At 39.2% G+C, this 71,850-nt stretch overlaps 4 protein-coding genes across 6 annotated transcripts; 2 read left to right on the forward strand and 2 right to left on the reverse strand.

The window, feature by feature from the left end:
• Window positions 1-11,981: 11,981 nt before the first annotated feature.
• Window positions 11,982-20,466, reverse strand: LOC110793157 (ATP-dependent zinc metalloprotease FTSH 7, chloroplastic). Its single transcript, XM_021997998.2, has 13 exons — window positions 19,287-20,466; window positions 16,849-16,914; window positions 16,623-16,757; window positions 16,477-16,542; window positions 15,600-15,785; window positions 15,410-15,496; window positions 15,215-15,328; window positions 14,993-15,117; window positions 14,801-14,909; window positions 13,906-14,031; window positions 13,341-13,661; window positions 13,136-13,259; window positions 11,982-12,520 (listed from the first exon to the last, which is right to left on the reverse strand). Exons 1-13 carry the CDS (start codon window positions 20,181-20,183, stop codon window positions 12,393-12,395), a joined length of 2,484 nt encoding a protein of 827 aa, XP_021853690.2. The 5' UTR covers window positions 20,184-20,466; the 3' UTR covers window positions 11,982-12,392.
• A 1,861-nt stretch (window positions 20,467-22,327) lies between these two features.
• LOC130464222 (uncharacterized) lies at window positions 22,328-24,456 on the forward strand. Its single transcript, XM_056833685.1, has 2 exons — window positions 22,328-23,755; window positions 24,043-24,456. Exons 1-2 carry the CDS (start codon window positions 22,624-22,626, stop codon window positions 24,075-24,077), a joined length of 1,167 nt encoding a protein of 388 aa, XP_056689663.1. The 5' UTR covers window positions 22,328-22,623; the 3' UTR covers window positions 24,078-24,456.
• Window positions 24,457-28,708: 4,252 nt separating this feature from the next.
• LOC110793156 (superoxide dismutase [Fe] 3, chloroplastic) lies at window positions 28,709-34,021 on the reverse strand. Of its 3 annotated transcripts, none has more exons than XM_056833233.1 (9): window positions 33,868-34,021; window positions 33,507-33,617; window positions 32,120-32,197; window positions 31,201-31,392; window positions 29,638-29,809; window positions 29,395-29,528; window positions 29,273-29,299; window positions 28,998-29,021; window positions 28,709-28,911 (listed from the first exon to the last, which is right to left on the reverse strand). In XM_056833233.1, the coding sequence occupies exons 2-9, from the start codon at window positions 33,597-33,599 to the stop codon at window positions 28,786-28,788; spliced, it is 846 nt and encodes a 281-aa protein (XP_056689211.1). In that variant the 5' UTR covers window positions 33,600-33,617; window positions 33,868-34,021; the 3' UTR covers window positions 28,709-28,785. The 3 variants fall into 3 exon arrangements, with proteins under 3 accessions (XP_056689211.1, XP_056689210.1, XP_021853685.1); XM_056833232.1 differs by having other exon boundaries at window positions 33,863-34,017; XM_021997993.2 differs by having other exon boundaries at window positions 29,395-29,468; window positions 33,863-34,016.
• A 476-nt stretch (window positions 34,022-34,497) lies between these two features.
• Window positions 34,498-39,530, forward strand: LOC110793155 (uncharacterized). Its single transcript, XM_056831757.1, has 7 exons — window positions 34,498-35,626; window positions 35,755-35,805; window positions 36,050-36,094; window positions 36,216-36,700; window positions 36,945-37,556; window positions 37,996-38,256; window positions 38,549-39,530. Exons 1-7 carry the CDS (start codon window positions 34,606-34,608, stop codon window positions 38,711-38,713), a joined length of 2,640 nt encoding a protein of 879 aa, XP_056687735.1. The 5' UTR covers window positions 34,498-34,605; the 3' UTR covers window positions 38,714-39,530.
• Window positions 39,531-71,850: the final 32,320 nt, after the last annotated feature.

Here is a 71,850-nt window from a genome sequence, read left to right on the forward strand (position 1 = left end):
GACCGGTTGGACTGCTTCCATTCCGTATACCAAGGAGTAGGGTGTTACTCCAATGGAGGTGCGGATTGAGGTTCGATAGCCCCATAATACGAAGTGTAATTTGTTGGGCCAATCCTTATAATTTTCGGCCATTTTTTCGATTATGACTTTAATATTTTTGTTGGCCGCCTCTACCGCGCCGTTCATTTGCGGCCTGTAGGGAGAGGATTTATGGTGTTTGACATGATATTTTTTGAGCAGGTCTTGGACTTCGGCCCTGAAGTGGGAACCTTGGTCACTTATGATTTCATGTGGAACCGCGTATCGACAGAATATGTTCTTTTCTAGGAATTGGGCGACATGTTTGGCTGTTAACTTTGCATAGGAGACTGCCTCTACCCATTTAGTGAAGTAATCAATTGCAACTAAAATGTACTCGTGTCCCCCTACGCCGGTTGGTGTTACCTTGCCGATTATATCTATACCCCAGGTGGAAAAGGGCCATGGAGAAGTGAAGGTGTATAGTTTTGAGGGAGGTAAATGGTTAAGGTTACTGAAGATTTGGCATTTTGGGCAAGTTTTTACAAAGTGATGGCAATCGGTTTCCATAGTGGTCCAATAGTACCCTGAGCGGGATATTTTTCGGGATAGCATTTTTCCGTTCATATGGGGTCCGCACACGCCGTTATGGTATTCTTCCATTAGTCTTTGGGCTTGGTTTTGATGGACACAAAGTAACTTGATTTTATTCGGCGTGTTTTTGTACAGTTCTCCCAGAATTATGCTATATTGTGAAGCGAGGAGGCGCAAGGCCTTTTGTGCTCGCGGGGAAGTGTTTGGGGGGAATTCCCCACTTGTTTTGTAACGATGGATGTCCGTGTACCATGGTTCTTCCTCGGTGTTTTCAGGTTCGGAGTCTATGGCATAACAGTAAGCCGGCTCTTTCTTTCGCTCGACCCGAAGGGTCATTCCGTCCCATTCATTCGGGATGTTGAGCATTGAAGCTAGCTTCGCTAGTGCATCCGTGAATTGGTTGTCGTCTCTTGGCAAGTACGTATACTCGATTTTTTCATATTGCTCAACTATTTGGTCCAAGTGAGCTTGATATTTTGAGAGACTAGTGCTTCGGACCTTCCATCTTTTGGATATATGGTTGATTATTAGGGAAGAATCCCCGAAGACTTGTAGGTATTTGACTCCGAGGCTAACTGCAGCCTCTAGCCCGACTATGCAGGCCTCGTATTCGGCGGCATTGTTTGTGGCCTCGAAGTCAAGTTTGACGGAAATTGGTATATGGGCTCCTTCGGGACTGACTAGGAGAACTCCGACGCCGCATCCTTTTTGGTTGGACGCGCCATCGAAGTATAGTGTCCAATAGTCGTCTTGTATCATCAGAAGTTCCTCGTCGGGGAGGAGGTAAGCTTCCGGGGTTTCCTCATTCGTGGCATGCTCGGCCAGGAATTCGGCTACCGCTCTTCCTTTGATTGTTTTTTCCGGCATGAATTTTAGGTCGAATTCTGAGAGCATGACTAGCCACCTGGACAGGCGACCACTCAGGGCGGGCTTTTCGAACACGTATTTTAAGGGATCTAGTTGTGACACTATATGAACAGTGTGGGCCAATAGGTAATGTCTGAGTTTTTTGGATGCCCAGACGAGGGCGAGACAGGTTTTCTCAAGTTCTGTGTATCTCGTCTCGTACTGTATGAACTTCTTGCTCAAGTAGTAGATGGCTCGCTCGGATCCATGTACACACTGTGAGAGCATAGCTCCCGCTGCAGTATCCGTGACGGTTAGGTATAGGCGCAAAGGAATTCCAGGCAAAGGTGGGGAGAGGACGGGTGGCTTGCTTAGGTATTCTTTGATTTTATCGAAGGCAGTTTGGCATTGTTCATCCCATTCGGCCTTTTCCTCTTTTCTTAATTTTTTGAATATTGGCTCACAAGTCATAGTAAGCTTGGAAATGAACCTACTAATATATTGCAGCTTTCCTAGGAAGCCCCTTATCTATTTTCAGTTTTTGGTGGGGGCATTTCGGTAATGGCTTTGATCTTAGATGGGTCAATCTCGATTCCTCGCGTACTAACAACATATCCTAGCAATTTTCCCGAGGTTACCCCGAACACACATTTTTGTGGATTTAGTCTCATGTTATATTTCAAGATTCGAGTGAAGAATTTTTTAAGTGCCGGGAGGTGACCGCGCCGGTCTTTAGACTTGACGGTCATATCGTCCACGTAGACCTCGATTTCTTTATGTATCATGTCATGGAGTAACGTGGTGGTTGTTCTTTGATAGGTGGCCCTCGCGTTTTTCAAACCAAAAGGCATTACAGTGTAACAATATGTTCCCCAAGGGGTAATGAAAGTTGTTTTTTCCATGTCTTCTTCTGCCATTAGTATTTGGTTATATCCGGCGTACCCGTCCATAAAGGAGAGGAGCGCGTGTTCTGCGGTGTTGTCTACTAGTATGTCAATGTGAGGTAGGGGGAAGTCATCTTTAGGACTGGCTTTGTTGAGGTCTCGAAAGTCTACGCACATTCGCACTCGTCCATCTTTTTTAGCTACGGGGACAATATTGGCCACCCATTCTGGGTAGTTGGAGACTTTTATAAAGCCGGCGTCTAATTGTTTAGTGACTTCTTCCTTTATTTTCAAGGCTATCTCTGGTTTGAGCCGCCGTAGCTTTTGTTTTACCGGCGTCATTTTGGGATCTAGCGGAATTTTATGCTCAGCGATTTCTCGATCTATTCCCGGTATGTCTTTGTAAGACCAAGCAAAGACACCCTCGAATTTCCGCAAAGTGGAGATTAGATCGGCCTTTTCAGTGGGAGTTAAGGTGAGGCCAATTTTAATAATTTTAGGATTTTCTTCTGTTCCAATATTTACCGATTCTGTGTCTTCAATTATAGGAGTTTTGAGTTCTTGTTCATTTACAGCTTTTATTAGTTCGGTATATTCCTCTTCTGGCTCTTTTTCGTGCTCATTAGTGGCGAGACATTCTGCATTATTACTCTGATTTTTAAGCGGCACATACTCAAGAGTTTTGTTTATCTTATTAAAGTCATGAAGCATTACATCAAAAAGATCTCGCGGAGTAGAGATTTCCGGGTCTAAACTATTTTTGGGAGGAGTTACAATTTTGCTAGGTTCGGACTCGGAGTCAGACTCGGATTCGGACTCTAATTCTTCGTACATCGGACCCTCTCCCGCAGATATCTTGAACTTTATCCCACGAGCATTAGTCCATTTGAAAGTCTTGCGCCACCCTCGTTGGATTTGGTCATCTTTTGAGGGTGATGGAGCGATCAATTTAGTAGGATCGAACACTTCATCTTGGAGAGCTAGTGCCATAATTTCTGTTTCTTTCTTCGCTCTTTCCTTTTCTAACCCAAACAATAGCCCGAAAGCATGTGAGTTGGGGAGCGTTTTTGGCATAGCATGGTTCTTTGGGGCGAGTGGCCTTTGAGAACGTAAAGGGTCGTGTCCCAGTGCATGCATCTCTTGGGTTTGTGCGACCTCTAGGTACAGATGTTCGGGATATTCTTCTTCCATCGTGTTTCTTGATGGCTATCACGGGCAAGTACTCAGGGGCCCTGCATTATTGTTGTGGAGCAGGAGACACATTAGTTTGTTTTGTGAGTCGGTTTTTTTTAGGCATTCTATGACTACCCTTAAGTCGGACTAGTATATTTGGACTGTTATGTGTGCACTTTGAACTCTTTATGTTTTTGAAAATCTCTGCCCGTGTGACATTCATGATTATTTGCATGGTCGACTTTTAGTGTCGAGCATTGCCGTCGTAGGAGGCCTAACAACGACGCAAGGAGTTATTAATTTTTCGCGAGTCGCTTTTGAAATCGAGTGCTTTTCTTACGCCCTCGTAGCAATTCCTCTTTTATGGATATTTTTTGCTACGTATTTTCTTTTTTGCTTGGGCACCGAGGCTGCTGCGCCTGACCAGAAAGCCAAGCAGCAACTTCAGCGCCCAGCAGTGGGCGTGAGAAATTTTGGCGCCCAGCCAGGGGCGTTGAAAATGCGTCCCTTGTTGGTTCTCGTTTTCTGTTTTCTGTTTATGCGACTTCGATTTGCGTGCTTGCCTAATAACGTCCTTTACGCGTAACAGCGTTCGTGGGATTCGTTACAGGCCATCCCGAGCGTCGCTTATTTTGTGGCGATCATTCGGGTTTGCGGAACACGTGTTTCGGTATAACTCTTTGGCGAATTAGTCTATTAATGTTTGGGCAATTTTTAAGGTCATTGGTTTTCTAGGATAGTTTGTCACACACAATCACATATTTCGCTACACATAACTACATTACAAACATGGATTTGAAAATTAAATATGCCACGTAGTTTATGATAGGCTTCTATGGGTAGTATTTGCGCCTGGCTTGGTACCGCTTCTATCGTAGATCCAACACATGCCTCGGTCGAGGTAGTGTCTTCAACAGACGAATTTCGCTCAAGAGGCCAACCCGCAAGTGCAAGCCAAGGGGGCATGCAGGCGAGAGGGACCTAATGGGCGAGCGATTGGGTTCGGGATAGGTGTACTACCTGCACAAGTACCGAGTGGGAAACATGCGCGGCGTATGCACCCCCCTATTGGCGAAAAAGGTATCCTTAGTCCCAACTCCCGAGGGAGCCGAGATTAGTTATGATGTTCTGCCCGTTCACATTAATATGCTGATTTTCAGGTCGTCCCAACTTGATGGGGAAATAAACGCGGGGTAGGATCGTTTCACCCTTCGGCTATTTTGATTACCTACAAGCACGAGTATTTCCTTCACTATCCCCAGTGGAGTCGCCACTGTGAGGGGGTCGAAAAAGCGCGAGGCTAATGCGTGACCTGTCCCTCGTGGGTGTGACGATTCTTTTTATTCAATTAAGTGTAATTGGATTTCCTGTGAGTATACACCCAATTGACTAGTAATATAGGAGTCGCCATTCAGTTTTTAACGACAATGAGAAAAACTGACAAAACCCGGTTATCGTGACATAAAGGGAGTGCAATTATGTTTGACCACGATGGCCGTAGGTTCCCTTGTGATTCCTGGTGTGGGGATCTCTCAATATACACCCGCAAGGTAGAGATTGAGGGTTCGGGGGACTGTAACTACCGAGAGGAGTAATTCGCTCGTCGATAACTCCAGAGGCAGGATATCCTTACTAGCTCAGCATAAATAATTGAAGGGACATGCGTTAACTATTAAACTAATATGAATTGATTTTAGCAATATGCAGCATATAATACTAATTCGATCGTGATTATCTGATTTAAATAGCATTAAGGGACCTAGCATGATAATCCAATTTCCCAAAAATATTATATTTATTAGGCGTGATAGAACAATCATATTAGGTTAGTTTAACAGTTCATAAAAAGGGCGAGGAAAGCAGTTAAATCATCGAAAAGGGACACATTACGACGCACCCTTGAGAGGTGCGTCAGGGTTCTCAGAAAACTAACCACTTTGACTTTGCTATTTCTCCTTTTTATTTAACGAATCTCGATTATGGGACAGGATACGTTCTGTTCGATTTATGGATCGATTGCGACAGAACGCGTGAACAGTTTCGCAGCGAGAGGCTTAGGCTAAGGGGTTTAGAGTCAATACTTAGAGCATATTATGTGTTGTTGTGTGTTGTTTCACGTCGAAACTAGGGGTCTACTTATAGGGAAGAGTTCCTGGAAAGATAGAATTGCAGAGTTCTAATCCACAAAGAATTAGGAAAAGAAACGTACCCAGGTATTTTCAGCGCCCAGCCTGGGCGCCGAAGATTTCGGCGCCTAGAGCCAGGCGTTGAAAATAGGGTCTGGGCAGTCTTTTGTTTAGTCAGATTCGGATTCTAAAATCCGTAGGGTTTGAGATTAATTTGAGTTTTTTAGCGCGTATCAATTTGTGACGGAATGCGTCTGGGCCCGCTACGAACTCTAGGCTCGTTAGGATTTTAATTAATACGTAACTCTTATTTCCGAATCCTTTTAGGAATAGGATTCTCGCAATTTTCTATCTCATTTAGGATTTATGTTGGAATGCAACACCTAATTCTGACAGGTTTCTATCTTTTATGATTCTGCCACTTTTAGAAGCTACCTTTTACGGCAATTACTATTTTTAGCAGGTTTCCATAAATAGTAGGTTTCGGGTAAAATGAAATGGGGAATCGAGATTCGTTTATTTTATAGGAGATGCGTTGTCAAGTGGAGTTTTTATGCTTTCATCATTGAACCTTTCCCTTGCGGGAATGGGGACAAAAGTAGGTGTCTACAGGGATGTTCCGCACATGTTATGTATGTTTAAATGTATTCCCCTACATATTTCACTCTCGAAACAATCTTATCGATTAAAGGTTTACAATGACTAAAATTCAGTTTCTTGGAGGCCAAAGGAACCTAAGTACTTAAAACGGAGTTCACCTTCTTCCATCCCCGAGATTTTCTTAATAGATTGTCCAATGTCAGAGGACACCACTTAAGTAGACACAACTCTTATCAAGGTTCGCTTCTAGCAAGAGAAAATTTCTGAAGGCGGAGACGAGAAATTTTACTTAAATATGATTACCTCTTGAGAACATAAGTAAATCATCGACAAACATCAAATGAGAAATCTTCATTTTTCGCATCTAGGGTGGAAATTGAAGTTAGGAACTCAATCATTTCAGACATGCATCTAGCCATGTACTCCATTCCCAAGGAAAAAAAAGAAGATAAAGGATCTCCCTACCTGGGACCGGGGAAGGCTTTCCATTAATAAGAATAGAGTAAGAGATTGTGTTCACACATTCTATCTTCCACCCAACAAAGACACTCGAGAAGCCTAACTCGAGCAAAATAGTCTTTAATTAAAAACTCCACTATATGGAGTAATAAGCTTTTTGAAATCAACTTTTAGCATGCGTCCAGGAGAAAGTTGTTTTCTATTATAACCCTTGCCCAACTCAATTGCTAGAAGAATATTGGCGGAAACATGTCTACCAGGAATGAAACATCACTGAGTAAAATTAACCACAATCCTAAGTCCTAACCACTATCTGGAGCCTACGAGTTAAGATTTTTGCAATTATTTTATAGATGTTGGAGCAACACGCAATAGGCCTCTAATCTTTAAAAGATTGAATTTTTAACTTTAGGAATTAAAGGTAGGGTGTCAAAATTTACCTCCTTTAGAATTGTTGAAGCACAGAAGAATTTCGTAACTGCAGCATACATATGCATCTTTTTTAATCTCATACCAGGTAGCTTTAAAAATTTTGGAATTAAATCCATCAATCCCCTAGGCCTTGTTATCATCAATGGATTTTGAAGCATCATCAATCTCAGAGTGAAGAACAGGTGGAGTTAGTATTATGCATCTGAGGCAACTCATGAGATTCTTGTAGAACTGAACAACTTCATTTTGAGTGTCAAAAGCTAAAGTCAAGGTAGCACCTGAGGCATCTTGAAGAAAATTAATACAATTATCTCCGCTCCTTTCCTTCATTCCTCTAAAGAAATAATGCGTATTGGCGTCTCCTAGTTTCATCCATTGTATTCTGGATTTTTGCCTCAAAACCATCTCTTCAATGCCATTCCATTTCTTGAGATCCGTAATACATTGTTGTTCTTGGCCCTGCAAGTCACTATTTAATTATTTTGAGTTTATTATGAACTTCATCAACAACAAGTATGCAAAACTTCTTTTCGCCATTGTCAAACTCTCTCTTGTGGAAGCCTTTCAAGCCTACTTTAACCGTTTTAAGCCTGGAAAAAAACTGAAACATAGCACCCTTGTACGTTTTTATTCCAACAAGAATAAACTGTAGAAATAAATTCAACATGGTCAATCATATAGTTCAGAAAACGAAAAGGCTTCCTACCCGGTCCCCTTGAAACGTTAAGGGATTTGTAGGTTTTGTTACTGTCTTCAATGAGCTTAAGAAAATATTTCACCCTTGTTTGTCCATGCAATAATGAGTACGCAAATAAACAGGGTAAGCCTAGTTCATAAAATTGCCGCTTGTAACGCACAAGAAAAATGACTTTGGGCATAAAAAAAAACCAACCTCCCATAACGCTTTTTTCGTCACCAAAAGTATGTGTAGCGAAATCATTTTTGACATAAGGTAGTTTCCCAAGGTCTGTCGCCCATAGTTTGGGCGTCACTTTTTCTAACTTCATAGCCCATATCTACTAATAGGGGCTAAAGATGGTGTGGGTTGGGTCGGGCCGTGCGGGGCCAAAAATTTCAAAAGAGCTCTGGCCTGGGGCCTGTTGTGTCAGGTCGGGTGTCGTGCCTAAGCCTAATTTTACTAAATTTTGCGTGTTTTGTCGTGTCGTGTCATGTGGTGATTTTTCCAAAAAAAAAAAAAATTTTGTGGCTCACGACCCACAACTTTGTGCTCGTGTCGGATTGTGCTTTTTTCGTACTTGTGTCGGCCCGTACTTTTTCGTGATGATTAATGATTTTAAAAGGGGTTTTACATATTTAAATGTTACTAAAATGTTTAAGGCACCTTATAAGTTAAATCCTATTGGTTTGTAGGAGGTGATTTTCCCTAGATGATTTCTAAAGATTATAATTGTGGATCCAATGGTTGTTTATTCAAGGTACGTTAAATCTACATGCTTTGGATCGACATACTACCATGCTAGACAACGAACAAAATTACTAGTATCGATCATCTTAGGATTGGTTATTTTTCATGATATGTATTACTTATGATTTTGGATGTTAGTTGTTATTTTGAAAAATGCAACTTGTTGAAAATGATTGGTTTATCATGTGATTTATTATATAAGTTGTATGTCTTGAGTGACTATAACATGTACAAGAAATATTGGATTATTTAATATATGTTGCATGTATTTTACATCTAACATGTATAGGAACTTATTTGATGGCCCTCATGTAGATTAATTGGTATAATGCTACATGAGGATTATTATGTGTCAGTTGCTCTATTTGTAAATCATTACTTTGGTAGAGCTTAATGGACCTTGTTTTAGGATTGGAGTATCCATTTGTGGTAATACTGGTGGCATTTATCCATTCCAGTTGGTTAATGAGTACCTTTGTTCATCGAGTTACCAGGAAACCTTAATTAAAAGGTCTTGTATTCTTTAGGATTAAATTGGATACTTGTGGTTAATGGTTGTTGGTTGGCTATTTGATTTGCTTGTTATTTTGGTGATTGGTATCGAGTCTTGTTCGACTTGTACAAATTTACTGATCACGTAAAGTGTAACATGATGGGTAACAAAATGTAGACCTTGCAAGTCCAATGTATTAAACAATTATGGTTGGGGTATCTGATATATCTCGATATGTATTCTACTATTGGCGCAATGATCAAGGGTCCATCTTTTCTTTAAGTTTGAGACCTCAACTTGTGTGACAAGAAGTCACGCTTGTGTCATCGTTTAACTTTGTCACACTGGCAAGTCAAGTTGGTATTTATTATTTGGGTAACTTGTTATGTTTCTCTATCTACTCAATATATTGGAAAGGGGAGTCAATGTCTGGAGTTAATTAAGTATCAATGATCAAGTGTTAGTTTGGTATATATGAAGTTATAGCTAGCTAGGTGAATTTAATGTTCTTAGTTCTTACTTCATGTGAACTATTGCTGCGGTTTATTTTAATGATCATGTTAAGTTGCTAGTAGTTATAACTTGATTGTACTGATTATGTGCTTTCATGTGTTTGTTGGTCATGGTTATTCCTATTGACCATGTGATTATCCACATTTATTTCTGAATTGTTTGGTCAACGGTTGCAGAGTCAATAACAATTTGGTCTTTGCAGGTTTGTAGATAATTGCATTGGGGATTTCTGAGTGACTTGTTTTACATTTCTCATTTGGTTTTGGATTTGCATTATATTGCATTATCTAGTTTGTTTTCAATTGGATTTCTAAGTTGGATTTTAAGTGTGGGTTTTCATTTAGAGTCAGACTTTGGTTTTGGGGCCTTTAATGATTCCAACTTCCAAGTTGTAGGGACTTCTTAGTTATTTGTTTAAGGTTAGTTTATTTAATTTAGTATGATTATGTGCTAATAATTCTCTAAGGTTTTATCTAGATGAAAAATTAGTTTTTAGAATAGAGATACTTATTGGGGGTATTACATTAATAAGCAAAAAAAAAAATTAGCAATTTTTTTCTTCATATAATTTAATTTAAAAACTAGTTCATTTTAGCAAAAATAAGTTCATGTAAAATAAATTTAAATAAGTTAATTTCAGTCAAAATTAGATGAACTAACATAATATAATTTAACTTGTTGCTTTACTATAATAAAAATCACCAACCATACTCGGTGCTCCGGGGCAAGTAGCAAATTGGCCTCAACACTTTGAAGTGATGTTAAAATTAAACTACACTCGTATCTTTTAGTTGAAGAAAATCAGTCCCTTACCTTTTCACCAACATGAAACTAACATTTATTCAATATTTTTCGGTATAATTTTACAGGAAAATATAAACCTAACCAAAAAATTTCAATGAAAGACTTAAAAACAAAATTAAAATACTTCGTACTATTTTTAATAACATGACTTGAGAATGAGGACTAGTATACGGTGGAAGATAGTCATGCGAGGATGGAAAACAGACTGATAGTTATGCGGTGTTGAATCGTTGATGATTATTGGTATACGTTGATGCAACAACTGTGATGATTTGGAGCAATTAGGGTGCGTTCTTTTTAGCGGATGAAACCTAAACTTATTTAAGCCGAACTTATCTTAACTTATTGAAACTGATTAAACCTAATTGACCTGATAGGACATGATTAGACATAATTGAAACTTATTAGACCTGTTGTAATTAGGTGAATTAAATACTTAATGGGGATTAATATATATTTTTATTTACTTATTGCGCAAAGAGGAACTAAAAGGAGAATAGGGAAAAAAAAAACTTTTAGTTTGAGAAGGAAAGGGAAACAAGCAACCCTTTTGTGTTTTGAGCGACCAATTGATATTTTGGGCCCAACCACCACTAGCCCATCAACACAAGAGGAAGGAAAAGAAGCAGCCCAAGCTTCACTGATTTTGATCTTAGGCTTGCGTCGCACAATCAATCCAACATCCCAATTTGTTGGACCCGATTGCAACTTATCTGAATTTATTGACCCAATATTTTTTTTATTAAGTTGAAGAGAACGACCCAAGAATTGCGCAAACAAAAACCACCGAGATCATGCCGGAAAAAAAAATATGCAGTAGAATAAAGAATCAAATATGCATTGTTCAACGTTTATTCGTCAAGTATTCTAGTGAGATTTATGTTCTTCAGTTGAAATTATGCGGGAAAATAATGAGTACTACCTCCGTTTCAAAATGATCTTTATATTTTCCGTTTTATTCCGTTTCATAATGTTTTTTACACTTTGCTTTATTATATTTTTTGACATGAAAATTTACTATTTTATCCTTCCTACCCCATAATATTTACAATTTTCCATTCATTTTCTCTTTATTCATTTTTTTCTTACACCCCACCCACATTTTTACACATTTCTCTTATTTTATCCATATTTTATTATATTCAACCAACTTTTCTACTTGTCTTAATATTGTGTAAATAGTAACTGTAAAGATCTGTATAAAACAGAAGTAGTATACATGTATTACAGGAAAGAACATGGATGAATGTTGCTGTAATTAAAAGGTGAGGGGCTAATTTGCTCATCATACTAAAGTCTTGGGGCCTTTGAGGCTAATTTGACGTTGATCCATCACAATTTTCTTGTACTCCCTACGACCTTCAATAATGTCTGAGGAAACGGAATATTCTTTATTTTATAAAGATGAAGAAAAGTAATCAAATTTAGAAAATTACTAAAATAGCCGATGTAAAGGCGATGGGAACAGAAGTTGTTCTTTGTAAAGAAAAAGAGATGGTTTCAAGATAACCAAAATAAATAAATAAGGAAGTGAATTGAGGGACAAGGGAGTATAATTTATGTTAACAAGTAGTATAATTGAAGGGTAAATCAAAGCAAAGGAAAAGCAGAAGGAAGTGAAACTGATTTGTGATTAATATTTCCATGGATGGAGGCAGAGGTATATACAAATGAAATAACCAAAAGTTACAATGACTATATATTTCCTGAAATAATGATTAAATGTACAGAAGAATTTCGATATTATACAAAGCTGACATCTTTCTTGTGATTTCAAGCACTGTCCCAGTAGATTTTGTTTCACCCCTTGATTATCTAGTATCTACGCAGTGCTTCAAATCTTCCATTATCATCACCTCTTTGATTGTCAAAAGTGGTAAGTTGCTGTCAGGGATAAAGATTAAGCTGAAATATGCGCTTCCCTGAAATCAGAACAAAGGGTGTATACTGTATACAGGATAGGATAAAACAGTAAATAAGTATCTCCTAGAATGTCCGATGCCAAATAACAAGCTATAAAGCTTTCATTCAGGAGCTCGTTGTAATTGGAGAAACGCCTCTTGCTTGTCTTGAACAAAGACCGACAGTTCAGCTGGTGCAACCACCAATTTTAACCACTCCTGTAGATCCTCGCCTTCTACCTTCTCTTTCTCTACACAGGATACACAATTTTAAGTAAATACTCGATCATGAAATGCATTTATAGACATACTTGATAACATTGATGCTTTGCCTATATATTAATTCCCTGCGTCTCAAGATTCAAGAATATGCCACTCTCTAAATTTTCAGCTTGTTAATGTTTGAACTTTCCAAAGTTATCCTTAATTATTTACTGAGTATTTATTTTTTGACGGGAAAGTTATCCTTAATTAAGAATTCAAAAGAAAAGTGAACACACAAAAATTTAAGGTGGAGATAGTCATAGTATTATAAATGTCCAACAATTTTAAGAATTCGGAAAATGCTACATCCTGATGTACAATAATGCCAATCTTTTGGCAACCTTGGACTAGATAGAAGCAGTAATTGACAATACCATATTTGAGAGGTTTCTGAAAGGATATCATTCTAGTGGTTTATAATATCATTCAAGCGCCAAAGTTAAGAGATAAGAGAATAACAGCCAAATCAAAGTGCAAAAACCTTCTAAATCAATAAAGCATAAAAAAGTATTAGTAAATCTAATTAGCATATATTCCCTCAATTTGTGTTTCCAGGGTACTAAAAACTAGGGTAAAAGAAACAAAGACAACACAGAAAATACCTTCTAAATGAGCACCCAGACCTTCCAAAACACTTGGGTTTGCACGTAGAACACATAATGCCACCTCAAGTGCTGACTGCAGGAGTGCTTTCACCTCTCCTTGAACAATATCAACAAGATGTCCCTGTATTACAGTCTTAGGTTAATCGAAACAAAAATCAAATAAAAGATTTCACAACTTGAAAGAGGGAAATGGTGCAAAAACCTGATCCCTTCCCCAAGGAGCTGCCCCCGAATCATCGATCCCACCACTAGATAGTGTAGATAAAGATACTGGGCCAAAAGTTTGGCTAAGGCCATACTCTGCTATTGCTTTGTATGCCATATCAGTTGCTCTCCTAATATCATCAAGTGCACCTGTTGAAACACGTCCTGCATAACTAACTTCTTCTGCAGCACGCCCTCCAAGAAGTGTAACTAGTCGTCCACGCAGCTCATCCACAAAAAGAAGGTATCTGTCCTCGTTTGTGGGAGGGGTGTAAGTAAAGCCCAATGCACCTCCAGACCTTGGCAATATACTCAACTTCTGCAAACAGAAACCCAGAAAGCAAATTAATGGTATCAAAGGTTTTCTTGATATATACAACATCCTTTTGTTGTTGATGCAATTTAGTAGTAACTTGCATTTCAACAGCAAAGTTCAATTGAAAACGGAAAATTTTCGGAACCTCAATCAAGACACTACTGAAATATGACACCTGCTAAAGTCTAATGGCTGCTTCCTATCCCTCTTCATAAAGAAGAGTACAAAGATCTGAGGATGTCTTTACCTCAACCCGAGGTTGTCCTGAAAGAAGGTTTGCAACAGCCGTCCCTACCACTGCATGCCCAGCTTCATGACGTGCAACCACAGCCTTCTCAATCCCCTGTAATTTGGCGGTTTTCTTCTCTATTCCCTGCAAGAACAAAATTTTAGGCTATCAAGCACACACACATTTACAGAATGCATATTTCAAAAATGGATATGCAAAACCTGAACATAAGCTATAATCTCAAGTATTGAGAATTTGAGATTATTGAAGAGCATATTTCCAAGGTATTTGCTTTCAAGTGTAGCATCATAAGGTTTACAAATTATTCCCTTTGCACAGTAAATTACTCCCTCCCAGTTTTGTCTTGTAAAAATGTTCCTACTTAGATGCGCTGTCTCATGTTCCAATTCCCCAACATTTGCATACAATGGCCATCACTTAATTTCAGTGCATCATTGAATACCTTTTTTAATTATTACACCATGGTAATTTTTGTAAAACAAACTTCTTCCACATTACTCATTGTCTTTATTTATTCACACACTTAGTCAATGAGGAACATTTATCTTGGACAGATTAAGTAAATTATGATATTTTCAGTTTTGGACAAGAGGATGATTGATGATTGTAAATTTATATAACCAGGCAGTGATTCCATGAATCGGAAAAGAACTACCAGCATTAGCAATAACTTCATCAAAGAAAGAGAACGTTATGCGGATTGAAGATTTCTAACAGTATTTGAAACATTTACATGGACATGATCAAGCATACTCGCAAAGGAACACAGACTAGCAGTATCTTATTGAAGATACTTTCTAACAGTTTTTGAAATATATGCATGGACATCCAAGGCTACGTAACCAAGCATATACTCATAAAGGAACATGGACTAGCAGGATAGAAGACATACAGCTATTGAACGCTCCACTGCTTGTATAAAATCTAATCTCTCCACAACAGCTTTATTTAGTCTACCAGCCAACAGGGCAGCTTCATTTACCAAATTAGCAAGGTCTGCCCTGCAATATGTATCATTAAAATGCATCAACAAAAGGAAACGACAATATCAAAGATAAGGATCGGAGACAAGACATGTGAATACCCTGTGAAACCCGTAGTCATACGCGCAATATCACTAAGATCAACATCACCACCAAGAGGGAGTTCTTTCTTCGAAACATGCACTTTAAGTATAGATTCCCTTCCAATCTTATCAGGCGTTTCCACCTAAAGAGCACAGCATATGATACAGGTAAACCTTTAAGGTGAACAATCTTCAAACATACCAGAGTTATGACCAAAGAAAGAAGGATCAAACACGGACCATAACCACTCGATCAAATCTACCGGGCCTACGAAGAGCGGGATCTAAGACATCGGCACGATTAGTTGCTCCAAGAACGATTACAGCAGAATTGCTGTCAAATCCATCCATCTCCTGCAAGGCAAGCACTTGTTAACCAAATGATGATGCATTTAGAATTGCAGAAGCCAGAAAAAAAATTTGTGGAAATTTTACGGTTAGCAGCTGGTTTAATGTCTGCTCTCGCTCATCATTGCTCACAATGCGAAATTTTCCATCACGACTTTTTGCAACTGCATCTATCTGTTAAGAACCACAATACAGACTATTTAGTCTCAACAATCACCAGCTTGATTGTACCAAAAGACATTCATAAAACCCGAGTTCTCTAATTGATCAGTCTAACCTCGTCGATAAATATGATTGATGGCGCCTCTTTCTTCGCTCGAGCAAAAAGATCTCGCACTCGCGATGCTCCCATGCCAACATAGAGTTCAACAAATTCACTAGCAGAACAACTAATAAATGGAACTTCTGCTTCCCCGGCAACAGCCTTTGCCAAAAGAGTCTTTCCAGTCCCTGGGAGACCAACCTGCAGAACAACATAACCAATATTCACTACAAGATCAAAACACCAAGCGATTTCATACACTACACCAAGTACCACCAAGTGTGTCGAAAACACATCATGCGGGATGAGAAGAACAGACTATTTCGGTATATGAGATGCTGAGCAATACGATGTCAGCAAAGAATTAAATATGACATGAGATATGAAAGAATGGGTAAATGGATAATTCACATCAGTAGTTCATATTTGATATCTAGACTTCACAAATAGAGTAGCACCGAAATAGATGATTTATCAAAGAACACACATAAATAAACCTAACAACAAAGCTAGTTTATTAAACCAGAGAAATATGTTTCTGTAAGCCAATATCAACATGGAATAATGGTGCTTGAAAATAATTTTTAGTACAATGTATTATCATCCCTCTTACAGCGGTCGAATATTGAAGTCTTTTAAAGAATAGGACTCTCGTATAATAAGACCCTCTTTGATCATATTTTTTTTATTAGTATAGTATTAAAAACAAACGTTACTATGTCCGATGTTGTAAGATTTGCCTCAATGTTTATTTTCAAAATTTTAACTTCAATAATAGATGATTAATGATATTAATGTTCTAAGTAAGTGGTGCGGCAATAATGTAAACTGGAAAATAAAAGAGGGAGGAGTTATTGTATTTGTATTATAATAAATGTCAAAGCATACTCACCAGTAAAACACCACGAGGAGGACGTGCTCCAAGTCGTTCATACCTATCTGGATTCCTTAGGAATTCCTGTTCATTAAGCAGAAATATGGCCATCATTAATATATAAAAAACACTGAAATTTTCAAGCCTCAGGCCAAGTTAGGTACCACAATTTCTTCTAATTCTTCCTTAGCCTCATCAACACCTGCCACGTCCGCAAAAGTAACGGTTTCTCCTTGCTCGGATACTTTTGTACCACCGGAACTCCCAGATTTACGATTTCTAAGCTGACCGGCTGTATTCTGTACATGAAAGAGCCAGTAAACACACAGAAGAGATGTGTTTCTTATGGAAAGAACCTTTTTGTGAAGAAGGGAGGAGACAGTAGCACACCTGTGAAAAATTAACTGGAAATCGCTGGAGAAGTCCAGCTAGAACAGCAACATAGAACAAGGTTATCTGCAAATGCAATTGAAATCAGAAGCATGTAAGTATGTTGTCTTATTGCATCATACACATGCTGTAGATATAAAAAGGTAGCAGAGGAAGCTCACCTATGTTGGAAATCAGGAAATGGAAATAAGAAAATGGGGAAACAAAGAAATACAAATTACAATAAATCATGAAACTGGGATATGCAAAGGACATAATAACTTATAATCAATTATTTCACCAATAATATACAACATACTTCGTAGATTTTTTTAAAAGGTATCAGGAGTTCAGGTTTACATAAATCGATAACAGAAAAGGTCATTTTGAGACTTAAAAATACTACTATATGAAGAGGAAGAACTTATCCCCACGAGTTGTATGAGTAGGCGTGCAAGTCAAAGCAAGAAAGAAATCCTTGAACATCCGGCAACAATCAACGGCTGTCAAATTCATAGCTTTCCACGTAAGAGAGATAGAAGAAGAAGAAATGGTGTTGGTTCTTTTTTTTTTTTTTTTTTGAGTAATAAGGGAAAAAGTGTAGTTGCAGACAAATCAGAATTTTTGGAATATCAAATTGACGCTTAGGAGGTTATCAATAATGGGCCTCAATACTTCATGGGTATAACATGTTTTACAAAAACATTTGACTTAATTAAGCTTTTTATAATAAAACTTCCTTTTATGTTAAAGCCATCATAAAATGCTCTTGTGTTACTAATGGGAGTATTTCGGAAAATTTTAGGACGAAATTACGTTAAGAATCCCAATTAAAGAATAAAACCATGTTTAAACATATATGGGGTGTTACATCCTTACCCTCTTAGAATGGTTTTCATCCTCGAAACTGGATAACTTGAATCTTAAGGTAAATCTAAACTCAACTAATCATACTACTAGCATCTCCAAGTAAGACTTTATAGACTCAATATATCCCATCTAAATTTTCTATCTCATCTCCGAAAAACTCTACTATCCCAAATAGGCAATTAAGACCTCAGAACTTTTTAATATCCCAAAGAACATACACACGCAGTGCTAAGCACTTCAGGCTGGGCTCCGAGCTTCCCAAATGATAAACTTGTTCACATGAGAGTTGTGAGTGCATAAAAAAAATTCATCACTATTTCCCAAAATAGCTCACTTGACGGAAATGGTAGAAGAAGAAACAAGCCATAGCACACAAAGTAAGTATACGATTGACAACCCCCCCCCCCCCACACACACACACCCATTTCCATCCCCCGGAGTACCTAATACATGTGTGTTAGATTTGGTAAGATATTCACTACCTAATGTGTGAAATTGGGCCAAAAATTACCCTTGTTCGGCCTGTTGTGATGGTAGTTCATCTTTGTCAATACGCGGTATATACGGGAGAGGGGGTGGGGGGGACACTACCCACCCACATTAGAAAGAAAAAAAAAGGGAGGTCAAGTTGAGTGTTAAGAATCCTGATGCCATATGATAAGCAGGCCTAAGGTAGTGAAGATGTATTCTATCAAGAAAAGGGCCAAGGAAGCCCTCCATAAAAGAGATGAAGACATTCTAGCAATGCTCTATATACCTCACCTAGTGATTCCTAGCCGGAAAGTGACTTCAGGTAACATCATCATTATGATTCCTTAATAGGAAACGTGGAAAGCAAATCAAGGAATATCAACCAAGGCCATCTTAAATTGAGAACAACCAAAGAAAAAACAATTATGTATACAATTCAGCAGAAAATATATTTTAAGCGGAAAGAAAAGGATGACCATTATCATTTCATACCAGTTTCAAGAGTCAAGACATTTAGCCTAATTCATGAAATACTCACTCCTTCAGAATTTGAAAGTCTTTATTTTGGAACATCATTTCCTCCCCCTATTACATAAACATTCATCCGGCTTACATCATCACCTTTCTATTGCATCAAAATGAATGTGGCAACCTCAATTAGAAATAGCTCTTAGAAGGGAAAGCGGTGCACCTCAGGAGCATACTCCTAGCTCCTACGTCATACAACAAGAATTTAACGAGAAAAGAAGGGTCCTTTTCCATTTATGTCACCTTGTATTGTTGCCACAACAAGTGAAAATACACCTCTGAATCCACCTAATTTTTTTCCTGATGTAGGCTAGCATCATAAAAATTGCAAATTGGAATGGTTGCACAACGGGAAAAGGTACTAATAAGCTGTATGCCTGTATCCAGTACTTTGTCATCGAATAAAACATGTTTCATATCAAAGACTTAACAATGAATAACAAAAGGCTGAAGCTTGCTGATATGTATGGTGTTATTCTCAATTTCAAATACAAATAGTGGTTCATATTGTTTCAGTTGAAACTCACAACAATTAAAAGCTTGCACATTCATCATTAAGCATACTAATAAAATCAAAGTCCTCAACTTACCAATGCTGAATTTAAAAACCCGCCTGATCGCTTATCTGGTGAACCAAATTCAACATGATTCTCAAGCATTTTCTCATAAGGGGTCTTGATATCAACTGGTCTAGTTGTAGTATAAACAATCCTCTTCGTAGGTGCCACGCTCCTCAACAGCAACGACTCTGAATCCTGCAAATTACTCTCATTGCCCCTCATTGCACCCTCCGAAACACCACTTCCCCCTTCATTCTTCAACTTAAACATTATATGAACTCCATCAATCTCAACCTTTTGAACCTGATTCCCATTAATCTTACTCAAGAACTCACTATAAGTTACGCTTTTAAACGTCGTCTGAGGCCTAGGTTCGGACCCCGGTAACGGAATCCCCGGCCTAAGAAGCCTCATAACAAACATCACAATCCCTAATTGCAAAAGCAAAACTCCAATTTCTTGAGCTTGAATCAATGGCTGCCACCGCCATTTTCCCCCAGAACCTTTAAACCAGCTCTTCCCCTCTTTCTCTCTCCTCGGCGAAGAAGAAGACGGTTGCGACGAGTTGCTGGAATTCGACCCTCCTTTGCTCCCCTGTTTCGGGTCGTTTTTCTCCGACGAAGAAGAACCGGGTGTAGAAGAATCGGTATCTTGCTCGCAAGAACCATTAGCTCGAATTCTGGAATTACTAATGCTCTTCCATGCATTAGAGGAGTTGCATAACTCCCTAGAAATCGAAACCCTAAATTGCCGATACGAATTGTTAAGTAATCGAGAAGGTGTTGAAGAATTGCGAATGAAATTGGGGATGGAAACCCTAGAATAAGAAGATGGACAACAGAAATAGCTCAATCCATGGCAGTAATAACTGGGTTTATAGCAAGGATTTGAGGTGTGAATTAGTGGTCTATCTACAATTGCTGGCATTTCGAATTAAAATATAGAACCCTCAAAAATTGGGGATTTGATGAATTTTTTCAATTTTGTGAGGAATCATAAACATGAAAACATGGAACTTTGTTGCAGAAAGATTACTTTCTTCAATGGCTATGCAAGGTTGAATCTTTGGACTTTTGGAGAGACTATACTCCTCTAATAATGACCGGCTGATTCCATTTTTCCCTGGGTTAGAGGCGATGTTTTAACCGGTAATATATCTTACGTCACAATTTCCTCCGTTTTCTTTTATCCACTTATCTTTCCCACCTCGTGTGTAAATGCTCTGGCCTAGGAGGCCCGAAATAGATACTACACGCACGACAAATTACTGCTGAGAGGTGTTTTTATTTACAAGATATAATATACCGCACATTTAGCACTATGCTTAAACAATAAAATAACTAAAATTGGGCATGGTAGGCATGACATGATAGACAATGCGTATTACACTTATTACTTTTTGTCTAGGCCACTCATTTAAAATGTGGTAGATACATATGTATCGTCTTTAACCTTGCATAATGCTTCATCCGTTTCAAAAAAATGGCAACACTTTGATTAGCACGTTTGCCAAGGCACAACTTTGACCATAAATATCTCTAATCATACTTCTTTTTTTAATCTTAAAAATTAATTTTATGAAAATATACAATGAAATCAATCTACCAACATTTTACTTATGATATTTGGTTTTAATAATTTAGTAAAAATTTATGATCAAAGTTAATAAATGAATAGTGGCAAAATTGAAAGTGTGACAATTTTTTTAAAACGGAGAAAGTAATAAATTTGAATATAAAATAGGTCGAGTATTAGAGATAGCAACTTAGCTCATCTCGATTTTAAGTGTAACTTTTGTACGGAGAAAATAATATATTAGAAATCATTTTTTTTAGATCTCACGCCAATATTAAACATGTAAAAGCTTTTATAGTAGCAGAAAGTAAGTGAAGGTTTTGAAGTAAACTAGTGTTATTGGTATAGGCGATGCCCCGGGTATTTACATGATTTTGAAATTAGTTTACAAAAAATTTCAGTGACATATACTCCCTCCGTCCCAGAATACTCGAAACGCTTTGACCGGCACAAAGTTTAATGCATTGTAATTGACTTATTAATTAATTAGATGATAGTTGGTAGTGGGTATTTTTTTTTAATATAGATTGTGGGATAGTGGGGTATTTTTTTAATGTTTATTTTTAAGGAGTAGAGATGTAGGTGGGTCATTGGGTAAGTGAGAAATTAATATAATATTAATAAAAGTTTCTATTTTTAGAAACGTTGCAAGTAATCCGGGACGGCCTTATATTAAAAACGTTTTATGCAAGATGATTACATTGATGGGCATATGATAGTTTTATCTGAGGGTGCTTCTTTTTATTGGTGAGAAGGTAAAAGGTGGCGGATGTTCTATATTGGAGTTAAGATAAAGAATGAGGTCTCACCTTTTTATTTTTTCACCGTTTGGGACCTGTACTTTTTTTTTCACCGTTTAGGACCGATAAAGAATATTCGGCCAAAATTAACTAATAATTCTAAAAGGTTAGTCCCCATGGTTAAAAGGTTAGTCCCCGTAGTTAAAAGGTTAGTCCCTTACACATGTCAACGTATCATTTGCGGTGCAATAAATAAGAAACCAATTGAATCCTTACACATGTCACAACAAATGGGTGAAAAATAATAAAACGGCTTCGTTGCAATTTACTGAACCAAATGAAGAACTCGCGTTTTTGCGTCAAATATTCGTCTTTGTTGGACTACTACGTAACTAACCCTGTTAATATGTTATAGCACTTTGTTGGAGCTTTTAGTTGAATATGATTGAAATTTTTTTATTGGATATGGATCCTTGTTTATTTTTGTAAATGCTTGTTGTCCACATTGTATCTTGTTTTAGTTATTTGACAATTGGTTGAACTACTAATTAAGTACTAATTGACCTTGTATATTGTCGATTACTTCTACATAGACTGAAAATGGAAGGAAATATTATGGGCTTGAGATATTCCTTGCAGCAAGTTTAATTACAGTAGAGTTACTTGAAACTTGAGGGCAGAAATGATTTATGTTGGTTGTGTTGTTGCCTGCAGGAACGCATATTTGACAGTAACATCACTTGCATAATGTTAAGATATGTTAAGATATTAGATATTATTCTGTGAATATTCTGTAGAGTCCTAACTATGGTAAGTTACCTAATGTGTACCTAGGGTTTAGGTAACTGAGTTGTACTATATATACGTGTGTTATTAATGAGAATGATACGAGATTACACAATATTTGACATGGTATCATGAGCCTAGGTTAAAAACCCTAGATTTTTTTTTCCGCAAGAAATTTGAGAGAGTGTAGCCGAGTATTGAGAACAGCGACTTTCTTCGCTTGTTGAGTATTGAGATTAGGAGTTAACAATTCCTTAAGTATCACCATGAGTTCCGATGAGGAGGCACCACCAAAGGTCATCGCCGCCGCCGTCGACCTAGACTACTATCTCGGGTCAGGCGACGGCCCCGGTATTGTTATCACCCCTGTGAAACTGAGAGGAGCATCGAACTACGATGAATGGGCCAAAGCCGTTCGTCGCTCGATGATTTCAAAATTCAAATTTGGTTTTCTTGATGGGTCTGTGAAGGAGCCCATTACGGACGAGACGAAGATGAAACATTGGATTGCGGTCAATTCGATGGTGGTGTCTTGGATCACAAACACCATTGACGAGAGTTTGCGTTCGAATCTGGAGGACTTTGATATTGCTCACGAGTTGTGGAGTCATTTGAGGACGCGGTACTGCGTCGTGTCGGGCACCAGGGTCTGCCATATTAAGATGGCTCTGAGTGGTTGCAAGCAGGGCACGTCTGAGGGCGTCATGGAGTACTATGGCCGCTTGTCGAAGGTATGGAAGGAGTACGTACAGTATGCACGAGTTCCCAGGTGTGTATGTGCGGGTTGTACGTGTAATATAGCGAAGCAGGTGGGGGACATTCACGATGAAGATCGTCTGCACTATTTCCTAATTGGCCTGGATGATCACTATGAAGCCATTCGTGCACAACTGTTAGCACGATCGCCGTTGCCAGGACTCGACGAGGCGTACCAGACGGTTATGAATACCGAGACCATGCGCGCCAAGGCTGCGAGAGGTCCGGAGAGTGTCATGGCGTTCAAGGTCGAGACTAAGGCTCGGTCGAGGTCGGGAGATGTCAGTGGCAGATTTTGTGGTCATTGCAATCGTGAGGGTCATGAGGAAGAAACTTGTTATCAGCTGATTGGATTTCCTGAATGGTGGGATGAGAAGAAACGAGGTGGACGAGGGCCTGGTCGAGGAGGCAGGACGTCGATTAGAGGAGGCAGAGTAGCTCGCGGGGCAGCGTCGTCGACCAGTGGTGTCGCTCGTGCCAATGCCGTGAGCAATGCCACAGGAGGGGCGACAACCACTGTGACGAGTGGAGACGGATCGCATGGTGCAGTGACGACAACCAATCATGAGCTTGTTGGGGTGACGAAGGAGCAAGTCCAGCAAATAGTTGACATCTTGTCACGACCTTCAACCAAGTTGCAAGGTAATCTTGATTTACGTTGGATTGTTGACAGTGGGGCATCACGTCATGTGACGGGTGATATTTCAATCCTGAGAAATATCAAGACATCAAGAAATCAACAGGTTGTGTTGCCGGACGGTCAACCTGCAAATTCAAACCAATATGGTTCGGTGGTCTTGGAGGATGGTTTCGTGCTCGATAATGTTCTATTTGTGCCTAAATTGAACTGCAATTTAATTTCTGTAACTCAATTAAGTGACGAATTACATTGTGCTGCTCAATTTACTAACAAAATGTGTGTTCTTCAGGACCGCTCGACGAGGATGGTGATTGGCGTAGGTGATCGACAGGAAGGACTATATTTTTTCCGTGGGGCTCCAAAGGTTCGTGTGCTAGCAGTGGAGTGTGTGGTCGACTTGTGGCATCAACGGATGGGGCATCCGTCGGAAAAAGTGTTGCAGTTACTTCCTCATGTGAGTCATAAGATTAGGAAGAATAAAACAATTTGTGATGTATGTCCGCGGGCGAGACAATGTAGGGAGAGTTTTCCAGTTAGTGTTAGTCGTGCTAGTCGCACATTTGAATTGGTTCATCTTGATTTATGGGGACCCTACAAGACTCCCTCGTCTTGTGGGGCAAAGTATTTTTTTACCATTGTTGACGATTATTCTAGAGGTGTGTGGATTTATTTACTGAATAATAAAATGGAAGTTGCATCGACATTTCTTAATTTTGTTGCCATGATTAAGTGTCAGTTTAATAGATCCCTTCGGGTAGTACGCAGTGATAATGGTACTGAATTCAATTGCTTACAAAATTATTTTCGTCAACATGGGATTCTGTTTGAGTCGTCGTGTGTTGGGACGCCTCAACAAAATGGGAGAGTCGAGAGAAAACACCAACATATTTTGAATGTTGGGAGGGCGTTACGTTTTCAAGGAAATCTTCCAATAAAATTTTGGGGGGAATGTATTTTGGCCGCCTGTTACTTGATAAACCGTACACCTACCCCGATCCTTGACAATAAAACACCTTATGAGATGTTGTTTGGTAAACCACCATCGTATGTGCCTATCCGAGTGTTTGGGTGTCTGTGTTATGCATATAATCTCCGGTGTAAAGGGGATAAGTTTGAGTCTCGGAGTCGCCGATGTGTGTTTTTGGGTTATCCGTTTGGCAGGAAGGGATGGCAACTTTATGATCTAGAGACACATGAGTTCTTCGTCTCACGGGATGTCAAGTTTCATGAAGGGACGTTTCCTTTTGCAGATGAATCGGATGTGTTGCCACCGGTGCATGATGGTCATGGGGGGCTTGACCATTGGAGTTTGGATGAGAGTGGGACTACGGGTCCTGAGACCGTGTCGTCGCCTGCAGGTGATACTGCTGGGGTGTCGCCGCCTACAGGTGATACTGAGGGAGTGTTGTCGCTTCCGGGAGCTGATGAGGGGGTGTCATTGACCAGTGGTGACGACAGGGGAGTGTCGTCGCCTGTGAGGGAGGAACAACAACATGAAACACCTAGTCGAGTGGATTCAGACGTCGTCTCCTCACAGACAGGTGTAGAGGAAACGACGGGTAGTGACGAGAGTGAGACAAGGCAGTGTGTGGAGGATACGGAGTTAGGAAGGGGGAAGCGTGTGAAGTTTCCGTCGACAAAGCTGAAAGACTGTGTGATACATACAATACGGGAAAAATATAGTACTTCCGACAAAACACCTACGGCGTCATCACTCTCAGGTACTCCTTATCCTATCACATATTTTGTTAATTATGAGCGTTTTTCGTCAAAGCACAGGCATTATATAGCAGCATTGCAAGAAGGGCAAGTTCCTAAGAGTTTTAAACAAGCGATGCAGCATGAGGGGTGGCGTCAGGCAATGGCCGCTGAAATCGACGCGTTGGAGGAACAGGGGACATGGACGTTGGAAAATTTACCGGAAGGGAAGAAAGCACTGGGGAGTAAATGGGTGTATACTGAGAAGCGTGATGAGGATGGGAATTTGTTGAGACTGAAGGCTCGATTGGTATGTTTAGGGAATCATCAGGAGGAAGGGTTGGATTATAATGAGACATTTGCTCCCGTCGCGAAGATGGCGACAGTTCGAACTTTCCTAGCTGTCGCAGCTGTCAAACAGTGGGACGTGCATCAGATGGACGTCCACAATGCGTTCTTGCACGGTGACTTGGAGGAAGAGATCTATATGAAGATTCCTCCTGGATTCCAGAAGAATCACTTTGACAAAGTGTGTCGAATGAGAAAGTCGTTGTATGGGTTGAAACAAGCACCTAGATGTTGGTTCCAGAAGTTGTCGACGGCATTGACGCACTATGGATTTCGACAGTCGCTGTCCGATTATTCGCTCTTTACTCTGTCTAAAGGTACGTTGCAGCTGAGTGTGCTCATTTATGTGGACGACATGATTATCGCAGGCAATAACAAGTTTGCGCTTGAGAGTTTTAAGGCATACTTGAAGGAGTGTTTTAAAATGAAAGACCTCGGGGCTCTGAAGTACTTCCTTGGGTTAGAGGTGGCACGAAGTAGTCAAGGGTTCTATGTATGTCAGAGAAAATATGCCCTTGACATCATTTCAGAGGCCGGATTGTTGGGAGCAAAGCCTGTGGACTTTCCCATGGAACAGAATCATAGGTTGGCATTGGCAGACGGGCCAGACCTGTCGGACGGTGAGCAGTATAGGCGTCTGATCGGACGTCTGGTTTATTTGGCTGTCACGCGACCAGACGTTGCCTACTCTGTACATGTCCTATCTCAATTTATGCAAGCACCAAAGGAGGCACATTGGGAAGCAGCTTTGCGAGTAGTGAGATATTTGAAGAAGTGTCCGGGTCAAGGTATACTACTTCGGTCGGACAGTGCGTTGCAGTTGGAGGGGTGGTGCGACTCGGATTGGGCAGGGTGTCCAATGACGCGTCGGTCGGTGACTGGATGGTTTGTGTCACTTGGTATGTCGCCAGTTTCTTGGAAGACCAAGAAACAGCATACTGTTTCTCGGTCGTCTGCTGAGGCAGAATATCGATCGATGGCAGCTCTGACGTGTGAGTTGAAGTGGTTGAAACAACTACTACGCGACTTGGGGGTGACACACGACCAAGGCATGAGGATGTATTGCGACAGTCAGTCTGCGTTGCATATTGCACAGAATCCGGTGTTCCATGAAAGGACAAAACACATCGAGTCAGATTGTCATTTCATTCGAGATGCAATCAAGGAAGGGATCATCAGTCCGTCGTACGTGTCGACGAAGGTTCAGTTAGCAGATATCTTCACCAAAGCGTTGGGGAAGGCGCAATTTGAGTTTTTTTTGAACAAGATGGGCATTCGAGATCTACATGCTCCACCTTGAGGGGGGATGTTAAGATATGTTAAGATATTAGATATTATTCTGTGAATATTCTGTAGAGTCCTAACTATGGTAAGTTACCTAATGTGTACCTAGGGTTTAGGTAACTGAGTTGTACTATATATACGTGTGTTATTAATGAGAATGATACGAGATTACACAATATTTGACACATAATAGTACTTAACTTGCAAAATAATACTGTCTAATAATGAGATTATAGTAGCATGACTTGCATAATAGCCTAATATTGCCTGCAGGGACTCCAATCCATGCACCTTGGTGTAGAGAGTTGACAAAATTGCTACCTACCTAAGTTGATATTTTTTTACTTAAATTTAGGAAAACGATCAAGTTTGACTTAAATTGACCTAAGTTGATCTGTTTTTTACTTAAATAGGAAAACGATCAAGTTTGACTTAAATTTACCTAAGTTGATATTTTTTTACTTAAATAAATTTCGGAAAACGATCAAGTTTGACTTAAATTGATCTAAGTTGTTTGGTTTTGACTTATATTAAGGAAAACGATCAAGTTTGGCCTAAATTGACCTAAGTTAATTGGTTTTGACTTATATTAAATTGCTGTATTTATTTTGAGATATTTGACGAAGAAGCAGCAAGCAAGTAGCAACGTTCTTTTTTTTTTTTATCATTTTAATTCAATGTAAACTTTCAGGATTTTAATTTGCTTTAGATTATATTTTTATTTTTTAATTTATGCTATGGTTAGAGGTGGGTTAACTTGCCAAAAAGTGAAGTTGAGACCCCAAAGGGTAAAAAAAAAAGTGCAGGTCCCAAAAGATGAGACCCCATTCTATATCTTAACTCTTCTATGTTGTTCGGATGGACCGGCCCGAAATTTTTGCGGGTTTGGGCAGAATTTTCCGGCCCGGTTTCCAGGCCCGGCCCGAAAATTTTATTTTTTTGGGCGGGTTTGGGAAATACAAAAATACACTTTTTAGTTATAAATTTGACTCGGCCCGAAAAGCCCGGTAGACCCGACCCGAATAACGGGCTTGGACACAAATTTTTGGCCCGAATCTTGGCCCGGCCCGACATAACGGGCTGATTTTTTACGCTCAAGCCCGACCCGAACCCGGCCAGGCCCGCCATTTGATCAGGTCTAGCGCTCATGTTGTATAATTAGTGGTAGAAATTTACTTGATAAGGAAGCATGTCGTTTTTACAAACCAAATTTTGTTATTTAATTTTCCGGTTGTACTATAGAGGGTTAAACTAATAAAATACAATCGTTTCAATGAAGCAATTTAAGAAACCTGATCGGACATCAGACAAAGCAATTGAGATTTGAGACACCCAAGAGGCTAAAACACCTTATCTAGAGTTTTACGATGGTTACCAAGCCCTGGTAGTCTCGCATTCGAGTTACAACTTGGAAGATTTTGGGTTGAAGTGATTATAGACTTATAGGCATCACACTTATGAACGCTACCAATGCTGTCTTGGCCTAGTGGTTAAGACTGAGGGCCTGTGTACAATAGGTCTCAGGTTCGAATCCCCCACCTCCATTTGTAATTTATATTGCCCTAATGGCTCATTCGCACCATAAAAAAAAAAAAATCACCCTTATGAACCCTAAAAGGGGCAAGAGAACAAGCAAACAAACAAGCATCATATGCTTTCAAAACCAACCACAGGGAGAGAGATTATTTGAAGCAATGAAATTTTAAGCAACTGGAATTTTAGGTTCTCCAAGATTCACAAAAGCCTGTGCCCGAGCAAGGCGTGCTGTTGCTGCATGCCATGATACAAGGTGGTTCATGAAAACATTTACATATTCCGCTCTATCATTCTGTTTGCAGAAACACATATATTAGAAACCATTCAAACCCATAAGATGAAACAGTTTGGAGATAACCAAAAATGTTCATGTCTTACCTTATAATCCAAGTAGTATGCATGCTGCAACATGGTCAACATCGATCAAGTTAGATTTTCTTCTATTATAACAAATCACTCAATCATACTATTCCCTCCATCTCTTAATAATATTAAATTTTGTAAGGTTAAATGTTGTATCACCCTTAACTAAGAATTCAAAGAAAACTCCATTCCCTCCATCAAATGTGGCATGTTATTCAGGGATAGAGGAAGTAATAGATAGGAATACTATGCAAGAACATTTATGGAGATCAAGAGAAAACAACAAGTACCTCCCACAAATCCAAGCATATGATGGGCTGTACAAGAAAGGAATTTGATTCAGTTAGGTTCACAGAGGTGGTCCTTGCTAAACACAAACCAAATTGAAATATCTTCGAGGAGAATATCTTACGATATCATCCCAGAGAATAGGAGTGACTGCATTGGATGTCTTAACAACTGCAAGTTGCTTCTCCTTCCTCTTCACTACAAAACCGAAGACGGGTAGACATACGAGCATTAAATCACGGCAAAAACTACAACCGGCTGTTCAAGTACACATAATGAATATCTTGAGTCGCAGGAAGTTTTTTTTGCAAAGGGAGATAACCAATACCCCCAAAGTAATTAAGCTATAGTACTTCAGAAGACTTACAAACAAGCCAAACCCAGCCAGAACCAAAGAGCGTCATGGCTGCCTCTATAAATTTCTCTTTAAAGTTTGGGAAAGAACCAAAATCTTTTTCTATCTGCTGAAGAAGACCCAGTGTTGGAGACTCCCCGCCTCCAGGTTGCATGGATTCCCAGAAAAAGTCATGATTCCAGACCTAAATATGTCTACAATCATAAGACAACTTCCACAGCGCAAAACATCCCTTTAGCTTTAACTATAAGAATTACCCCTAGAATAAAGTTGTCCAACAAAACACAGGTTAAACCACATAAACACACACACAAACACAAAAAGAATCCTCCAAGGATAGCTATGCCTGTAATTTAGCTATTGAAATTGTTTTTAAAAATGTCAACACAGAAGAATGTTAAAGTAATCAAATGTAGCAGATGTCTGTTGCAACGTGAAATGGGTTCAAGTCTTATATCAAAATATGATCTGTCGTTTCCTTCAAAAAAAATTGTTCTGCCTCATTGAAAGAACTCTTCCTGATTTTAAAGACTTTCTGTGCCTCTGTGCAGTGTTGCTTATAGGGATTCCTGATAAAAAGTTACTGCTAGCAGCTACGCAATGTAAATACTGCCGATTAAAGTGTTATTGGGATCTGGAACAAAAAAAATGTTTTAGGGATCATTGGATCCCAAACCAGACTGCATGAAAGTTTGGTGTTAACGGCTCTCGTATTAAAGAAAATGTGTTGAAAAGTTGAAAACATATAGTACCTCTCCCAAAAGAGAAACCTGCTAGAATGCAAATCTGGCATTATAGAGTCTAACCAGAAAGCAGCTAATATGATAATACTGTCCGAACTAGGATTGACAGGAAAACAGGTAATAAGATTGGTATCTTATTTCTTCGTACTAATTCTAAAGTCAGAACCATCCTATGAACTGATTCCTGGGATCATCCCAGGGAGTCTTACTAGCAATGTTTAGAGTCACTGAGTCAGTTGTATGTTTATTCTTGAAAATACCCGTGATTTGTGGTACGTCATTTTTACCTTGAATGTTCCATGGTTATAACTTATAAGAATGCACATCCAATTGGTCATTAGAAGTATACAATATTAAGATAATAAAGCAATCTTATAATTCCGGCCCTTTGAGTTTAAGGCTTATCAACACCAAAGTTCAACAGAATTATGTAGTTCAAAAGTGATAAAGAGTTTATCAATAACTTTAGGCATTGAAAGTATGTCAACTAGGAAGCAAGTAAATAGGTGGAAACACGAATATATACTGCTGGCACATGTCCTGAAAAAAGGACCAAAATGCTGCATATGAAATATTCAAACCATAGGTACAGGAACAAGAATGAAATTCTTTCAATATTCACATTTAGACCAGTAGGCCTTACAGATAGGCAAAACACACTACTGATCCTCATCGTGCTAAATGAAATCATCTAGAAAGATTTCAAAAACAATTACAGGTACAGGCACCAATGGACCATGTCATTAAGGGTCAGCTACTTGGAAACTAGAAAAATACATCAGAAAGAAGCAACTGCTGTATATATTTTAATAATTCAATAACATAAACATACCTGAGCAGCATCATTGAATTCAGGCAAGGGATTTCCATAATTGTAGGTTACTTTCACAAGTTCATCCATAGTATGGCCATATAGTGTGTCGCTTCTACTTAAATGTCTATTCAAAGCTTCCAAGTAATTTCTATGTTGCACTCCCCAATGTGACTCCAGAGTTTTCTGGCTCATATATGGTTCTAATGCATCCTGCAATTTATGGGAATAAACAATGAGAGGAAGGACTTAAAAAGATAGGAACACATAAGGACTTTTGACATACAGAAAAAATTAGGTACAGGGGGTAAGGGGCGTTAGCCCTTTCAACTCTAGTAACTAATCTTTGAGGAATGGGGGAAATAAAACATAACAGGGAACTCCATACGACCAAGGAACATGAAGATAGAAGGAAATCAACGAAGTTTCAAACATAAAAAGAAAAAAAATGAGGAAAGAAGTTTTTCCCTTTCTTTTTGACTGCTCATTCTTTTTTCTAAACCTTAATGTAGTTAAGAATGTCTTAGTTACAATGCCAACTTCAGAGGTAACACCATTATAACATGAACACAAAATGAAATTGTACATTTAACTTTTAGGAGGTTTGGGGGTGGGGTTCTACTCCATGTCATATACATAAAACATGCAGACATCTTTGTAACTTGAGCTCTAAAAAATCATCCATCAATACTAGTACAAATTAGTTAGGATTTTGGGAGAAGCATCAAGGCAAACTTAGCAATTTGGAATGTGTCGATTATTGTCTATAGCCTATATTCTTGTGAAAATACATGAACATCCTAATAAAAAGTTTCTGAAGCAAACTTAGTTCATTCTGAACTGTCAAGGCGTTAAATCCATGTATTCCAGCTTCATTGATAGTAGAGGAAAACGGAATAAAATCCAAATGGGGGAAGCAAATTTCACCAGGATAACTTACAAGGTTATAGGGAGGCTTTTTCAGCCCATAGTAAGCAACAACTCCAGGCCTTCTTTTCGAACCTTCATCTCTTCTTTTCTGATGCAGGGAATAACAACAATTAGAAACATATACATGTTATACAGCTTAATAGGAAATAACTATCTTACGACAAAATACAGCATTGTCAAATCCCACAGTAGTTAACAGAAAAAAAATTCCAAACCTGTATATAAGCTGAAATAAAACGACTTCCTTTTATAGTTTATACAAGGCCAAATGCAGAACAAATATCTATAAAAGACTACCACATCTGATAGCATGTATATAATCCGCATATATTTCAGGTAGTTTACTTATGTCTTATACTGTAATAGTGTAATACCTATGTGGACTTGTATAAATATTTACTCAATGCAGTACAATTTTGACCAATGACGCTTTCCTACAACATCCATCGGACAGCCACTTGATTAGAGATGAAAGGCATCACCAGGAGTTCAGGAATGTACTTAATCTCAAGTTTTGCAAAGTATCTCATCTTTGACAGTACACCTAAATACCCGATATGCTAAACACATATCCAAATCAACATGTATAGCAGCACCAAATTTCAACAACAAGAAAGCGAGATTAAGGCAACTACATTAACTGGACCCAATACTTGAAAGAAAAAGGACATTAAAGCAAACCAGCTTCCAAAGGAGAATCAAGATCTCGTAACAGTAACAGACTTGGAAAAACTATCCAAAACCAATATGAAAGCTCATAATATGTATTGCGCTTGCCTTGATTATACAACACCCGAGAAGTGCCCCAATTCAGCATATATTTTGTCCTAAATTGAAGTCTACAATATCATACACTACTATGTTAAGTACTCCCTCCGTCCCTTAATACTCGCACCGCTTTCCTTTCCGGGCCGTCCCTTAATACTTGCACCGCTTTTATAAATGGAAATTTTTAACAATATTATATTATTTCTCACACTTACCTACTACCCCACCTACACCCCTATTCTTTACAAAAAATTATTTAAAAATTCACATGCTCCACTCACCACTCCCCACCTCTTACACATTTTGTACTAACAATATTAAAAAATTACCCCACTATCAACTAACACCATTAAATTAATAAGTCAATTCAAATTTCTTAAACTCCGCACCGGTCAAAGCGGTGCGAGTATTAAGGGACGGAGGGAGTATCCAACATCAGTACTTGAAACCCGAATGTATATTTATACTACCAGAGGCACATAGTACTACTAAGTGCTAACAACTCCAAGCAACAAACATCCCGATTCCAACAATGGTGAAATAGTACAAGTAAAAACAAAATTCTCACAATTGAATAAATTAAGGATAAGAACGTCAAGAATAACAATAACAAAATAAAAATATAATACCTGATTAAAAAAAGTTGGGCATTTAATCCTGGAAGATAAGCCATTGGCATGAAGAGGTGAGCTAACAGGATTAGTGGCAGTTAAGCTTCCCATTTCTGATTTTCCAACTCCCTACACGATAAAAATTAACATAAAACAACAATTAATCAAAACTAAAACAAAATCATTATTTTTTTTTGATATTATTAAACTCACAGCTAAACAAACTTATAGGACCAAGAACAATAACAAAATAAAGCCCCACAATTATGCAGAAATGTTGGGTTTCAAAATTGGATTCATGAGTAAAATTGAGAGAGGAAGCAATTACAATTTCTGGGTGAACAATTAACAAACTAAGAGAAGAAAAAGATGACCTTACTAGTTAGCAGCATGAACTAGGAAGAGGGGTTTTGGGGGTTTAGCCTAGCCGTTCAGGGCTTCAATTAATTACTCGTATTTTATTTGGGGTGAATAAGTCGCGGGATAATGAACCATTTCGACAAAGCTGGATAACGACGTAAATCAGATTTTGATTAAAATAAATTCTTTTGTACTCCGTATGCAATTTTTAAGGGCGAGAATATTAAAAGATTTTTACCAAAAGAAAATATTAATTTCTAAAGTCGTTATTTGATTTTATGTTCTTTTTGACGGAATTTTATATACAACTTGTTTAGGCTTTGTTTAGCATGAAAATATACATTAAAGTATTATATTATTTTAATATCGTGGAAATAATCAGGTAACAAACTAACAATCAACCACCACAATTACTATACCCATGGTTTTCTATCATGTCAATTTTTATGTACTTGAGAAATGAGATAAAATAGGAAGAAACATAAAAATGAAAAAGAATAAATGAAAATGCCTAAATTGAAGGGCCATGGTAGACTACGAGCCAAACAATTCGAGTTACTAAAAATGAAAAATCATTGACCAAATCTTTTCTCAAAGAAAGAGAGGGAAATTCATTGTCAAAACTTTAATGTCTTTTGTGGTTGTTTATTTTGTGGTAGGTATTATATTATTTTCTTTTTCAATTCTTCAAAAAAATTGAAGGATTTCCTAACATTAATCGTTTCTAGCTTCTTGCATTGTATATACACTTACCATCATGAAAAGTTTCAATTTCAATATCCATGATATGAAGATTGACTTCAATGATGCAAAAATTTTGACGAAAGCATGTTTTCAATATTTGATGAAAACATGTTATCAATGGGCAAAAGACCATCCTCTTGTTACTAGTGTTCTATTATTCTTCTACCTTTTGTATATTTTCTTCCCTTCCCTCTTTGGCGTTCTTTTCTATGCATTTCCACTCGTAATTTGTCTTGCAATTCTTCATGGAGGACCGCAGTTTAGCTTTGAAAATCATCGATACAACACGAAGAATGATAATGTAGCCAACGCTAGAAGTGTTTGTGACTTCACATCGATTGATCATAATAATAATCGTGACCCTTGTCTACAAACCCGAATGAGTAAAAGAACATTTACGAAGGTAGAAAAAAACTCACAAAGTCCTACAAGTATTAGTCCTAATCGTTCTGACACGGAATCACAAAGTGAAGAAGACGAGGCAAACGATCAAGAGAAAAATAAGCTCGTGGTAGAATGGACAGATTATGATCAAAAAAATTTAATGGATCTTGGTTCATCGGAGATAGAAAGGAATAAGAGACTAGAAAGTTTGATAGCAAAGCGAAGGGCACGTAAGATGTTTAGTATGCAACCTAGGAGGAATAATTTGTACTCGTTTGATCAACATGATCAAATAGACCACCAAGTTATGGGTTCTATTATCGTGTCGAGAGAAGATATTGAAAATTGTGATCATCAACCGGGGTCAGCGCCTTCTGTATTGCTTCCTACACGAAATCCTTTCGATCTTCCTTACGATCCACATGAGGAGAAACCTATTCTTACAGGTGGTAGTTTTGACGAAGAGTTCTTTTTTGATGAACAACATAGAGATTTGTTGAAGAATCATTTTACTTTGCGTAATAATAACCGCGACTTTAGTTTAATGGATGAATTTAAGGATAACCATCATGTTCTTCCTAGCTTTTTTACAAGACCAAGGGTGATATCATCAGATAATACAAGAATAACGCGGTTTAGAAGGGAGTCTGGTAAGGATTTTTCTAAGTGTTTGGTTTGTAAGTCATGGCTAATACATTTTTGCTTACAAATTTAATTTATAGGTTAGTTTGGTTGACTGGTTTTTATTTATTTTATAAAAAAAATTGTTTCTTTATAGATGCAGAAGAAAGACTTAAAGAGATCGTAGACGAACTATCAATGAGAGAAGGTACTAGCAATTTTAACTATTCACATATCTGACCAATTTGACACTTAATTTTCTTACCATACCTAATAAGAAATAGTATGTAGATGGATAGGAGATAGCAGACATGTCATGTGGTTTGGCAATTAGTAAACCGTTATACAGTCTCTTACAAGATTATTATGTAATTTAAATTATACTAGGTAAAATAATTCTTATTTCAAAGCTTTATTTAGGTTTTTATTTGTTTATATTCCCCCAATTGTAGAGAATGATCAAGCAAGAGATCAACATGAAGAGTCTCCTCAAGAAGGTGGGGATATGCTCATTTACAAATTATTTTACTAAAAAATGTATCCTCCTTAATTAGTATTTTTTTAATAATATTTTTTAACTTAACACTATTTTTTTTTCCTTTTATTGCATTCTTATAGTTCAACAAAACCGAATTCAGAGTGATAATCATGACGAAGACCCAATTTTTGAAAATCCTTTTGCCACCAATAATGAGATTATAGGCTCTAATCACTTTGCAAATCTAAGAGGGAACAAAGAAATAGAAGTACTAGCCAACACAAATGATGAAGATCATCACAATATTGTGCACATGGAATTAGAATCAATTTGTTCTTCTACAAGAGATGATCATGTTCAACCCACACAAGACCATGACGTATTGTCTGATTACAAGGGACATGTCGACGATGATGGCGGAGAGAGTTCATCATCGTCATCTTCAGTCGATATTAGGGCTCGTTTCAATGCAACCAAGAATGAGGCGTTTAGAAACTCGGTAAGAAAGGTCCTTACTTGCTTGGCAGCATTCCCTAGGAACAAAGGCTTGTTACAACCAAGTGATCTACGTGATATCCTAACATGCAACACTAGTCCTACCGATGTTACAACTACTAAGATGCAGGTACTCGACTACCCGTGAATCCATTGTACTCCGTCCATATTATAATGTTCTAAACCAAGAAAACCGCGCGCGAAAATTCAGACATTTAAATTCTGGTTAAAATTTGAGCTCTAGTCAAATTTATCACCCAACAACAATGAATATAAAATTTATGTTTATATACAAGAGTAATTTTGTCTATCGTTGTTATCAATTTATCATATCCTATTTTTAGAAACCTAAAATCTACCACTATATATTGCAGGAACGATCATTTTACACTAAGTCAGACGTATCAGTTGCATCATCTGACTTGCAAGTCGAGGTCTCAGAAGTTGGGTCCCCACCAATGGCAGTTGTGGAAGCAAACTCTCCAACTGATCATGAATCGTACGATGGAGACGTCGACAAAGATGTTAATTCAATAGATGACGAAGAGTTATGGGGTGTGTCACCCCATCCAACCAAACTAGGTGGGTTTGGAATGAACTTTAAGCTAAATGATAGTTTAATGGAAGAAGAGAAGGAAAATCGAATGGCCATAAACTTATGTAATAATATTGGTGTCCATAATAATAATGAATGTGATCCATCACATGCATTAAGGTTGATGGAGGTGGAAGAGGGAGGCGACGATGATCAACGAACTACACTGACGAGGGTAGTTTCGTCATTATCCCCACGGTATACATTTCCTATCGAGGGTAAGAAAAAACTTGATGTAGATCTCCAGAGTACTAATGGAGATATTTTGGAGTCTGGGTCATCATCATCATCATCAGAGAGTTTGACATCTCAAATGCATAATAAAGCAGAACATCTTGTAGAGTATTTGGCAAATATACCTCCTAGTGAATGTGGCTCTAATTTTTTAGAGGTATGCGAAACAAAACCTTTCCGTACTACGTCCCACTGCCTCTGTTTTTGAAGTTTCTAAACAATTTTTAATTTTCGTCCCCGGACCTTGTTAGACCCATCTTGATATATGTATTTTCAAAAAATTTAAATTTTTTAAAAAGTTCACACACTAAATTGGATATATTTTATGGCTAAAGATTGCATTGGAGGTCATGGAAATAATAAAATTTAAGAACTTTCAGAAAATGAGTAGTATTAGTTAATTATGTATACAGTAATTTAATTACCTCATATATTTTTACGTAAAAATTAAAATATGGTCCAAAACCAAGATGTATATGGTACAACTGGTGCCTGGGTAGTGTCATGAACATGCATGCATGCATGGTACAACTGGTAGTACCACACGGTGGTGAAGAAACGATATGTTAGGGACTAATACATTAACATTGTGATAGGATGTGGAGCGATCATCTCATGTTAGAGAGCCAAGCACGAGGGAGAGAATTCAGGATGAGTCGAATTCAATATCCGCGATTGGTGACAACACAGAAGACTTGAAAGAAGGATCTCAAGGAAGTAGTGACATTTCAGAAGAAAATACTTTTACAAGCCTAATACAAGCAGAAAAAGAGAAAAGCTCGACTTCTAATGAATTTCATGCATATGATCAAGGTTCATTCATTACTCAACAAAATGAACACCTAAGAAGAATAGAGGTAAAAACTGAAACTTATTTTAAAGGAATTCAAGTCTTTTATCTCACAATTTGCGTACGTACTACTTATTTGTCACTTTAAATTATTGTTTTATGTTAGTGTAATTAAACTAGTAAATAAAAAGTGGTGGACTATACTAATATCAACCAATAATATATATAAGACGGAAAAAAACAATATTCCGTGAAATATGAGACTGTAGATCTATATTATAACCCAAGGCGTAAAATCTTGAAAACATAATCTTAAAAACATTTAGAATTGAGTTAATAATCTTGAGGTATATGTGCAGGATGAAAGTGGAGTTTTAGGAGCAAACGAGAAAGAAACGAATTCTAGGCCAAAGGAAGTAATTTCTGATTCAAACTCTACTACCTGTCAAGAAGATATCTTGGATCAATTGAGATTGGAAGATGATATGAAAATTAAACCACAAATTCCTCTCCAAGATCGATGAAATTAAAGACAAAATCATGTACTTAATACCAAATTATTCATGTACATAATTGCATTGTGTAACATAGGTACACCCGTGAATACCCTTCATACTATTAACGATCTCAAGTTATATGACAATGGATATATAGGATGATGATTCGATTTCACAAGAGAATACTAAAGAAACCAACCTTCCCTCAAATGAATCAAAGGGCGATAGGATCAAAGACAACATGCCTCAATTAGCGAAAGTATAACATGTTGATAAGGTGATACTGAGCTCAAATGAGGCAATTAACCAGGAGAATGTGCCAAAATAATAAGCTATACTTTTAGATTGGAAAATTCAAGTTAGAAATGCATCACAAGTTATATTCAATGATTAGCCAAGAAACACAACATATTGTCAACCTTTATAGCACATGAGATTGAGAAAATGTATAAAATATCCGAATGTAATTTTAACTTTTCGTTTAATTTTGGAGGTGTTGTCAAACAAAAAGAAAAAAAATAACGTATGTGCTAGCTTAGTCAATGCCTCAATGGTTTAGGAGTTACATGAGTATGCCGCAATGTATACTTATACAATGTAGTAGTTCCAACTAAGCTAGAGAGTAGGAAAAAAACCCAAAATTTCCCATTTAAATTCCCTTTGAGAGGGACCATAGATTCACAATAATAACTATTTTTCCGAAAATAATAAATGGGAATTTTGTCGTAAATCCCCAAATCTCTACGATTTTAGAAAATATATGTAATGCTTATGTGCATATGCATTTATTAGGGATTGTATGATTATATCTTTTTTTTTCTAAGCAATGCATTTTTTGTGTGTGTGTGTGACTAGAGTCATGTCAGAGTTTACCGGATGCTTGAATTGGAGTTCGTAACAATGCTTTCTATCTATCAGACACGATTTTATCATGAATTCCAAAATCAATTTACTAATAAAGTAACGAAGATCGAATATTTTTTATTTGATTTTACTTTGGATATTAGCTTTGGATTGAAATATTTTGGATTAGTACGAGGACCTTCTTTTTCTTGAACCAAACTAATATTGCAAATGCTTAAAAATACGGTATTTTGAAGAGTAAAGGATTGAAATGAACCCTTAACTTTTCCAAAAGTCTTAGTTTAGTCCCTAAATTTGCAAATGTGTCAGTTTGGTCCCAAGTTGGATGGAAGCCGCTAAAAGTGATAACGGTGCTAGTTTTTCCGTTAAAGTCCATCAAATAAAATGGAAAATTAAAATTACAGCACTATAAGACAAATTTAGTTAAGTTAGTTACAAAAAATATTATGACTTAGCTTTTTGCCAAAAATAATTTTATTGAAACCCAACATCTACCACAAATATACAACATAAATTAATTGAACTCATGTCTTCTATACCACCAGCAAGTTCACATTTCTCCGAAACTTTCTCAACAATTCAGGCAACTAAGTAATTTCATGTTAGAACAAAAAAAAACAACACTAATTTCTCTATCTTGTTCATGAATTATACCTCTTACAAATCAAAAGTTTCAAAAATTAAATTCAATAATTGTGCAACTTTTCTCTTGTATGTCCTTTAAAATTCAACAATCAAGTCAATATGAAGTACCTTAACAGAGGAACAAAGCTCCGACACCTTCATGCAGTGTAATTGCAAGGGTTAATCGAATTGTAATTAAGCGATATGATATTGGGTGTAATTGCGCATATCCTTGCTATTTTGGAGAAGAGGAAGAAGGTGGAGGATAATGGTTTAAGGAAGGACGCTGATAATGTCGTCGCCAATGCCACTATCAGAGCTCTTAAGGGTCTAAAGTTGGAGAAGTCTTCGATTTAGGAGTAATTAATGGTGGTAAAAGTAGGGATGCGTTTCGATAAGACGTTATTAATTAATACGATGGAAAGGAAATCGTTTTACATTCCGTTGTTTAAGATTTATAGTGGTGTTGTTGGTCTTATGATTATGATACATAAGACGGGAGTGATTTGAGAATTATTTTTGTCAAAAAGCTAAATCATAATAACTATTTTTGGTAAATAAGCTAAATAATAGAAGCTAATTTACCTAAATTTGTCATTCGATGCTTTTTTCCCTTTTATTTGATGGACTTAACTGTCAAACTGATGTAAGTTAATCAAAATGTTAGCTTATAACATTTTCCATCCAATTTGAGGGACTAAACTCAGATGTTTGGAACTCGAAGGACCAAACTGAGACTTTTCCATAGTTAAGGGTTTGGTAGTATATTTTACTCGTCTTTTTGTGTTTATAAGACCATATTGTGGTGGGTTGGCCCTAAGATGTGATCACACTAGTATTTTTTTTTTAATTTTTTTTTGGCAAGTGAACGCTCATTGAACTATGCAACTCATAAGTGCAACTATTTGGCTCCTAAGTGAATTATTTGTTTGTCACTTAAAAATTAGTATTTTTTGATATTTACTACCTTAAAAATACACCACTTTTGTATTTACTACCTTATGAAAATTTTATTTTAAATTACTACCTTAAAGTTCCAATTTTTTTTTGTATTTACTACCACTTTACAGGTTTCTCATTTTAAAATTGAGATATCTCTTTCGTTTCTTAATCATTTTAAGTGATTCAAACTGCATTCTTCTCATTTATGTGTAGGATTCCATAGGGATATTGCTTTTAACATTTTGTAAAAGGTAAAACAAATTAAATACTATTTGTAAAATTTTAAAATATTTATGAATTATCAAACAATTTTTTTTTAAATGTTGTTCTCAATGAAATCCCTATAGCAAAAGGAAGATGATGATCTGTGAATCACTTTAAACGATTAAGAAACGAAAGCGATATCTTAATTTTAAAATGAGAAAACTGTAAAGTAAGAGTAAATTAAAAAAATGAAAGTTTAAGGTAATAATTTTAAAAGTAAAAATTTCATAAGGTAGTAAATATAAAAGTGGTATTTTTTTAAGGTAGTAAATACCAAAATTTCCTTAAACTTATTGAGTTATGTATCAAATTTAAGGGATTTTCCTATAGTTTTGGTTAGCAATTAATGTGGGAAGTAATTTTCCATCAAAATTTCTACTTACTCGGGGTTAGATAAAAAAAAATCTCTCCATTTCAATATAGTAATGGCTACACTTTACTCTTTCACGCTTGCTGATGTAAATGCTTGAACACTAGTATCTCTAATTTTGTATTCGTAAAAATTATATAAATATTGATATACTGAAAGTACGTAATGTGACGAACCAAATAAGACCTTATATTACTATATTTCTCCTTATGTATAAATCACAGTCACATTATGTGAGGGGGTCGAAAAAGCACGAGGCTAATGCGTGACCTTGTCCCTCGTGGGTGTGACGTTTCTTTTTGTCAAATCAAGTGTAATTGGATTTCCTGTGAGTTTACACCCAATTGACTAGTAATATAGGAGTCGCCATTCAGTTTTTAACGACAATGAGAAAAACTGACAAAACCCGGTTATCGTGACATAAGGGGAGTGCAATTATGTTTGACCACGACGGCCGTAGGTTCCCTTGTGATCCCTGGTGTGGGGATCTCTCAACATACACCCGCAAGGTAGAGATTGAGGGTTCGGGGGACTGTAACTACCGAGAGGAGTACTCGCTCATCGATAACTCCAGAGGCAGGATATCCTTACTAGCTCAGCAAAAATAATTGAAGGGACATGCGTTAACTATTAAACTAATCTGAGTTGATTTTAACAATATGCAACATATAGTACTAGATCGAACGCGATTATCTGATTTAGATTGTTTTAAGGGACCTAGAGTGATAATCCAATTTCCCAACATATTATATTTATTAGGCGTGATAGAACAATCAGATTTAGTCAGTTTAACAGTTCACAAAAAGGGCGAGGAAAGCAATTAAATCATGGAAAAGGGACACATTACGACACACCCTTGAGAGGTGCGTCACGGTTCTCAGAAAACTAACCACTTTGACTTTGCTATTTCTCCTTTTATTTAACGAATCTCAAGTTATGGGACAGGATACGTTCTGTTCGATTTATGGATCGATTGCGACAGAACGCGTGATCAGTTTTTGCAGCGTGAGGCTTAGGCTTAGGGGTTTAGAGTCAATACTCAGAATAATAATTGTGTGTTCTCTTTCACGTCGAACTTATGGCCCTATTTATAGAAAAGAGTTCGTGGAAAGATAGAATTGTAGAGCTCTAATCCACGAGGAATTAGGAAAGAATACGTCCCAGGTAATTTCAGCGCCCAGGCCTGGGCGCCGAAGATTTTGGCGCCCAGAGCTAGGCGTTGAAAATAGGATCTGGGCTGTTTTCTTAGTCAGATTCGGATTCCTAGAATCCGGAGTGTTTGAGACTTAATCGAGTCTTTTAGTGCGTATTAACCTTGTGACGGAATGCGTCTGGGCCCGTTACGAACTCTAGGCTCGTTAGGATTTTAATTAATACGTAACTCTTACTTTCGAATCATATTAGGAATAGGATTCTCTCGCAATTTCTATCTCATTTAGGATTTATGTTGGAGTGCAACACCTAATTCTGACAGGTTTCTATCTTTTATGACTTGCCACTTTTAACAACTACCCATTACGGTAGTTACTATTTTTAGCAGGTTTCCATAAATAGCAGGTTTCTATAAATAGCAGGTTTCGGGTGAAATGAAAAGGGGTGATCGAGATTCGTTATTTTATAGGAGATGCGTTGTCAAGTGGAGATTTATGCTTTCATCATCGAACCTTCCCTTTCGGGAATGGGGACAAAAGTAGGTGTCTACAGTTAGCCCCCACTTTGACTGAGTCTTGGAGTAAGACGATGGTCAAAGTATTAGACGGAGTGCGTCGCACAAGCCATGGTGACCTGCTTTTGTGAGGGTCTCACGAGCCCCCGAGTGATAACATTTGACTTAAGGGTCATCACTTGAAGTGTCGACATATCCCTCACGTGTCATTGGGATTTGTCAACGGATAGTATAGAATACTCCCTCACTTTGTCATTGGAAGTATCTAAAGAGACGTAGGAACTCCCTCACTTTGTCATTGGGAGTAGCTACAGATGTTTTTCGAAATCAAAGCTATAAAGTGTAATTGGGCCTGGCCAAGCCCAATCACGAGGTAAAAATATTTTTAAAGATTCTCATTTTCAGGGTTAGCTAAACGAGAAAACCCCCTTGTTTTTATGGGACGTAAAACGAAGGAAAATCCAACACATCGTTCTTTTTTGGAAAAACCGGAAAACCATTCTTTTAAATTAAAGAAAAAAGGGAAAGCTACTCACATCGTTCTTTTTTGGAAAAAACGGAAAACCAATCTTTGGAAAAAGGGAAAGCTACTCACATCGTTCTTTTTTGGAAAAAACGGAAAACCAAAAGCTACTCACATCGTTCTTTTTTGGAAAAACGGAAAACCAAAAAAAGTTATCGCTGCAGCGACTAAGGACCTGCGCGGTTAGAGACGCAGACCCCGCCGGCTAAAGATGGCGAGCCTGTCCGCTAAGGGTGGACACCCCGTCCGATAGAAGTGGACGAATCTATTTCGAAATTTGTTTTTATTTTTTGAAAATAAGGACCTACGTGGTTTGCGCCGTAGACCCCGCCGGCTGAAGATGGCGAGCCTGTTTCATTTTGTTTTTTGAAGACTCTATTTTTCGAAAACTGAGGATCTGCGCGGCTAGTGACGCAGACCCCGCCCGCTGAAGGTGGGCGAGCCCTGTCCGCTGAGGGTGGACGTCCCTGAATTCGTTTTTTCTTGATTTGGAACTCACGTGGTTCGTGGCACGATCTTGCCTGATCGAGGTGGGCAAGTCCCTATTTTTTTGTTCATTGTGATTTCTTTTGAGATTTCCTTTTTATTTATTCTTTGTAGGAGCGAATTCTTCCGAGGGATGCTCGGATTTAGTTGTAACCTGAACGTGGGTTGACAATGGGTTTAGACGGACTTTTGTCTTGCGATCGTCTGCTTTCGTGGTTTTGAGCTAGTCTTTACGGCTCGATTTTTGCCACCACTCGGTCTTTGATCAGAGGACCATGTACAAGTGTCAATGACGATCCCTTTTCTGAGGTTGAACCTGTTCTTTGAGATCATCCGAACATGGGACGGCGTATAGCGTAGTCCGGGAATGTGATTTCGATTGCGCACTCTTTGTTGGAGTATACTTTTCGCGAGCCCCCAAGCACTCCTGCTTGTCGGTCGTTTTTCGCGTTTTTCATAACGTCTTGTAATCATGTTTGGGGTCGTGCCCGTATGTGCGAGCGACCTTTCATAGTGGTGTACTATTTCGGCGAAGCCGTGGGGTGCGACTTCAGTTTTCAAGCGACATCCGGTTTAGCTTGGCCCGGATTAATCTTTTGACAGACAAACATTTTTTATTTGAGAAACCAACGACTTAACAACATTTTTTGGTGTTTCGAAGAATGACCTTGATATTTCATATTTGTTTTGAAAAGTGTACATATATGTTCCTTGAGACAAGTCTAAGTTTCGACCAAGTTTTACCATTCATTTTTGCTATTTGGGAGCTTTAAAGGTGCTTTTGGGCTTGATCTTAATTGGAATAGGGCCTCGTGTCTAGCAACACGGTTTTAAGTCTTTTCCTGTTCCGCGTTTTGTGAAATCTGGGCCTTGGGCTGCATTTTCGGCGCCCAAGGCTGGGCGTTAATTATTTCGGCGCCCAGCTTCGGGCGCTGAAAGTCCTTTCCTGGCGGATTTTGACTTTCGGATTTCTTAACGCGTTTCCGAATGGGATCAGGATGTCACTTGATGCGTTCAGCTATATATAGGGGCTAGATACGTCCCTATTTCCCATCACTCTCAATTTCCTTCTTTCTTTGCTGTGTTTTAGTTACTCCTTGCTTTCGTCATGTCGATTCCTACTTTCTCACTTCAACGGGCTGTTAGGCGCTGGTTACGGGCCCTTACTCATACAGAAAAGGCTTTGTTGAAAGAATACCACTTTGAGGCACTTTTAGGCTTACAATAAATTAATATTGACTATAATTTTCTGCATGCAGCCGTAAGTTTTTGGGATTCCGATCATCATGTTTTTGCCTTTCGGGGCAACGAAATATGTCCTTTGCCAGATGAATTCGCTGCGATCTTTGGTTATCCTACTAATGCTACCCCTGCCACTCCTAGCACTATTGAAGAGGGTAAAACAACCATAGGGGCTTTCCTAGGACTAGATGCTAACATGCTTGCTGAAATTGTTGTAGGTGATGAGGTTAATTTGGCAAAACTAACCATTCTTTTAAATTAAAGAAAAAAGGGAAAGCTACTCACATCGTTCTTTTTTGGAAAAAACGGAAAATCAATCTTTGGAAAAAGGGAAAGCTACTCACATCGTTCTTTTTTGGAAAAAACGGAAAACCAAAAGCTACTCACATCGTTCTTTTTTGGAAAAACGGAAAACCAAAAAAAGTTATCGCTGCAGCGACTAAGGACCTGCGCGGTTAGAGACGCAGACCCCGCCGGCTAAAGATGGCGAGCCTGTCCGCTAAGGGTGGACACCCCGTCCGATAGAAGTGGACGAATCTATTTCGAAATTTGGTTTTATTTTTTGAAAATAAGGACCTACGTGGTTTGCGCCGTAGACCCCGCCGGCTGAAGATGGCGAGCCTGTTTCATTTTGTTTTTTGAAGATTCTATTTTTCGAAAACTGAGGATCTGCGCGGCTAGTGACGCAGACCCCGCCCGCTGAAGGTGGGCGAGCCCTGTCCGCTGAGGGTGGACGTCCCTGAATTCGTTTTTTATTGATTTGGAACTCACGTGGTTCGTGGCACGATCTTGCCTGATCGAGGTGGGCAAGTCCCTATTTTTTTGTTCATTGTGATTTCTTTTGAGATTTCCTTTTTATTTATTCTTTGTAGGAGCGAATTCTTCCGAGGGATGCTCGGATTTAGTTGTAACCTGAACGTGGGTTGACAATGGGTTTAGACGGACTTTTGTCTTGCGATCGTCTGCTTTCGTGGTTTTGAGCTAGTCTTTACGGCTCGATTTTTGCCACCACTTGGTCTTTGATCAGAGGACCATGTACAAGTGTCAATGACGATCCCTTTTCTGAGGTTGAACCTGTTCTTTGAGATCATCCAAACATGGGACGGCGTATAGCGTAGTCCGAGAATGTGATTTCGATTGCGCACTCTTTGTTGGAGTATACTTTTCGCGAGCCCCCAAGCACTCCGGCTTGTCGGTCGTTTTTCGCGTTTTTCATAACGTCTTGTAATCATGTTTGGGGTCGTGCCCGTATGTGCGAGCGACCTTTCATAGTGGTGTACTATTTCGGCGAAGCCGTGGGGTGCGACTTCAGTTTTCAGGCGACATCCGGTTTAGCTTGGCCCGGATTAATCTTTTGACAGACAAACATTTTTTATTTGAGAAACCAACGACTTAACAACATTTTTTGGTGTTTCGAAGAATGACCTTGATATTTCATATTTGTTTTGAAAAGTGTACATATATGTTCCTTGAGACAAGTCTAAGTTTCGACCAAGTTTTACCATTCATTTTTGCTATTTGGGAGCTTTAAAGGTGCTTTTGGGCTTGATCTTAATTGGAATAGGGCCTCGTGTCTAGCAACACGGTTTTAAGTCTTTTCCTGTTCCGCGTTTTGTGAAATCTGGGCCTTGGGCTGCATTTTCGGCGCCCAAGGCTGGGCGTTAATTATTTCGGCGCCCAGCTTCGGGCGCTGAAAGTCCTTTCCTGGCGGATTTTGACTTTTGGATTTCTTAACGCGTTTCCGAATGGGATCAGGATGTCACTTGATGCGTTCAGCTATATATAGGGGCTAGATACGTCCCTATTTCCCATCACTCTCAATTTCCTTCTTTCTTTGCTGTGTTTCAGTTACTCCTTGCTTTCGTCATGTCGATTCCTACTTTCTCACTCCAACGGGCTGTTAGGCGCTGGCTACGGGCCCTTACTCATACAGAAAAGGCTTTGTTGAAAGAATACCACTTTGAGGCACTTTTAGGCTTACAACAAATTAATATTGACTATAATTTTTTGCATGCAGCCCTAAGTTTTTGGGATTCCGATCATCATGTTTTTGCCTTTCGGGGCAACGAAATATTTCCTTTGCCAGATGAATTCGCTGCGATCTTTGGTTATCCTACTAATTCTACCCCTGCCACTCCTGGCACTATTGAAGAGGGTAAAACAACCATAGGGGCTTTCCTAGGACTAGATGCTAACATGCTTGCTGAAATTGTTGTAGGTGATAAGGTTAATTTGGAAAAACTTGTAAAACATCACTTTAGGCCTAGTAAGAATATGACCGAACAGAAATTGAATAATCAAGCCCTTGTATTTTGCTTGTTGAATCATTATTTTCTTTCGAATAACAATGGTGAGTTCGGTGACATAAGGTTGATCCCCTTGATTAGCCAGATGGAAAGTTGCTATTCTATTATGCCGTTGGTTGTTGCCGAGACCTTGCTGAGTGCGGATGAGCTGAAGAAGGATGCCAAATCTGAATATTTTAAGGGAAGCCCCCTATTACTGCAGGTAATCGATCTTTTCCTTGCGCATCTTTTTTTTTGCATTCTTTTTTACTCGTCCTGCCTGGAGCTGAGTTTCAGCGCCCAGGGCTGGGCGTTAGAATTTTCGGCGCTTGGTCCTGGGCGTTGAAACTGCGCCCCAGGCTTCGTTTGTTTATTTATTATTTTTGATCTGATCGTACCCGTTTTTTTGCAGATTTGGCTCATGGAACGACTTAGGCTCTTAGAAATTCCGGCCGATCCTAAACACTATCGCCCTATAGCCTTGGGTAACCGGAAGTGTTTGCACCGAGGCCAGGACGAGGCCGAGTGGACCTCCTTTTTTACTCATGGTATATGTTCTATTAAGTGGGTTGTACCGTGGTGGGGTTTGACTACTATGACGGGGGGTTCTGATGTATCGGTTTATGTTTCCTTGTTGGGCCGTAGCTACAAATGGCTTTGTGGGTCTTTCTGAAAACTACAAGTTGTGGATGAGCTGCGATGATAAGGTCGTGAGGACCGAGGCTCGAAATGGGGAGCCGGCTGAGCTTTTGATACCTCGCATTCGGGTCAGATATGAGGGCCGTGATTCTGCCAATCCTCGCACCCATGGTATTAAGAATGTGAAAGCTCGTCCTGATCGAAAGAGAAAGGAAGTTCCTCCCCGTTCCAGTTCTAGGCCTAAAAAGGTGCCTAACATGAAGGGGCCTGCTGTTGTTAAAAGAAGTGCCCCCTTGGCTTGCACTTGCGGGCTGGCCTCTTGAGCGAAATTCGTCTGCTGAAGACACTACCTCGACCGGGGCATGTGTTGGATCTACGATAGAAGCGGTACCAAGCCAGGCGCAAATAACTACCCATAGAAGCCTATCATAAACTACATGACATGTTATTATTGCCTCATGATGGAATGTTAGTTATGTGTAGCGAAATATATGATTATGTGTGACAAACTATCCTAGAAAAACCAACGACCTTAAAAATTTCCCAAACATTCATAAACCAATTTGCCAAAGAGTTATACCGAAATACGTGTTCCGCAAACCCGAACGATCGCCACAAAAATAAGCGACGCTCGGGATGGCCTGTAACGAATCCCACAAACGCTGCACAATGCGTAAGGACGTTACTAGGCAAGCACGCTAAATCGAAGTCGCATAAACAAAGTAGACGCAAACAGAAAACGAGAACCAGCCAAGGACGCATTTTCAGCGCCCCAGGCTGGGCGCCAGAATTTCTCACGCCCTACGCTGGGCGCTGAAGTTGCTGCTTGGCCTTCTGGTCAGGCGCAGCAGCCTCGGTGCCCGCGCAAAAGGAAAATACGTAGCACAAAAAAAACGTTCGTAAAAAGAATTGCTACGAGGGCGTAAGAAAAGCACTCGATTCTAAAAGCGACTCAAAAAAAAAAGAATAACTCTTTGCGTCGTTGTTAGGCCTCCTACGACGACAATGTTCGGCACCAAAACCGAACATGCTAATAATTATGAATGTCACACGGGCAAGTGTTTCGAAAATCCAAAGAATGACCAAAGAAAGAACTAAAAAGTGTACCAATAAAAGAAAGAGTGAAAAACCAATGGAGAGAGTCGAAGTCTAGACTAAGTAATACTTGAAACTTTGGGGCCTAAACTTTAGCTTATCTTATGCATAGGACTGGTCCTGCCACTTGGTGCCGATCGGGAAATCAAAGGTTAGTACGTCTCGAAGATATATCGCCAACACCAGGTTTAGTGACTCCAAGCTCCGTCCGTCATTCCCCATTTCAAGAACCTCGCTCCCCCAAACTCGATTCGCACCCTCAAACATGTCTATAGAAGAGCTACATAACCAAATAACCCAAATGACCCTGCTCGTGAACCAACTAAAAATGGAAAACGAATCCTTAGCGGCTGCGCAAGCCAAACATTTTGCATTACTGGTCATTTGTCCTCCTGAAACCGAATTAGCCCAAAAATTCATTGACAATCTGGACCCAACTTACAAACAACATCTTAGATACTTGAGCCTTGATACCTTCAAGAGAATTTATGATATGGGAATAAAGATCGAAGATGACCACACAAAAATAGTACAAAGCAAACCTGCATACAAGAATAGCACCTACCGCAGGGGCCCCATGCCCCAAGCCCAAAAGGTCCATGTTGTAACCCGAAGGAGCCCGGGAAGGTGGACCCGAAGTCGAAGGTTTGCCCCACTCGGGTCGACTCTAGTACAAGCTTTCCAAAGACTAACCAATCAGGGAAAACTAAGGCCCATAGGCCCCACACCCGACCCTCCAGTAAAAAATAAGTACTGGGTCGAGGGCGCTCGCTGCGAGTTCCATCAAGGGAATGGGCATGATACTGAAAACTGCTGGAATCTAAAAAACACAATCCAAGATATGATAGAGGATGAAATAACACCTCTCCCCAACGTTGGCAAACCCAACAACAACAAGAGCCCACTCGACTCTTGTCACATCTCTCTCGACCTACCAGAAAATGAGAACTTCGACCCTACGGTGTACATTACACCTCAAGGTGCACCACTCACTGTGGTCTCTATGGATCAAATCGAGAGAGAAGTGTGCAGTGTGTGGGATGATAATGCTGAAGATGTCTACCTGTCTCAAATATCGGGCCAGGACCGCTTTACTGAGACTTGGCCCAGATCTGAAATTTCCCATGATTGTCATACTTTGGATGAGGCACCTCACCTCACCAAGACCAAAACAGCTGAAATATTGGACAACCAGGCTTTATGGACATTTTTTAACGAATCGAGGCCTATGGAGGACGAGACTGTGATGACTACCCTAGGTTTACAAGATGAAGGTTTCGATCCAACCCGGTTAATCGCTCCTGCATCAACACTGGGAGGGATCGAGAACGGATGGGTGAAGACATATCAGTGGGTCAATGCAAAAGGAATAGAATTCAAGATGAGTACCGGTGAAGGACCAAAGTTTTACGAGACTAAACCCAAGGCTTGAGCCACCTAGAGCACCTTGATAAAAAGCGCCTAGTAGTTCTTTAGATTGGTAGAAAAATAATAAAGACTTTAGATGGTCCTAAGACCCCTTTGAATATAGGTCAAGTTTATTTCAGTGTGTTTTCCTTACTTTCCAAAGACGTAATATTCCTCCTAAAAAACTTTATTTCTAACACTAAAAAAGCAGCAAACGTACTTGCAAAGAGGCGGCCCACTCTAGGCCCAATAAAACAAGGCCCACTCGGCCTTGAATCGTGACATCGAAATTCATCAAACCCCAAAAGAGAACCACATTATCATATTACCAAAACATGAGGGTCTAACCCACGCAACCCAAAGAAATAAAAAAGAAATCAAATTCAAACAATACAAAGTTCGCTCAAGAAAAAAAAACTCATAAAAAATAGACACCGCCCCCCGCATCAACACGCACCTCAGCCCATCCAAAAGCCTATACAAGAATCTTCATGTCTTCCACACACTAACCCCATTCTCAAAACTGTTTCGAGTCACAAATAGAAAAAAAATAATCCGGACAAAAATGCATCTCACGCTAACAGTCAAAAAAGTCTCCGAAGTAGCCTCAAAATTGATTTTAAATACGAGTAAAAATCAAAGCACTAAAACAAAAAAAGAAAAAAAGAAAAAAAGAAATGCAAGAACACGTGAAGCAAAGCGTCAAAATTGACCGCCCAAATCATTTTCAGCGCCCAGGGCTGGGCGCCCAAATCTTTGACGCCCCAGCCTGGGCGTTGAAACTCTCTGCCTGCCTAATTTTTAGAAGTGCTCGTCATTTTATCCGCACATAATGGAAAAATAACGAACACTTGGTGGGTACAACACGTATCCAAACAAGCTTACCAAAAAATATAGCCATACAAAAAAGTCAAATTTCGTTTTTACATAAATACTTACGGAAAAAACGGTAGACGAGGCGAAAATAATGATAATACTTCACTCATTTGACCGATTAAGTAATATGCTACCACCTCAGGGCATATCTATTAAAATCCGGCATCCTAGAACTTATTCTAGCTAGAACTACGCACGACCTGATTCCGACAAGATACGTAGGCAATCCTTACCAAGGATTCGGTCCAATAAAAAAAAACATATATAAATTGTGCAAAAAGTGTTAGACATATAAAAATATAAAAAAAAAAGAGGGAGAAACAAAAAATGAAAAATAGAATACGCCTTTATTAAAAAATAATAAGAAGGAAAACAAAGTGCTAAGAAATGAAAAAACAAACACAACTGAAATAAATAAAGGGCACCTACACCCTAGCAAGAACTACACTACTCTAGTTCTTCCGGATCATCAAATAAAGTCTTGTAGAAGGCAATGTTCGCAGGAACCACCCCCACAGTCTTCTGCGCTGCCCCAATATCAATCTCCATAAGAACCGGCTCCTGGACGCTAACTTCCAAAGATGCCAGGGCTTCAGAAACATTCTCAGTTATAGCCCGCTCAGCCTCAAGGGCACAGACAATGGTGGGAGAAGGATTATTATCATCAACTAGACTAGTCACTGTTTCTACAGGCTGCTGAGCCTTCCTAACCCATACGTTGTTCCGGCGACGATCTCCGCGAGAGCTTGCATTTCTTTTAACAACAGCAGGCCCCTTCATGTTAGGCATCTTTTTAGGCCTGAAACTGGAACGGGGAGGAACTTCCTTTCGCTTTCGATCAGGACGAGCTTTCACAGTCTTAATACCATGGGTACGAGGTTTGGCAGAATCAGGACCCTCATACTTAACACGAATACGAGGTATCAAAAGCTCAGCCGACTCCCCATTTCGAGCCTCGGTCCTCACATCTTTATCATCGGAGCTCATCCACAACTTGCAGTTTTCAGAAAGACCCACAAAGCCATTTGTAGCTACGGCCCAACGCGGGAGACCATCATAATACTTAGCCCACGCTAGAACCCGTGCTTGTGAAAAGGCCGCCACCTTAGGTGGTACCGTATCAGAAAAGGGGATAGTCTGCCTTAAACCATATTGACGCATGACTCGGTAAGGGAAAATATAAATGGGTCGAGATAGCTCCAACAAAGAAACATAAACCGATACATCAGAACCCCCCGTCATAGTAGTCAAACCCCACCATGGTACCACCCACTTAATATAACAAATGCCATAAGTAAAAAAGGAGGCCCATTCGGCCTCGTCCTGGCCTTGGTGCAAGTATTTTCGGTTACCCAAGGCTATAGGGCGATAATGTTTAGGATCGGCAGGAGCTTCCAAGAGTCTAAGTCGTTCCACGAGCCAAATCTGCAAAAAACGGGTACGATCAAAAAATAATAATAAAAGAAAACGGTTCATGGGGCGCAATTTCAACGCCCAGGACCAGGCGCCGAAAATTCCAGCGCCCAGCCCTGGGCGCTGAAACTCAGCCCCAAGGCAGGACGAATAAAAAATGTGTATGCAAAAAAATGTGTGTACGTGCGCAAGATAAAATCGATTACCTGCAGTAATAGGGGGCTTCCCTTAAAATGTTCAGATTTGGCATCCTTCTTCAGCCCATCCGTACTCAGCAAAGTCTCGGCAACAACCAACGGCATAATAGAATAGCAACTTTCCATCTGGCTAATCAAGGGGATCAACCTTATGTCACCGAACTCGCCATTGTTATTCGACAACAAATAATGATTCAACAAGCAAAATACAAGGGCTCGAATATTCAATTTTTGTTCGGTCATATTCTTACTAGGCCTAAAGTGATGTTTTACAAGTTTTACCAAATTAACCTCATCACCTACAACGACTTCAGCAAGCATGTTAGCATCTAGTCCTAGGAAAGCCCCTATGGTTGTTTTACTCTCTTCAATAGTGCCAGGAGTGGCAGGTTTAGCATTAGTAGGATAACCAAGGATCGCAGCAAATTCATCTGGCAAAGGACATATTTCGTTGCCCGAAAGACAAAAACATGATGATCGGAATCCCAAAAGCTTAGGGTTGCGTGCAGAAAATTATAGTCAATGTTAATTTATTGTAAGCCTAAAAGTGCCTCTAAGTGGTATTCTTTCAACAAAGCCTTTTCTGTAGGATTAAGGGCCCGTAGCCAACGCCTAACAGCCCGTTGGAGTGAGAAAGTGGGAATCGACATGACAAAAGCAAGGAGTAATTAAAACACAGCAAAGAAAGAAGGAAATTGAGAGCGATGGAAAATAGGGACGTATCTAGCCCCTATATATAGCTGAACGCATCAAGTGACATCCTGATCCCATTCGGAAACGCGTTAAGAAATCCGAAAGTCAAAATTCGCCAGGAAATGACTTTCAACGCCCGAAGCTGGGCGCCGAAATATTTAACGCCCAGCCTTGGGCGCCGAAAATGCAGCCTAAGGCCCAGATTTCACAAAACGCGGAACAGGAAAAGACTTAAAACCGTGTTGCTAGACACGAGGCCCTATGTACAATTAAGAACAAGCCCAAAAGCACCTTTAAGCTCCCAATTAGCAAAAATGAATGGTAAAACTTGGTCGAAACTTAGACTTGTCTCAAGAAACATATATGTACACTTTTCAAAACAAATATGAAATATCAAGGTCATTCTTCGAAACACCAAAAAACGTTGTTAAGTCGTTGGTTTCTCAAATAAAAAATGTTTGTCTATCAAAGGATTAAATCGGGCCAAGCTAAACCGAATGATATTAAACCTTGTCGCCCGAAGACTGAAGTCGCACCCCATGACTTCGCCAAAGTAGCACACCACTATGAAAGGTCGCTCGCACATACGAGCTCGACCCCAAACATGATTAAAAGACGTTATGAAGTATGCGAAAAATGACCACCAAAGCCCGAGTGCTTGGGGGCTCGCGAAAAGTATACTCCAACAGAGAGCGCGCAATCAAAATCACATTCCCGGGCTGCGCTATACGCCGCCCCATGTTTGGATGATCTCAAAAGAACAGGTTCGACCTCAGAAAAGGGTCGTCATTGACATTTGTACATGGTCCTCTGATCAAAGACCAAGTAGTGGCAAAAATCGAGCCATAAAGACTAGCTCAAATCCACGAAAGCGGACGGTCGCAAGACAAAGGTCCGTCTGAACACGTTGTCAGCCCACGTTCAGGTTACAACTAAATTCGAGCATCCCTCGAAAGAATTCGCTCTTGCAAGAATGAATAAAAAGAAATTTTTATAAGAAATCACAAAGAACAAAAGAAATAGGAATTTGCCCATCTTCAGTTGGCAAGATCGCGTCACAAACCACGCGAGTTCCCAAATCGAAAAAACGAATTCAGGGATGTCCACCCTTAGCGGACAGGGCTCGCCCACCTTCAGCGGGCGGGGTCTGCGTCACTAGCCGCGCAGGTCCTTAGTTTTCCAAAAATGAAATTTTCAAAGTTCAAAATAAAACAGACTCGCCATCTTTAGCCGGCGGGGTCTACGTCACAAGCCGCGTAGGTCCTTCTTTTCAAATTTCAAAAAACAAGATTCGTCCACTTTTTCGGACGGGGCGTCCACCCTTAGCGGACAGGCTCGCCATCTTTAGCCGGCGGGGTCTACGTCACAAGCCGCGTAGTTCCTTAGTCGCTGCAGCGATAACTTTTTCGGTTTTCCCTTTTTCCAAAAATTAAAGGATCGGTTTTCCCTTTTTCCAAAAATTAAAGGATCGATTTTCCCTTTTTCCAAAAATTAAAGGATCGGTTTTCCCTTTTTCCAAAAATTAAAGGATCGGTTTTCCCTTTTTCCAAAAATTAAAGGATCGGTTTTCCCTTTTTCCAAAAATTAAAGGATTGGTTTTCCGTTTTTCCAAAAAAGAACGATGTGATTGGTTTTCCGTTTTTCCAAAAAAGAACGATGTGCTGGATTTTCCTTCGTTTTACGTCCCATAAAAACAAGGGGGTTTTCTCGTTTAACTAACCTTGAAAATGAGAATCTTTAAAAACATTTTTACCTCGTGGTTGGGCTTGGCCAGGCCCAATTACACTTTATAGCTTTGATTTCGAAAACATCTGTAGCTACTCCCAATGACAAAGTGAGGGAGTTTCTACACTTCTTTAGATCCTTCCAATGACAAAGTGAGGAAGTTTCTATACTATCCGTTGACAAATCCCAATGACACGTGAGGGATATGTCAACACTCCAAGTGATGACCCTTAAGTCAAATGTTATCACTCGGGGGCTCGTGAGACCCTCGCAAAAACAGGTCACCATGGCTTGTGTGGCGCACTCCGTCTAGTACTTAGACCATCGTCTTATTCCAAGACTCAGTCAAAGAGGGGGCTAACTGTAGACACCTACTTTTGTCCCCATTCCTGAAAAGGGAAGGTTCGATGATGAAAACGTAAATCTCCACTTGACAACGCATCTCCTATAAAATAACGAATCTCATTACCCCTTTTCATTTCACCCGAAACCTGCTATTTATAGAAACCTGCTATTTATGGAAACCTGCTAAAAATAGTAACTGCCGTAATGGGTAGTTGTTAAAAGTGGCAAGTCATAAAAGATAGAAACCTGTCAGAATTAGGTGTTGCACTCCAACATAAATCCTAAATGAGATAGAAATTGCGAGAGAATCCTATTCCTAATATGATTCGAAAGTAAGAGTTACGTATTAATTAAAATCCTAACGAGCCTAGAGTTCGTAACGGGCCCAGACGCATTCCGTCACAAGGTTAATACACACTAAAAGACTCGATTAAGTCTCATACACTCCGGATTCTAAGAATCCGAATCTGACTAAGAAAAACAGCCCAGACCCTATTTTCAACGCCTGGCTCTGGGCGCCGAAATCTTCGGCGCCCAGGCCTGGACGCTGAAAATACCTGGTACGTGTTTTTTCCTAATTCCTCGTGGATTAGAATTCTGCAATTCTATCTTCCCACGAACTCTTTCCTATTAATAGACCCTTAAGTTTGACGTGAAAAGAACACACAACACACAATTATATTCTGAGTATTGACTCTAAACCCCTAAGCCTAAGCCTCACGCTGCAAAACTGATCACGCGTTCTGTCGCAATCGATCCATAAATCGAACAGAACGTATCCCGTCCCAGAATTTGAGATTCGTTAAATAAAAGGGAAAATAGCAAAGTCAAAGTGGTTAGTTTTCTGAGAACCGTGACGCACCTCTCAAGGGTGCGTCGTAATGTGTCCATTTTCCATGGTTTAATTGCTTTCCTCGCCCTTTTATGAACTGTTAAACTAACTAAAATCTGATTGTTCGATCACGCTTAATAAATATGATATTTTTGGGAAATTGGATTATCATGCTAGGTCCCTTAAAACAATCTAAATCAGATAATCGCGCTCGATCTAGTACTATATGTTGCATATTATTAAAATCAACTCAGATTAGTTTAATAGTTAATGCATGTCCCTTCAATTATTTATGCTGAGCTAGTAAGGATATCCTGCCTCTGGAGTTATCAAAGAGCGAGTACTCCTCTCGGTAGTTACAGTCCCCCGAACCCTCAATCTCTACCCTGCGGGTGTACGTTGAGCGATCCCCACCACCAGGGATCACAAGGGAACCTACGGCCGTCGTGGTCAAACATAATTGCACTCCCTTTATGTCACGATAACCGGGTTTTGTCAGTTTTTCTCATTGTCGTTAAAAACTGAATGGCGACTCCTATATTACTAGTCAATTGGGTGTAAACTCACAGGAAATCCAATTACACTTGATTTGACAAAAAGAAGCGTCACACCCACGAGGGACGAGGTCACGCATTAGCCTCGTGCTTTTTCGACCCCCTCACAACAGGATACGTTCTGTTCGATTTATGGATCGATTGCGACAGAACGCGTGATCATTTTTTGCAGCGTGAGGCTTAGGCTTAGGGGTTTAGAGTCAATACTCAGAATAATAATTGTGTGTTCTCTTTCACGTCGAACTTAGGGCCCTATTTATAGAAAAGAGTTCGTGGAAAGATAGAATTGTAGAGCTCTAATCCACGAGGAATTAGGAAAGAATACGTCCAGGTAATTTCAGCGCCCAGGCCTTGGCGCCGAAGATTTCGGCGCCCAGAGCCAGGCGTTGAAAATAGGATCTGGGCTGTTTTCTTAGTCAGATTCGGATTCCTAGAATCCGGAGTGTTTGAGACTTAATCGAGTCTTTTAGTGCGTATTAACCTTGTGAAGGAATGCGTCTGGGCCCGTTACGAACTCTAGGCTTGTTAGGATTTTAATTAATACGTAACTCTTACTTTCAAATCATATTAGGAATAGGATTCTCTCGCAATTTCTATCTCATTTAGGATTTATGTTGGAGTGCAACACCTAATTCTGACAGGTTTCTATCTTTTATGACTTGCCACTTTTAACAACTACCCATTACGGCAGTTACTATTTTAAGCAGGTTTCCATAAATAGCAGGTTTCTATAAATAGCAGGTTTCGGGTGAAATGAAAAGGGGTGATCGAGATTCATTATTTTATAGGAGATGCGTTGTCAAGTGGAGATTTATGCTTTCATCATCGAACCTTCCCTTTCGGGAATGGGGACAAAAATAGGTGTCTACACATTAGAACTTGTAAATAGTGTCAAAACTAAAAGTGTAACCATTACGGAGTATATCGAAAGGGATGGAGTAATTAACCTCCTTTTGTTGTTTTTTTTTGGAGTATTAACAATGTTAACAAATGGTCCAATACCTATGTTTTATTACATTAACCAAACAACATTTGTAATTTCTGTAAACAGCTAACTACTGCCAAAGTTGCAAATAATTTCATTTTACAAAATTACAAAGCATTTTTAATCTTGGATTATGACAGTAGTTATTAAACTCTTATTTGTGAAAATTTTCTATCTATTTCTTTGTGAAGGTATATAAGATGAATAATCCTACTGAACTGGTATCTCGCACATGTATTTTTATCCGGTTTTGTAGGTAATACTAATTGGAAGTGTGGGGGGGGGATCATAAGGGAAATCCTCACCTACATAGTACCCCTAGTGGGGTTTAATCCCATAATCTATCGGTTTTGAGGCCAAAACTTTACTACTAGGCTACGCCTTGCTTGGTGAAAATTGTCTATCATTGAATTGGAAATTTGAATATGATTAAACATGTATGCATTGATGCATTTAAACATAATACCAAAAAACAATAAACTTACCTATATGAAAAAGCCGAACGAACTTCCCCTTTTATATAATTTTCTGTTCCCATTCTGCCCCTTCTCATAACAGCTTATTAAAAGTGAATTTTTATTTATGAAGTATTATTTTTAATTTATTTTTCTTTCCCCTATCTCAACCCCTGACCTTCTTCTTCCTCTTCTCTGCTTCACCCCTTCAATTGAACTTTGGCTTCAGATCGGATCTTCATTCTCTATCCTCTCTCCTTTCTATGGTAGCATATAGGATCTATGAGTACTCCTAGAATTCGTTCAGATGTGAATTCAATTTTTGATTTTTTTAATTTATTCTGTAATTTTTCATTGTTTTTTATTAATCTTATTGCATTTTTATACTTTAATTTGTGGATAATATTCTATTTGAATTAATGTGCGGGGATATGTAGGTTGTCCTTTTGTTTTTAATTTCTTTGTTCTGTTAATTTTTTCATTTTCTTTTGTGGAAATGGAAATTGAGTGTTTTGGTGAAGAATTTGATTATTGAGTGTTATGGTGATGAAAATCAAGTGTTTTGATGTTGCTTCATGGATTTTAGTTGTTCTGTTATTCAGATTTTTCTTTTATTACTTGGTTGTTAATTTGTGTATTTGGTGTAATACTTCAATTTTATCTCTATTTGCAAAAGGAAGTAATCAACCTAATGTGGTTTGGAATCTATTTTCAATTCACAATGATGGTTTAAATAAGTGACTAGATTGTGCAATGGTGATAACATCATCTTATTTTCCTCTGCCCATTCTGAATTTATGGATAGATATGGCTACCTTCAATATGGATTTCCCGTAGAAGGTATGCACTTATTCTCATGAATTTTATTTGTTTTTGTATGTATTATATGTTCTTGGATTTCTAGAGTTGATACGACTTTGAAAACTGATCAAATTAATTGTTTTTAAAATGTTCTTAGTTTTAAGATGCTTGTCACTTGAGATTGATTTAAGAAAATCCCCCTAGATCAAACTAATTGAGTTGATTTAAGAAGATCCCACCTGAGTTGTATTTTCGTGTATATCGACTAACACTCATTTTTAAATGCAATATTTTAAGTAGAAATATCAAATAAAAATGAAGAAAATAGTTACTAATATTAAGATTAAACATCTCACAAAGTTTCTAATATTAATACTAAAAATCTCAAGAAATCTACTTTTTAATTTCCCAAAGAACACTACTGTGAGGGGGTCGAAAAAGCACGAGGCTAATGCGTGACCTTATCCCTCGTGGGTGTGACGTTTCTTTTTTGTCAAATCAAGTGTAATTGGATTTCCTGTGAGTTTACACCCAATTGACTAGTAATATAGGAGTCGCCATTCAGTTTTTAACGACAATGAGAAAAACTGACAAAACCCGGTTATCGTGACATAAAGGGAGTGCAATTATGTTTGACCACGACGGCCGTAGGTTCCCTTGTGATCCCTGGTGTTGGGATCTCTCAACATACACCCGCAAGGTAGAGATTGAGGGTTCGGGGGACTGTAACTACCGAGAGGAGTAATTCACTCTTCGATAACTCCAGAGGCAGGATATCCTTACTAGCTCAGCATAAATAATTGAAGGGACATGCGTTAACTATTAAACTAATCTGAGTTGATTTTAACAATATGCAACATATAGTACTAGATCGAACGCGATTATCTGATTTAGATTTTTTTAAGGGACCTAGCATGATAATCCAATTTCCCAACATATTATCTTTATTAGGCGTGATAGAACAATCAGATTTAATTAGTTTAACAGTTCATAAAAGGGCGAGGAAAGCAATTAAACCATGGAAAAGGGACACATTACGACGCACCCTTAAGAGGTGCGTCACGGTTCTCAGAAAACTAACCACTTTGACTTTGCTATTTCTACTTTTATTTAACGAATCTCAAATTACGGGACAGGATACGTTCTGTTCGATTTTTGGATCGATTGCGACAGAACGCATGATCAATTTCGTAGCGTGAGGCTTAGGCTTAGGGGTTTAGAGTCAATACTCAGAATAATAATTGTGTCTTGTGTTTTTCACGTCGAACTTGGGGCTATATTTATAGAAAAGAGTTCGTGGAAAGATAGAATTGTAGAACTCTAATCCACGAGGAGTTAGGAAAGAACACGTCCCAGGTATTTTCAGCGCCCAGGACTGGGCGTCAAAGATTTTGGTGCCCAGCTCTGGGCGTTGAAAATAGGATCCAGGCAATTTCAGCGCCCAGGGCTGGGCGTTGAAATTGATGTTTGGGCCGTTTCTTTGTCAGATTTGTACTCTTAGAATCCGGAGTGTATGAGACTTAATCGAGTCTTTTAGTGCGTATTAATTTTATGACGGAATGCGTCTGGGCCAATTACGAAATCTAGGCTCGTTAGGATTTTAATTAATACGTAACTCTTATTTTTGAATCGTATTAGGAATAGGATTCTCTCACAATTTCTATCTCATTTAAGATTTATGTTGGAGTACAACACCTAATTCTGACAGGTTTCTATCTTTTATGACTTGCCACTTTTAACAACTACCCATTACGGCAGTTACTATTTTTAGAAGGTTTCCATAAATGGCAGGTTTCTATAAATAGCAGGTTTTTGGTGAAAAGAAAAGGGTGATTGAGATTCGTTATTTTATAGGAGATGCGTTGTCAAGTGGATATTTATGTTCTCATCATCGAACCTTCCCTTTCGGGAATGGGGACAAAAGTAGGTGTCTACAGTTAGCCCCCACTTTGACTGAGTCTTGGAGTAAGACGATGGTCAAAGTATTAGACGGAGTGCGTCACACAAGCCATGGTGACCTGCTTTTGCGAAGGTCTCACGAGCCCCTGAGTGATAACATTTGACTTAAGGGTCATCACTTAAAGTGTCGACATATCCCTCACGTGTCATTGAGATTTGTCAACGGATAGTATAGAAACTCCCTCACTTTGTCATTGGAAGTATCTAAAGAAGCGTAGAAACTCCCTCACTTTGTCATTGGGAGTAGCTACAGATGTTTTCGAAATCAAAGCTATAAAGTGTAATTGGGCTTGGCCAAGCCCAATCACGAGGTAAAAATGTTTTTAAAGATTCTCATTTTCAGGGTTAGCTAAACGAGAAAAACCCCCTTTTTATGGGACGTAAAACGAAGGAAAATCCAGCACATCGTTCTTTTTTGGAAAAACGGAAAACCAATCCTTTAATTTTTGGAAAAAGGGAAAACCAATCACATCGTTCTTTTTTGGAAAAACGGAAAACCAATCCTTTAATTTTTGGAAAAAGGGAAAACCAATCACATCGTTCTTTTTTGGAAAAACGGAAAAACAATCCTTTAATTTTTGGAAAAAGGGAAAACCGATCCTTTAATTTTTGGAAAAAGGGAAAACCGATCCTTTAATTTTTGGAAAAAGGAAAAACCAGAAAAAGTTATCGCTGCAGCGACTAAGGACCTGCGCGGTTAGTGGCGCAGACCCCGCCGGCTAAAGATGGCGAGCCTGTTTTTTGTTTTAAAGATTTCATTTTTCGAAAACTGAGGACCTGCGCGGCTAGTGACGCAGACCCCGCCCGCTGAAGGTGGGCGAACCCTGTCCGCTAAGGGTGGACGCCCCGCTCGCTGGAGGTGAGCGAACCTGAATTCGTCTTTTTGATTTGGAATTCGCGTGCCGCGGTCTTGCCTGATTGAGGTGGACAAGTCCCTATCGTGATTTCTTTTGAGAATTTCTTTTATTCATTCTTGTAAGAGAGAATTCTTTCGAGGGATGCTCGGATTTAGTTGTAACTTGAATGTGGGTTGACAACGTGCTTAGACGGACCATTGTCTTGTGGCCATCATCTATTCATGGTTTTGAGCTAGTCTTTTTTGGCTCAATTTTGCCACTACTTGGGTCCTTGATTAGGGGACTATGTATAAGTATCAACGGTGACCTTTGTCTTGAGGTCGTAATCCGGTTTTTTTTTTTTTTTTTTTTTTGAGACATCCAAACATGGGACTTCGTACAGCGTAGTCTGGGAATATTGTTTTAACTTTGCATACTCTCTTTTGAAATATATATTTTCTTTCGAGCCCTCAAGCACTCGTGCTTGACGGTCACTTCTTGTCAAAGAGGTTCTTTGGGGATACGTATTTTGTAATGTCCTTGATCGTGTTTGGGATTGTGCTCGTAAGTGCGAGCGATCTTTGTAGTGGTGTGCTACTCTTAACAAAGCCGTGAGGTGCGACTTTCAGTAAAGAAATCGACAATTTTCAAGTCGGATGAATATGGCAGGGCCCTATAGAAGTCAGAGCTGTTTTTTTGGGTCTGGGATCATTTTCGGCGCCCATGCCTGGGCGTTAAAGGTTTCGGCGCCCAGCGCTGGGCGCTGATAATAATTTCTGGCGAGGTTTCTTGATGACACAGTTGGCCTCTTGTTCGTTCGTTTTCTTTTTTTTTTTCTTTTGAACGCGTTCGTAAATGTTCGATACTTAGAAAAGATGATATGTATGTGCGAACGAGCGTTCATAGAATGACCGTTGTGTGCGGTCCATTAATCAGTTTGCTTGAATCATTTTTTTTTTGAGCAATGACTGATTTTGAATAGTTTGCTTAGAAGCTTGATAGGGTTCAGGCCCATTCATGAAGTGGGCTCAAACATCATGCCCTTTCGATTGTTCAAACATTTTCTTCGAGATTTTTTATTTTTCCATGGTCGTTTCGTAGCTTGGAGCCCCCAAGTATGCATGTTGGGATGCTTCCTTTTGGCGTACGATTTTTGTAGGTTCGTTCGAGAAAGGTGCCTTGGGGTTCCGCTCGTGTAGGTGCGAGCTATCCCTTCCGTGGTAGGTAATATTTTTCTACCTTTAATCCTTAATGTAGAAGTCGTGTGGCTTGCTTTTTGAATTTGGGCGATAAGTAGTCTTTGCCTCTTTTACACATGCTCTTGGTCGTGCCCGCAATAGGGCAATATGCCTTACTCTTGTACCGTGGGACGGTTGAACTTATGGTGCGACGTAGGCTTGTGTGGCCTAACAGCGTGTCTTAGAACATTCCTCCAGGTGTTGGGATATCATTATTTTATGCATTGGAGTGCTTCATCACGCCTCGTTCAGGTGCTCGAACAAGTGTAGCACCTTCTGCGTGGCTGTGCACGGCCTATTACTTCGTTCGATGCGAGGATTCATAGATGTTTCTTTCTTGTTTTTGTATCTGGGCCAAATTTGGAAGCCAAGAGAATCAGCGCCCAGGCTGGGGCGTTAAAGATATCGGCGCCCAGCTCTGGGCGTTGAAAATGATTTTTGGGCAGAATTTGACAGATTTTTTATCCTTGATTTTTCTTTTGCTTTTGCTTTGGAACGACGTAGACTGTGTAACGGGTGCTTGTAGGGCGAGCATTATGTGCAGTAGTTTGATCGGAGTTTTGGTGACTCGCGATTTTCAGTTACCCTTGATTTTTCTTTTGCTTTTGCTTTGGAACGACGTAGACTGTGAAACGGGTGCTTGTAGGGCGAGCGTTATGTGCAGTAGTTTGATCGGAGTTTTGGTGACTCGGGATTTTCAGTTACCCTTGTTAGTGGGGTGACTTTATATATTCTAAGTAATGCTTAGAATTTGGGAGGGGTTGTAGCCATTCTAAGGTTCGTTTTACACGATTAAAGCTTAGGATTGTGCCCCTATGACGTGTGTATAGCATTAGCGTCGAGAATTTGCGATAAAATCGTCATTTCGAGCATTTTTAGAGTGTTTTTCTCAAGCCCCCAATTGTAGCTACGGGATTGGCTTGGTGCTACAATGCTTGGCATACGTTTTTATGCATTCATGGTGACACGGATCATGAATAGTTTGAACCAGACTCGTTTAGTGCGAGGTATGTTCGAGTAGTGATTTGCTACTTCTCTTGTAAATGTCGTATTGTGCGACATTGCTATGGTCAAGGTAGTCACATGTTGAAGTGTGCCTTGACCAAAAGCTAGGTGCCTTTCTTTACCCATAATCATATTTAGAAATCTTTTTGACTCACTTGCAACATCGAGATAAACGCATACTTAGATTAAACCAACGACACTTTATTATGTTCGAAAAAGTCTTTGAAAATTATTTGAAAATTATTTAAAATCCGAATCCTACTGTGTACAATCCATGGTGTCCTAAGTAAGTTGACTTATAGAAGGGTCCGTACAGGATTACATGAGTGAATCAAAATACTGTTACGATTTTTGGAACGCTGTCTAAGGATTTGCTGGAAGCCAGGGTGCAGGCGTCAAGATATACTTGTGCCGTTTGGCATATGCTTTAGGATTTTAGGGCCATCTTTTCCAGAATTGCGGGAATATAAACCGTTTTCAAATCGACTTAGATTTACTTGGTGTATGTCTGCACAAAAGGTCAAGGTATACTTAGTTCTTTCCCTAGCTCTTTCATTTCAATTTTTAGCCCCCAATTGCTATTATGTCTTCCCATTAATGATGCTTTTAGATTTCGATTTTAGATGCCCGTGTCATATGTCTGAGTAGGGTGAGCCTTGGTTAAGTGCCAAGTCCTATTGACAATGTCTGATTTTTTTCAAAGGGGATTCGCAAACATTCGAATTACCATGAACGGGTGCCCTGAGTTCGAAGGAACAATGGGGTGATGCCGTAGAACAATCCTCTTCATTGGAAGCTTACTGCCTTTTACTACTTGTTGGCGACTATGACTGTGTCTAGTGGTGAAAGAAGGTCTTTAAGCGAACGACTATGTCTAGTGGTAAAAGAAGGTCTTTAAGTGAGTTAGTTCGCTTTAGGTCAAGTCGAGTACTTTAGAGGTTATGGACGCTTGCGCTAGCCCCCATTCAATTGAGGCAAAGTGGTTTTTTGAGTCTTGGCTAAGTGCCTAGGAGTGTGAGTGCTCCTTCTTGGCAAGGGTATGTGCCCTTATTATTTTTCGATGTGTGCTCGTTTTGGCATCTTGATGACTTGGATTCTTCCTTTGACTTAAATTTTTCTTTCGACTTGGGTTGCAAGTAATTAAATTTCAATAAGGGACTCTATTTCTTATTCTTGTTATTCTATAGGCTTTAATATTTTTGCAAATTGGTTGGACCGAATCATGGATTTCCTACGTATCCGCCTTAAATAGATTTAATTTGGAATCAGGTCTTGCGTAGTTCTTAGCCTAGAAAATGGTTTCTTAGAATGCCGATTTTAAACAAGTACGTTCTGAGGTGGAAACATATTATTTGAAACGGTCGAATAAGTGAAGTTTATTATTATTTTAATCTGTCTCTTTGCCGTAAGCCAAAATTTTGTTTTATTTTTTAAGTACATGTATTTGCACAAAAATCTTTTCATGTGTTTTTTGGTACGTATATCTTTTCATGTGATTTTTTGGTACGTATTTCTGAATACGTGTTGTACCCCTCCAAGTGTTCGTTATTTTTCCGTGCATGTGCGGATAAAATAACGAGCACTTCTGGACAAAATTTGGCAAGCAAAGAGATTCAGCGCCCAGGCTGGGGCGTTAAAGATTTCGGCGCCCAGCTGTGGGCGCTGAAAATTATTTCTGGGCGGATCTTTTTTGGTGCGCTAAATGCTTCTTTTCCCTTTTTTTAGACGAACTTTAAAGGCGCTTTGCAAAGTATTTTTTTTTTATTATTTTTGTTAAGCGTTAAGTGTAGAATGTACTTTTCATTTGTCTTTTTTTTTTTTTTTTTTTTTTTTTTTTTTTTTTTTATATTCGTGACTCAAGACGGCTTGAAAGATGGGTTGAATGAGTTGGGATAATTTGTATAGGTATTGGTCAAGCATGAGGATTATATCTGCTAGGACTCACAATTTGCAGCCTCAAACTAGTGTCACGAGTTTACATCAATCAAGGCCAATGAGTAGCATGGGGACGGCTCAAGGGTATATCAACAGGATGTATCCACACAAGTTATATGGTCATTATGCTAATGGTGGTGTAAGAACATGTTTGGGCTTTGGAAATAATGGGTATGACGCATGTGTCAATGGCCGTGCGTGGTTTGCGGTTGACAACAAGTTCAAGAACAAGAGTCGAGGTAATGGTTTCTTAGGTTATGGCAATGAGAACATGGATGGGTTAAATGAGCTGAACAGGGGCCCCAGAGTGAAGGCGTCTAAGAACATAAAGATTGGAAAGGGTAGACCTCGTAGAATTTTATGATTTGGATTGGTTGACTCAATTCTTTTCCTTCGTTTACTTGGGTAAATTTCGCACTTTGGGAGGTAGGGGCTAAGTATTTCATGGCTCGCTCTTTTCGCTCTCCCTTTTCTCTTTCTATTTTTTCTTTTTGCTTGGGATTTCTCCCCAACATAAATCCTTCAAATTTTTTTATTTGGGCTAAGAGGTAGATGGTTGTGGTCTTTGAGTCACGAGGCGAGACTGAGTGAGCCTCGTTTGGTAGGCCTATAGTGGACCTTTAATTTTAGCGGGCGTAGGGTGGACCTTTAGTTTTAGTAGGCCTAGGGTGGACCTTTAAATTGTCTTACTTTACAAGCGTATTAAGTCGTTTCTTAAAATGTGCAAATAGCGTAGATTCAAAATGTTGTTTTTTACTTTATTGAAATTTAACGAAAGAATTACATCGAAAATAATTTTTTTGCTTCTTTTCAGATTCCCGGGATTTAATTGGAAGTTGTGATTTAGACTCGAACTTTCATTAATTTTTCTGATTATAACCCGTGTAGGAATACAAGGAGGTGGCCTAGACTCAAAATGATGACGTGGCGTAAGCCTATAATACTTGACCAAGCAACTTTCAGACTTTAGGCTAATTGGACCATAACTTTCGTTGGTTGACACTTTAGATTTTAACCCTTGGGTGTTCATTTGTCATGCGCCATTTTTCTTAATGTTGGCAAGGTAGTTAGTTGGGGAGATCGAATTTTTATTTTTGCAAGACTAGAATCATTAGTGCGGCTTCTCTCTTAGTGTGTATTGCTTTACCCCAATGGTAGCCTTATGGCATGCCGATTTGGGTATTTTCATGGTTCGTCATGTTGCATTCATGGAAAATCTTTTAGTCCGTACTTAGGGGTACTTCAAGGAGCGAGTGGCTCGAGAGGACTATGATAGTCGTGGCCCAATGTGATCATAAGCCTTGAGGCCATTATTTTTAATTTGCTAATGGTATTGACACCTTAGGTTTACTTTGGGGGTTGTGCGACTGTGGGGGAATGATTTTCAGAATGTGACTGTTTCCATTTTGCAAATACTATAATATATTCTTTTTATTGGTGAGAGAGAGTATTGAGGCCGTAGATTCTTAGCAAGGGATGGGAATTACATATGGGTGCTTATTGATTTAAATGTTAGGAAGGGAGACTCAATATGGTTTAACCTTTTAACTTGCAGAACGACACCAAGCATTAGGACCGATTCTATGGATAAGACAACTAAGACTTAGGATTTAGATTGTACTTTGGCATAGCCTAGTCTAGACTCGGATTTATTTTTTTATTCGAACATTATTTTTCCTTGAAGACTCTATTTGAACATTATTTTTTGAATTCTTTGTCCATGTGACATTCAAAGTTATTTAAATTAGCATGCTCGGTTTTGGTGCCGAACATTTTCGTCATAGGAGGCCTAACAACGACACAAAGAGTTGTATTTTTTTATTTTATTTTATTTTTTAAGTCGCTTTTAGAATCGAGTGCTTTTCGTACGCCTTTGTAGCAATTTTGCGAATTTTCTTTTATTGCTACGTATTATTTTTCATGCGCGGGCACCGAGGCTGCTGTGCCTGGCCAAAAGGCCACGCAGCAACTTCAGCGCCCAGCGTAGGGCGTGAGAAATTATGGCGCCCAGCCAGGGGCGTTGAAAATGCGTCCCTGGCTGGTTCTCGTTTTCTGTTTGCGTATACTTTGCGACTTTGATTTTGCGTGCTTGCCTAATAACGTCCTTTACGCGTTGTGCAGCGTTTGTGGGATTCGTTACAGGCCATCCCGAGCGTCGCTTATTTTTGTGGCGATCGTTCGGGCTTGCGGAACACGTATCTTGGTATAACTCTTTGGCCAATTGGTTTATGAATGTTTGGGCAATTTTTTTAAGGTCGTTGGTTTTCTAGGATGATTTGTCATACAATCATATATTTCGCTACACATAACTAACATTGCAACATGAAGCAAAATAATAATATGTCATGTAGTTTATGATAGGATTCTATGGGTAGTATTTGCGCCTGGCTTGGTACCGCTTCTATCGCAGATCCAACACATGCCCCGGTCGAGGTAGTGCCTTCAACAGACGAATTTCGCCCAAGAGGCCAATCACGATGTAAGCCAAGGGGGCATGCACCAATGAGAGGGACCTAGTGGGCGAGCGATTGGGTTTGGGACGGGTGTACTACTAGCGAAAGTGCCGAGTGGACAACATTCGAAGCGTATGCACCCCCCGGTTGGCGATGGGTATCCTTAGTCCCAACTCCCGAGATGAAACATCCAAGGGAGCCAAGATTCGTTATGCGGTTCTGTCCGTTCACATTAATATGCTGATTTTCAGGTCGTCCCAGCTTGATGGGGAAATAAACGCGGGGTAGGATTGTTTCACCCTTCGGCTATTTTGATTACCTACAAGCACGAGTATTTCCTTCACTATCCCCAGTGGAGTCGCCACTGTGAGGGGGTCGAAAAAGCACGAGGCTAATGCGTGACCTTGTCCCTCGTGGGTGTGACGTTTCTTTTTTGTCAAATCAAGTGTAATTGGATTTCCTGTGAGTTTACACCCAATTGACTAGTAATATAGGAGTCGCCATTCAGTTTTTAACGACAATGAGAAAAACTGACAAAACCCGGTTATCGTGACATAAAGGGAGTGCAATTATGTTTGACCACGACGACCGTAGGTTCCCTTGTGATCCCTGGTGTGGGGATCTCGCAAGGTAGAGATTGAGGGTTCGGGGGACTGTAACTACCGAGAGGAGTACTCGCTTATCGATAACTCCAGAGGCAGGATATCCTTACTAGCTCAGCATAAATAATTGAAGGGACATGCGTTAACTATTAAACTAATATGAGTTGATTTTAACAATATGCAACATATAGTACTAGATCGAACGCGATTATCTGATTTAGATTGTTTTAAGGGACCTAGCATGATAATCCAATTTCCCAACATATTATATTTATTAGGCGTGATAGAACAATCAGATTTAGTCAGTTTAACAGTTCACAAAAAGGGTGAGGAAAGCAATTAAATCATGGAAAAGGGACACATTACGACACACCCTTGAGAGGTGCGTCACGGTTCTCAGAAAACTAACCACTTTGACTTTGCTATTTCTCCTTTTATTTAACGAATCTCAAGTTATGGGACAGGATACGTTCTGTTCGATTTATGGATCGATTGCGACAGAACGCGTGATCAGTTTTTGCAGCGTGAGGCTTAGGCTTAGGGGTTTAGAGTCAATACTCAGAATAATAATTGTGTCTTGTGTTTTTCACGTCGAACTTGGGGCTATATTTATAGAAAAGAGTTCGTGGAAAGATAGAATTGTAGAACTCTAATCCACGAGGAGTTAGAAAAGAACACGTCCCAGGTATTTTCAGCGCCCAGGACTGGGCGTCAAAGATTTCGGCGCCCAGCTCTGGGCGTTGAAAATAGGATCCAGGCAATTTCAGCGCCCATGGCTGGGCGTTGAAATTGATGTTTGGGCCGTTTCTTTGTCAGATTCGTACTCTTAGAATCCGGAGTGTACGAGACTTAATCGAGTCTTTTAGTGCGTATTAATTTTATGACGGAATGCGTCTGGGCCCATTACGAACTCTAGGCTCGTTAGGATTTTAATTAATACGTAACTCTTATTTTTGAATCGTATTAGGAATAGGATTCTCTCACAATTTCTATCTCATTTAGGATTTATGTTGGAGTGCAACACCTAATTCTGATAGGTTTCTATCTTTTATGACTTGCCACTTTTAACAACTACCCATTACGGCAGTTACTATTTTTAACAGGTTTCCATAAATGAAAGGTTTCTATAAATAGCAGGTTTCGGGTGAAATGAAAAGGGTGATTGAGATTCGTTATTTTATAGGAGATGCGTTGTCAAGTGGAGATTTATGTTCTCATCATCGAACCTTCCCTTTCGGGAATGGGGACAAAAGTAGGTGTCTACAAACACACTTAAGAACTAGTCTTTTTCCTTGTGCAATTGTAGTGTCACTTAATAATATTATAGTTACTTAGCGGACACGTGCAATGCACGTGCCTCTGCAGGCTTTATACGAAGCTTTTGCATCCACAATACCGTATTTTGTGGAATTGTGGGTGAAGCGTGAAATTCCAAACGTTTTCTAGAAAGAGGCTTATTAAGTTGAGACAACTCAAAATCAAAATGTGGCCTTTTTTTAGGTATGATTTTGAACATGGAGATCAGCATGACGTATAATGTATGTGATTGACGCAAGATGAGAAGCAAGTGGAACATCAAATATTATTCTTGTTGTGTGGGTTTAGTTCGTCGAGTGTCAATGCTTAGATTTACAAAATTGTTTGGTCCATGTGCTTTAACTGGTAAATAAAGTGGTATAAGAACATATTACGGATTTTTCATGAAACACCCCTGAGTTTTTTCGAAATTCACCAAATGCCCATCGACTTTCCGAAATTCACCAAATGCCCCTCACATTTAAATTAATACCCAAACTACCCTTACTAATGACACGCCGTTAATCCTCCGTTAGCCTAGTTTCAAATTCACCAAA

This window comes from Spinacia oleracea, chromosome 6 (genome assembly GCF_020520425.1).
Source record: "Spinacia oleracea cultivar Varoflay chromosome 6, BTI_SOV_V1, whole genome shotgun sequence".
Lineage (NCBI taxonomy): Eukaryota > Viridiplantae > Streptophyta > Magnoliopsida > Caryophyllales > Amaranthaceae > Spinacia > Spinacia oleracea.

Excerpts from the sequence above, each read along its gene's own strand:
- LOC110793157 (XM_021997998.2), bottom strand. The coding sequence starts at position 20,183 with ATGCCAGCAATTGTAGATAGACCACTAATTCACACCTCAAATCCTTGC. Across the intron at positions 15,497-15,599 it reads CAATCATATTTATCGACGAG|ATAGATGCAGTTGCAAAAAG; the intron begins GTTAGACTGATC and ends GGTTCTTAACAG. Across the intron at positions 15,118-15,214 it reads GATTTGATCGAGTGGTTATG|GTGGAAACGCCTGATAAGAT; the intron begins GTCCGTGTTTGA and ends TGTGCTCTTTAG.
- LOC130464222 (XM_056833685.1), top strand. The coding sequence starts at position 22,624 with ATGAGTTCCGATGAGGAGGCACCACCAAAGGTCATCGCCGCCGCCGTC. Across the intron at positions 23,756-24,042 it reads ACCTTCAACCAAGTTGCAAG|GACCGCTCGACGAGGATGGT; the intron begins GTAATCTTGATT and ends TGTGTTCTTCAG.
- LOC110793156 (XM_056833232.1), bottom strand. Across the intron at positions 32,198-33,506 it reads GCCCAACTTTTTTTAATCAG|AAAAGAAGAGATGAAGGTTC; the intron begins GTATTATATTTT and ends TCCCTGCATCAG. Across the intron at positions 29,300-29,394 it reads CTATTCTCTGGGATGATATC|CCCATCATATGCTTGGATTT; the intron begins GTAAGATATTCT and ends TTTCTTGTACAG.
- LOC110793155 (XM_056831757.1), top strand. The coding sequence starts at position 34,606 with ATGAAAAGTTTCAATTTCAATATCCATGATATGAAGATTGACTTCAAT. Across the intron at positions 36,701-36,944 it reads TTACAACTACTAAGATGCAG|GAACGATCATTTTACACTAA; the intron begins GTACTCGACTAC and ends TATATATTGCAG. Across the intron at positions 37,557-37,995 it reads GTGGCTCTAATTTTTTAGAG|GATGTGGAGCGATCATCTCA; the intron begins GTATGCGAAACA and ends ACATTGTGATAG.